Genomic DNA, 71,287 nt, shown 5'->3' with positions numbered 1-71,287 from the left:
ACTGTGCCTCATCCCATCACCATCAAACCTTTCGTCCTCCTCATCCTTCCCATTCTCCTAGCTCTTCTGAAATCTCTGACACTATCAACAGCACTCCCTACCTCCTCCTCCTCTCCCCCCCCCCCCCATCTTACCCTACCCCTCCCCTCTCCTGTATCCGATGCTCCCCCCTCTCTCTTCCTTAACAGTATGGACCTCAACCATCCGATGCCTTCGCTCACACCTGACTGATCTCTCCATACAGGTTGCTTCTGACAATCCAGACTTGATCTGCTTAACAGAAACTTTCCTCCTTCAAGATGACTGATTCCTTAATATCTCTCCCTGGTTACTCCCTCCTCCGGTATGACAGACCTGAACCTCGTCCTGTTGGTGGGGTTGCTTTCTTTATCAAAAACTCTTCCTACTCTCCTTGCACTGCCCTCTCTCCACCCCCACCCCCTCGGATTACCTCTGGCTATGGCTTCCTCTCCGCTCCCACCTTTTGTTCACACGTGTTCTGTACCGTCCACCAAACAGTGATGACTCCATTTACATCTCCCTGTCTGACAACATGGACCAACTTCTGTCCACTCATCCCAATTCTCTCTTCCTCATATGTGGCGACTTCAATTGTCATAATGCCAGCTGGCTGAGTGTGGGTACCTCTCGCACCAGCCATGGCACCTCAGCAAAGGACTTATGCCACTCATTGGGACTGATACAATCTGTCAATTTCCCAACCCGCATCTCAGTCAGTGGAGTATCTTCTCCTCCAGACTTGGTTATGACAAACTTCCATGATAATTTCTGCTGCTCTTCTTCTGCTCCATTCGGTTCTTCTGATCATGTGCTTGTTAAAGTGGACATCGCTCTGGCCATTCTCAGAGATCCTCCTCAGCGACGATGTGTCTGGCATTTCACTCAGGCCGACTGGCACGGTCTTCAAGCAGCCATCAAACATCTGGACTAGTCTCCCATGTCGACCGGCTCCGACATCAACTCATCCTGGGAATTCTTCCAAAGTAAATTGCTCTCTCATGCACAGACTCATCCCATCTCGTCTTCAGTTGTCATACCCTTCCTCCCGTCCATGGTACACGGAATTTTGTGGTGAGGGAGTTGCCCTGAAACAACTTGCCTTCACCTCCTGGAAGGCAAGTCAACTGAAGGTAATCTCGGTTCCTTTCACAAAGCTCGGAACAAGTGTGTGTCTACCCTGAGGAGAGCCAGGAAACAATATCTATCTACTCTCAAGTCTGAACTCTCAAACCTGTCTCCGTCCTCCAAATCCTCGTGGCGTCTGGTCAAATCTGTTTCTGTTGTTTGTTCCCCCTCCATCCCCTCCCTCACCTCAAACGGCTACACAGTTGACACCGCACGTGACAAAGCCGAATGCCTCAATTCTGTGTTTGCCTTAAAATCTTGTGTCCCAAACCCATCTCTCTGTCCCCACCGTACCCAGTCGAACCCAGCTACTCCTGGACTCTGTGTCCTTCTCTCCTGACAAGGTGGAGAGGTTTCTGTCAACCCTCAACTCTCATTCTGCAACTGGACCAGACGGCATCAGCCCACAGGTCCTAAAATCATGCTCTGCCGCTCGATCTCACCCTCTTTCTGTTCTCTTCACCCTCTCTTTTGCTCAAGGACATCTGACATCTGCTTGGAAATCAGCAAACATTACCGCTTCACACAAAAAATGTGCAAAAACAGATCCTAGCAACTACAGACCAATCAGCCTGCTCCCAATAATCAGCAAGGCCATAGAATCCATCATCGCTTCTGACATCAAATCCTTCCTCTTCTCCAATGGCTTGATCACGGATCATCAATTTGGATTCAGACCAGGTCATTCTACTCAACACATGCTGCTTCTGCTGTCTCAACAATCGATGGAGGTCCTCAATGCCAAACAGGAAATCAGAGCTGCCTCCCTTGACATATCTCGTGCCTTCGATACGGCTGGCAACCCACTCTGCTCACCAAACTCTCCTCCTATGATATGCATGGTAGCCTCCACGCATGGCTTGCGGACTTCCTCTCCAGTCGTAGTCACGTGTGGCCCTGAATGGATTTCTCTCACCTCCCCTTCCTGTTCTGGCTGGAGTTCCCCAAGGCAGTGTGCTGGGCCCTGTGCTATTTCTGGTCTTCATCAATGATCTCTCCCGGTGTGTACCCTGGATAAGAATAGGTACACCATATCCCTGCGTGTCGTAAAAGACGACTAAGAGGGTTGGCGTCAGGAAGGGCATCCGGCCATAAAAACATTGCCTCAAAAAGGGAACCATGACAATTACAACTACATATGGGCAGGGTACAGCCCGAAGTGGAGATCGGTTTCTGAGGTTTGGGACATGGAATGTAGGGACAATGACAGGGAGATCAGGAGAAGTGGTGGAAGTATTGGTCCGAAGAAGAGTAGACATATGTTGTGTGCAAGAGACGAGATGGAAGGGAAGTGGTGTGAGAATGGTGAAGGGTAGGCAGGGATGGAAATACAAGTTTGTGTGGCAAGGGTGCCTGGAGGGCGTGAATGGTGTTGGTGTCCTGTTTTCTGAGGAGTTTGTAGACAGTGTGGTGAGTGTGACTAGAGTGAGTGATAGGTTGATGATGGTGAAAATGATGATTGGAAAGCTCTTGGTGAACGTCATCTCGGGATATGCTCCGCAGGTTGGTCGAAGCGATGAAGAACAGGACAAGTTCTGGTGTGCGATAGAGAAGCTGATGGAAAACGTGAAAGATGAGGAAGTTGTTGTGGTAGGAGGAGACCTAAATGGACATGTGGGAAGGAGTATGGACGGTTTTGACGGAGTTCTTGGGGGTTACGGATATGGTGTGAGAAATGGAGAAGGTGAAAGGATTTTGGAGTTTGCTGATGGAGCTGATTTGTTGATTTGTAATACTCAGTTCCAGAAAGAGGATAATAAGCTTGTTACATACACGTCAGGTGGGTCGACGACAACCGTTGACTACCTGATGGTGCGTAGGCGAGATAGGACACATACCTCCGGGACACAAAGGTGATCCCGGGGGAGGAGGCTGTTTCACAGCACCACTTGGTTGTCTGCGACGTAAGGGTGAAAGGTGCGAGGAGAGCTCGGCGGGTGAAGTACCAACCGAGAATGAAGGTGTGGAGGTTGAAAGAGGTGACAGTAAGGGAGGCATTAAAAGAGAGGCTGAGTAGGGTCGAGGATGATGTGGTTGAGCTTGAAAGTGGTTGGATGTCAATGAAAGCTAGTCTGTTGGGAGCCGTTGGTGAGGTATGTGGATGGACAAAAGGACCACCGAGGCACTCGGAAACATGATGGTGGGATGATGAAGTTGGAAAGAGGATTGACGTGAAGAGGAAGTTCAAGGAGTGGCAGAAGGCGAAGGGTACGGGAGCAGAAACAGCAGAGCATGAAAGTTACAAGGCAGCCAGGAAGGCTGCAAAGAAAGAGGTAGCAAAGGCGCAGGAGGCATGTAGGAAAATGTTCGGAGAACGCTTGGATTCGGAAGAGGGTCAGAGAGCGGTATTCAGGATTGCAAAGCAGATAGCGAAAGAGAGGTGTGATGTGATGGGGGTGAGTTGCTTGAAGGATGAAGTGGGACAAATCGTTGTCGACCCAGATGGAATTAAAGGAAGATGGAAAAGATATATGGAAATGCTGTTGAATACAGAGAATGAATGGGATGGCAACATAGAAAGTAACCCAGTTTTAGGACCGGCAGAGAAGATAACTGAGAAGGAAGTTGAGGAAGCGATAAAAGCAATGAAGGGTAGAAAAGCGGGAGGGCCAACGGGAGTTGTGGGAGATATGTTGAAGGCAGCAGGAAGTTGGGGTGTGAAGAGAATGACAGAGATCTGTAATCTGGTGGTGAAAGAAGGCCGCATTCCAGTGGATTGGGAACTGAGTACCCTCGTCCCTCTATACAAGGGGAAAGGTGACCCTCTGGAGTGTGGCTCGTACCGAGCGATAAGGTTATTGGAGCATGGAATGAAGGTCTTGGAAAGGGTGTTGGAGAGGAGGATAAGGAAGAAAGTGAAGATCGACGAAATGCAGTTTGGATTCATGCCAGGAAGAGGAACGACAGACGTGCTTTTCATTGTGAGGCAGTTGCAGGAGAAGTACATGGAGAAGAGGAAGAAGTTGTTTCTTGGGTTTGTTGATCTGGAGAAAGCATTCGATAGGGTACCACGCAAAGTATTGACATGGGCATTGAGGAAGTTAGGAGTGGAGGAATGGTTGATCAGAGTAGTGATGGCAATGTACAAAAGAGCACGCACAGCTGTAAGGACGAAGGACGGGAACAATGGTGAGTTTGAGGTGAAGGTGGGAGTGCATCAGGGGTCGGTACTAAGTCCACTACTATTTGTAGCTGTGATGGAGGTGCTGGCTCAGAACGTAAAGGAGGGTTTACCGTGGGAGTTGTTGTATGCAGATGATCTGGTGTTGATTGCGGAAAGTATGGATGGACTGAAGGAAAAGATGAACACGTGGAAGGAATGTATGGAGACAAAAGGTCTGAAGGTGAATATCGGAAAGACGAAGGTGATAGCAAATGGTAAAGCATGTGGTGAGGTGGAAAGAACTGGGAAGTGGCCCTGTGCTGTGTGTTGGAAGGGTGTCGGAGTAAACTCCATTCAATGTACAATGTGCACTGAGTGGGTTCATCAAAAATGAAGTGGCCTGAGAGGGTCATTAACCAGTGTGGCAGCTACATTCAAGTGTAAGGTGTGCACAGAGGGAGCTGCAGATGGAGGAGATGTTGAATTGGATCTTGGAGACGGCGTGAAGCTGGAAGGTGTGAAAACATTTTGCTACCTCGGAGACATGCTGAATGGAGAAGGTGGATCAGACGGTGGATCAACGGTTGCTCGAGTGAGATATGCATGGAAGAAGTTTCGGGAACTGAGTGGCGTGCTGATGATGAGGGGAGTGTCGTTGAAGCTGAAGGGAAAGGTGTATGCTGCATGTGTGAGAAGTGTTATGATTTATGGGAGCGAGACATGGGTAATGAACGTAGAGCAGCAACAAAGGTTGGAAAGGGTGGAAATGCGAATGGTTCGACGGATGTGTGGAGTATCGTTGAGAGAGAGGAAGACAAATGATGAATTGCGAAAGATGATGGGAATAGAGCCTGTGATTGATGCTGTGAAGAGGAACAGGTTGAGATGGTTTGGTCATGTGTTGAGGAAGGATGAAAGTGACTGGTTGAGAAGAGTGATGGAAATGAATGTAGAAGGAAGCAGAGGACGGGGAAGACCGAGAAAGACTTGGCTAAAGATGGTGGAAGAAGAAATGCGGGCAAGGGGGTTAACAAGGAGAGATGCAGAAAATAGGGCAAAATGGAGGAGATTGTCATGGGGACCGCAAGGCTAACCCCCGCTCTAGCAGGGAAAATGGCCTTTAAAATGCATGTTGTGTTGTTTGTGTATCAATGATCTCTCCGACTCTGGAAAATCCTCTCTATCTCTTTGCTGATGACTCCACTCTCTGCCGCTCCATTCCTCATCCCTCAGATCGGCAGGCAGGAGCTTCTTCACTCTCTGCAGACCTGGACAAAATCACAAATGGTCAAACAAGTGGAACATGTCCTTCAATCCTGACAAATCTCACACTCTTACTATGTCTCTCCGAAAAGACCGACTGGACAACCCTCCCATCGACTTTCTCAACAATCCTCTCCAAGAAGTTCTGTCACTCATGCTTTTGGGTCTCACTATGTGCCATGATCTTTCCTGGGAAAATCACATTTCCAAGCTGGTCTCCAAAGCTAGTCGCCGACTGGGCATCCTCCGTTGTGTGAAGTCCTTCCTTGGCACACCTGAGCTGCTCACCACATACAAGGCTTTCATCCGCAGCTTGATGGAATAATGCTCTCCGCTTTGGGCTGGTGCTCCTGCCTCACACCGAGCTCGGCTTCACGATGTGGAAACCAAAGCTTTCAGAATCATTGGAATCTCCCGCGATGAAGCTAACTCCGAGGGCCTTTCTCTCTCTCACCACAGGCAGGTTGGTGGTCTTTCTGTTTTCAACCAACTCAACTCGGCCTAGCTCCGCCTGCTCTGTCTGTGCTCTGTCCCCCAAATATTCCTGCAGGTCGCACAAGATCTGCCAGCAACCCTCTTATGGTTTTAATTCCGCTTTTCTCCCACCTCTGGAACAAACTCCCTCACTCTCTTCAATCCCACTCCTCCCTCCAGGTCTTTAAAACAGCTGTTCACCACCATTTCTTATCTTCCCCCATCCAAAACCTTGATCTTTTCTACCCCTGTTAAAACACCCCAAATCTGCCTCTTTCAATCTCCAACTTCTTTCCTGAAATTCCTAGTAGTGCCCATTTGCTTTATACCATGTACCCCTTCTTCCTCCCCCTTCCATAGATCTACCAGCATCCCTGTTCTCTACTGTTGTTGTGCTTGTAAGCTTCCCTCTCTCCTCCTCTTGTCTCCCGCTCCCTTCATTGTATGTTTTATGTGTCTGTGCATGTTTTCAGGTTCAATGTGTTAGCTCTTACACGAGCCTCGATTCTGTATACAAAAAAATTTAAAAGCTCAGACATTTATATATACAGTGACGTGAAAAAGTAAGTACACCCCATGTAAAGTTTTGACTTTTTCAACATATTTCAACATACAGCTATTTGATCTTCATTTCAACAATATTGATAGATAAAGGTGATAAAATATAACAAATATCATGAAACATTTACATTGTGTAGTCCATTGTATAATTTAAATAAACATAAATGCAAATTTCGCATGTGGAAAAAGTAAGTACACCCCTACATTTATCACTACTTCAAATACCTAAAATTAGAATCAGGTGCACCAGCTCAGGTGCAAATGATTAGAACATCGTTAGAGAGGATCTTGGAGGAACCCGTCTTATTTAAGCCTCATTTAGTTTGGTTTGCTCTTTGTTGTTGAAGTGTGCGGCGTCACCATGCCGAGATCAAAAGAGCTCTCTGAGGCCTTCAGAAAGAAGGTTATAGAAGCCTACGAGTCTGGGAAGGGATTTAAAAAGATCTCCAAACAATTTGAAATCAATCATTCGACTGTCCGGAAGATCATCTACAAGTGGAGAAGATTCCAAACAACTGCCAACTTGTTCAGGCCAGGCCGCCCCAGCAAGTTCAGCCCGAGAGCAGACCGCAAGATGCTGAAAGAAGTCTCTAAGAACCCCAGAATGTCATCACGGGACCTACAGGTAGCTCTTGCCACTGTTGATGTCAAAGTGCACGAGTCTACCATTAGAAAGAGGCTGCACAAATTTGATCTACATGGGAGCTGTGCCAGGAGGAAATCTTTGCTGTCCAGAAAGAACATCAGGGCAAGACTAAAGTTTGCCAATGAACACCAAGGCAAAGACCAGCACATCTGGAACAATGTGCTCTGGACAGATGAGTCAAAGGTAGAGCTATTTGGCCACAGTACCAGAAGACATGTTTGGCGAAAACCAAAGACAGCATTTCACCACAAGAACCTGATACCAACTGTAAAGCATGGCAGTGGAAATATTATGGTTTGGGGCAGCTATGCTGCATCAGGGCCTGGGCAGCTCACCATCATAGAATCCACTATGAATTCTTCATTGCACCAGAGGGTGCTTGAGGATAATGTGAGGCCATCTGTCGGAAAAGTTGAAGCTCAACCGAAGGTGAACCTTGCAACATGACAATGGCCCTAAACATACCAGTAAATCCACCAAGGAATGGCTGAAAAGAAAGAAATGGAGGGTTCTGGAATGGCCAAGTCAAAGCCCGGATCTAAATCCCATCGATATGTTGTGGGGGGATTTGAAACGAGCTGTGCATGCAAGAAACCCCTCAAACATCGCACAGCTGAAATAATTCTGCATGGAGGAGAGGGCAAAAATTTCTCCCAGTCGATGTCAGAGACCGTTAGACAGTCATAAGAAACGCCTACTTGAGGTTGTTTCTGCCAAAGGGGGCAATACCACCTATTAGAGCCAAGGGTGTCCTTACTTTTTCCACATGCGAAATTTGCATTTATGTTTATTTAAATTATACAATGGACTACACAATGTAAATGTTTCATGATATTTGTTATATTATATCACCTTTATCTCTCAATATTGTTGAAATGAAGATCAAATCGTTGTATGTTGAAATGAAATATGTTGAAAAAGTCAAAACTTTACATGGGGTGTACTTACTTTTTCACGTGACTGTATATATGCAGGACACACACTCACCTCGAAGTGAAGGGTTTGAATCCCGATCCAACTATAAACTTCCATCCTGGTGTTTTACGATGGTTGCGCGATTCATCAATGTGCTGTCCCTCGGATGGACATTAGGCATCCGACATTAGTTGGTGGACGTTTAAGATCCTACGGTGTCCTTCACGAAGAGTAGGTGAGCTATCACCGGCACCATGAACAAATTACAAATACCTGCCCTAACTACTGCCGGGAAAGCAATGGCAAACCACCCGGTATATGCCATGTCAAGAAACTGCTTTGGCAGCACCGACACTCTCTGTAAAAGTGTGTGGTCAATTAGAATGAGCATACAATCACCTCTCAGTGACTGCACACACCCCTCACACACCTGCTTGGCCAATTTTACAGCCTGACCACAGTGCCATCCATCTCACAGAACCACATGCCTTTAAACCACTTCAGGTGTTTGGACTTCACCAAGTGCAGGTGAGGTGGTGACATCACTCCCAGCCAGATATTCCCCTTTGTTAAAAAACTCTGGAGTGTGGAAACATCATTGGCTTTGCTCTGGGAATTCATCTCTGAATGGTCATTGGTAACGCAGACCGTCAGACAGCCCGTCATAGGGGCAGCACACCGGGAGAAGGCTGTTGTTGCACTAAGCACAATGGACGTCCAGCTGGAACTACCGGATCATCAGATATAATTACCGGTGCGCAAGATAGCTCTTGGGATGCCGATTCTAAATCCGTTTTTGGTTTCCCCCTAGCACGTAGACGTCTTCGTGAAATTTGAAAGGTTATTGCCTTATGAGGAAATAACCTCCCAGATTGGTCTCACAACAAAACAAGACGTGCTGGATTTGGAAAACCAAAAACACATTTGGAATCGGCAAGAAAAACAGGCCCACAAATGTGTTTGGAATCCTTGACGAGGAAAAAAAAGTTCGGTTTTGTCGACCAGTGTAATTAAACATTCGACTTTCACCTGTAACTCCTCCATGAGCCAATTAGAGGATATAAATAAATAAATAAATAAATAAATACATTTGGGGCAACCGGCAGTCACCTGACTTTTAACACATGAAGTCCTTGCTGGACACGTTTGGGGTCAAACTGGACAACATGGCGTAAGATGACCCAAGGATCACACTCGAGCAACCTCTTCAAAAGGACAACACATGGTAAGGGGTACCGACCCCGACTTCCATTTGCCTTTCCAGAAGACTTGACTTCACGAGAGAAGGGATTCAGGTCGAGGCTGCGACTCCCCATAGGTGGGATTCAGGTCAGTCTGCGACTCCCCATAGGTGGGATTCAGGTCGAGGCTGCGACTCCCCATAGGTGGGATTCAGGTCGAGGCTGCGACTCCCCCATAGGTGGGATTTAGGTCGAGGCTGCGACTCCCCCATAGGTGGGATTCAGGTCGAGCTGCGACTCCCCATAGGTGGGATTCAGGTCGAGGCTGCGACTCCCCATAGGTGGGATTCAGGTCGAGGCTGCGACTCCCCATAGGTGGGATTCAGGTCGAGGCTGTGACTCCCCATAGGTGGGATTCAGGTCGATGCCCGGTCCCACCCATCACCCTGCCATCACCCTCCCCAATCACCCTCTGCCATCACCCACTCCCACCACCCTCTCGTTGGAGGTATATTCAGGAGGGTGATAGGTGGGATTCAGGTCGAGGCTGTGACTCCCCATAGATGGGATTCAGGTCGAGGCTGCGACTCCCCATAGGTGGGATTCAGGTCAAGGCTGCGACTCCCCATAGGTGGGATTCAGGTCGAGGCTGCGACTCCCCATAGATGGGATTCAGGTCGAGGCTGCGACTCCCCATAGGTGGGATTCAGGTCGAGGCTGCGACTCCCCAAAGGTGGGATTCAGGTCGAGGCTGCGACTCCCCAAAGGTGGGATTCAGGTCAGTCTGCGACTCCCCATCGGTGGGATTCAGGTCGAAGCTGCGACTCCCCATAGGTGGGATTCAGGTCAAGGCTGCGACTCCCCATAGGTGGGATTCAGGTCAAGGCTGCGACTCCCCATAGATGGGATTCAGGTCAGTCTGCGACTCCCCATAGGTGGGATTCAGGTCGAGGCTGCGACTCCCCATAGGTGGGATTCAGGTCAAGGCTGCGACTCCCCATAGGTGGGATTCAGGTCGAGGCTGCGACTCCCCATAGATGGGATTCAGGTCGAGGCTGCGACTCCCCATATGTGGGATTCAGGTCGAGGCTGCGACTCCCCATAGGTGGGATTCAGGTCGAAGCTGCCACTCCCCATAGGTGGGATTCAGGTCGAGGCTGCGACTCCCCATAGGTGGGATTCAGGTCGAGGCTGCGACTCCCCAAAGGTGGGATTCAGGTCAGTCTGCGACTCCCCATCGGTGGGATTCAGGTCGAGGCTGCGACTCCCCATAGGTCCGTGTCTGGATTCTCCTCCATGTTCCGCATGGTTCTCCTCCATGTTCCGCATGGTTCTCCTCCATGTTCCGCATGGTTCTCCTCCATGTTCCGCATGGTTCTCCTCCATGTTCCGCATGGTTCTCCTCCATGTTCCGCATGGTTCTCCTCCATGTTCCGCATGGTTCTCCTCCATGTTCCGCATGGTTCTCCTCCATGTTCCGCATGGTTCTCCTCCATGTTCCGCATGGTTCTCCTCCATGTTCCGCATGGTTCTCCTCCATGTTCCGCATGGTTCTCCTCCATGTTCCGCATGGTTCTCCTCCATGTTCTGCATGGTTCTCCTCCATGTTCCGCATGGTTCTCCTCCCTTGTCGAAGGCCATACTTTCAAAGCAAGAATGCAGGAATCAGACATTTGCCATTTAGCTCATCGATGGGATATCAGAGGTGATGGTCCCTCGAACAGGAGAGGCACATCCATTACCTTACTTACTCACCTCTTTCCTCCTCCATCTCACCAATCCTCTCTACTCCTCACACTCACGTTTTCCCATTTCTGCTGGAAAATTCTGGAACCAAGGGGCTTGACTCGTGACGTCACCAGTAAACTGCCGATTAGTTCCCATCCCGTGCATTTAGTTTATGCTTCAGGAATACTATTTAACGGCCTGGTTTACATTTTATAATCTGATGTGGAGAACAGGAATACACTACAGATCTGTATTCCATCTATAAATTACATTTGCACAAATTACACTCTCCATTTTATTAAAACAGATTTTTAATCCATGGTAAATAAACACAAAGCCTCCAAAATTAGTGTTTTTTTTTTGGTTTTCAGCACCCTCACAAGCAACTAACCAATCAAGAGCATTCAGTTTTTCAAGGCAGAGCAATTATAAAGAAATAATAAACATTACAAGCCAGGCATATAATTTCTGCAACAATTAGTGGACATTTTATTGTAATGTGTCATTTTAAAGATTGCTTCACTTTTCTACTCCCACTTAAACCGTTGCCAACCCCCACCTAAATAAACCATCCCCTAACTCTTCCCCAGTCAGACCCCCCTGCCCCCACCTTTTACTTGAACTGTCCCATACTCTTCTCTCCCCCAGTTAAACCATCCCGTAAACTACACAAATAGTCATCTACACCCCCCCTCTCCCACTTAAACCGTTACCTAGCCCCACCCACCACCCCCCACTTCAACCGTTACCGAGCCCCCCCCACCACCCCACTTAAACCGTTACCGAGCCCCCCACCACCCTCACTTAAACAGTTACTTAGCCCCCCCTCCTCCACCACCCCCACTTAAACTGTCACCTAGCCCCCCGTCTCCCACTTAAACTGTCACCTAGCCCCCCACCACCCCCACTTAAACTGTCACCTAGTCCCCCCGTCTCCCACTTAAACCGTTACCTAGCCCCCCTGACCACCCCCACTTAAACCGTCACCTAGCCCCCCCACTGCCCCTACTTAAACTGTCACCTAGCCCCCCCATGTCTCCCACGTAAACAGTTACCTAGCCCCCCCCCCCCCCACCACTCCCACTTAAACCGTTACCTAGCCCTCCCTCCACCACCCCCACTTAAACTGTCACCGAGCCCCCCCCCCCCGTCTCCCACTTAAACTGTCACCTAGCCCCCCGTCTCCCACTTAAACTGTCACCTAGCCCCCCCCCCCCCGTCTCCCACTTAAACCGTTACCTAGCCGCCCCCCCCTCCTCCACCACCCCCACTTGAACTGTCACCTCGCCCCCCGTCTCCCACTTAAACTGTCACCTCGCCCCCCGTCTCCCACTTAAACTGTCACCTCGCCCCCCGGCTCCCACTTAAACTGTCACCTCGCCCCCCGTCTCCCACTTAAACTGTCACCTAGCCCCCCGTCTCCCACTTAAACTGTCACCTCGCCCCCCGTCTCCCACTTAAACTGTCACCTAGCCCCCCGTCTCCCACTTAAACTGTCACCTAGCCCCCCGTCTCCCACTTAAACTGTCACCTCGCCCCCCGTCTCCCACTTAAACTGTCACCTAGCCCCCCGTCTCCCACTTAAACTGTCACCTCGCCCCCCGTCTCCCACTTAAACTGTCACCTAGCCCCCCGTCTCCCACTTAAACTGTCACCTAGCCCCCCGTCTCCCACTTAAACTGTCACCTAGCCCCCCGTCTCCCACTTAAACTGTCACCTAGCCCCCCGTCTCCCACTTAAACTGTCACCTAGCCCGTACCCCAAACCTTTAAGTTTAACACACAATCAGTGGAATGTAGTGATTTCCATGTAAGAACACCCCTCTTAGATTCCCAAATGATTTCACATGTGGAGAGACACCACAAAGTGGTGGGAAAAGCTTGAATCGGAACAATTACGGGATCGGGCAGTTCAGGTTGCACGTGCCGTGCAAGGTGAACATGCATTTGGTAGTGTTGGTAAAGTGTCACGTGGAATGTAGTTATACTAACTAACCTAATTCACCGTACTAGTAATAAAATCATCGCGAGGCAGCGTTGTGGCGGATTACCTTGTTCAACAAAGGTGTGCAATCTAGCGCCGTGATAACTGCGCTCACGGAGACAACCTGTGCCCGTTATGATGTTCCGAATATTGTCGTCATGTCAACAGGTTCCGCAAATAAAACATGAATTTTTCAAATAAATCGCACTACAGGTGCTGCAGGTACGCTTCCAATTGGCGTGAATGAGTAACCGATTTCACCTTGTACTACAATAATTCATTGATGAACCTTTTTGTGCACAATGTGATTGGGCATTGCCAAGGTTACCGGTTCACTTTGTTAACGTTAACTGCACTGTAGTCGTCAATTACAATAAAGTGGTTTTACCAAAACAAGCCAGGTAACACACCACGTGGTCCTCCAGGGAAAAGGGTCACTGCTGGAGCTCAACGTAGTTGGCAGGGAAGAGACCGTACCGGCTGTTGCATTCTCCCCTCCACCAGCCTTCGTCCACCATGTCAATTTTTGTGATGACATCGCCGGGGTCAAAGGAAATCTCATCCTCAACACCTGGAGGAGTTCAAGGATGGGGCAGAAAAATGAGGTTGTGCTTTAAAAGGGGGAAGAAAAAGGAAATCAGCTCACCGATATGAAGGGGGTTGGGGGTCGTGGTGGAGAGGGGACGGGGGTCGTGGTGGAGAGGGGGACGGGGGTCGTGGTGGAGAGGGGGACGGGGGTCGTGGTTGAGAGGGGGTTGGGGGTCATGGTGGAGAGGGGGACGGGGGTCGTGGTGGGGATGGGGGTCGTGGGGAGAGGGGGACGGGGGTCGTGGTAGAGAGGGGGTTGGGGGTCGTGGTGGAGAGGGGGTTGGGGGTCGTGGTAGAGAGGGGGTTGGGGGTCGTGGGGAGAGGGGGTCGTGGTAGAGAGGGGTTTGGGGGTCGTGGTGGAGAGGGAGTTGGGGGTCATGGTGGAGAGGGGATGGGGGTCGGGGTGGAGAGGGGATGGGGGTCGTGGTGGAGAAGGGGATGGGGTCGTGGGAGAGAAGGGGATGGGGGCCGTCGTGGAGAGGGGGATGGGGGTCGTGCTGGAGAGGAGCCGGGGGTCGTGTTGGAGAGGGGATGGGGGTCGTGGTGGAGAAGGGGATGGGGTCGTGGGAGAGAAGGGGATGGGGGCCGTGGTGGAGAGGGGGATGGGGGTCGTGCTGGAGAGGAGCCGGGGGTCGTGTTGGAGAGGGGATGGGGGTCGTGGTGGAGAGGGGACAGGGGTCATGGTGGAGAGGGGACGGGGGTCGTGGTGGAGAGGGGATGGGGGTCGTGGTGGAGAGGGGACGGGGGTCGGGGTGGAGAGGGGGATAGGGGGTCGTGGTGGAGAGTGGGACGGCGGTCGTGGTGGAGAGGGGGACGGGGGTCGTGGTGGGGACGGGGGTCGTGGGGAGAGGGGGACGGGGGTCGTGGTGGAGAGGGGGACGGGGGACGTGGTGGGGATGGGGGTCGTGGGGAGAGGGGGATGGGGGTCATGGTGGAGAGGGGGTTGGGGGTCGTGGTGGAGAGGGGGTTGGGGGTCGTGGTGGAGAGGGGGACGGGGGTCGTGGTGGAGAGGGGGACGGGGGTCGTGGGGAGAGGGGGACGGGGGTCGTGGGGAGAGGGGGAGGGCGGTCGTGGGGAGAGGGGGACGGGGGTCGTGGGGAGAGGGGGACGGGGGTCGTGGTGGAGAGGGGTTTGGGGGTCGTGGTGGAGAGGGGGTTGGGGGTCATGGTGGAGAGGGGATGGGGGTCGGGGTGGAGAGGGGATGGGGGTCGTGGTGGAGAAGGGGATGGGGGCCATGGTAAAGAAGGGGATGGGGGTCGGGGTGGAGAGGGGATGGGGGTCGTGGTGGAGAAGGGGATGGGGGCCGTGGTGGAGAGGGGATGGGGGTCGGGGTGGAGAGGGGATTGGGGCCGTGGTGGAGAGGGGATGGGGGTCGTGGTGGAGAAGGGGATGGGGGCCATGGTAGAGAAGGGGATGGGGGTCGGGGTGGAGAGGGGATGGGGGTCGTGGTGGAGAGGGGACGGGGGTCGGGGTGGAGAGGGGACGGGACCCACCAATTTGGAGGAGGTGCAGTGGTTTGTAAAGCTCATGAGGTGTGAAACATGCTCACCAGCTTGGTAATCATAAACAGCCACGGCTGTTAACCCAAGACCATGTGTTTCTGCACCTGCTGCAAAGACATGAACAGAACGCTGATTGGATGGTTTAGGTTTAGAAAGGGTAACCAACAATCATCAATACAGCTCTGTTCAGCAACATATTGGGAGTAGCTGGAAGTGAAAGAACAAAATGAATGGTGAATGAGGTGACTGAAGTGGGCAATGAAGGTGAGTAACAGCGACAGGAAAGGAATAACCACCTGAAAGCACCTGTAAATAGAGTCCAATACCGTATTCGACACCAACGTGATACGAGTGACTGCTGCACTTTTTGCTCAACCGAGACGTGGCGCTTGATGCCGACACCCCGGATGCTGCTACTCAACCAGATGGTTTCTCAGTGTATCGGAGGGGCAGATCGAAGGAGGTTACGGATAAGGTAAAGGGAGGTGGGGTATGTTTTTTATAAACACCTCCTGGTGTACAAATGTTGAGATTATCTCTCAGTTATGTTCACCTGACCCTGGAGTACTTGGTAATTAAGTGCCGTCCCCACTACCTGCCTCGTGAATTCCCATCGGTTATCCTCCACATACAACCACGTGCCAATGCGACAACAGCACTTCCTGAACTTTTGGACATTATTTCCCGTTACGATTTACTCTGATGCCGTTCCCGTCGTTGCTGGAGATTTCACCCATTGCAACCTCAAGAACGTGCTTACCAAGTATTTCCAACAGGAGTGTTCGTGACAAACTACGGGCGAGGGCCGGATGACAAGTACAGACACAAGATGGATGATCAATTCAAGGTGAAGGATTCATCCCGGCTGTGGCAGGGGCTCCAGGTGGCCACATTAGACAAGGGGAAATCCAAGGAGGTCGACAGCTCTGATGCCAAGTTGACAGGCACTCGAAACGACTTCTTCGCTCGTTTCAACAAGGCCAATATTGAACCTCGTCGAACCCGCCAAATCGATTCTGAGGCTGCCGCTCTGCACGTCTCCCAGTCCGACGAGAGTAACACGTTTTCTCGGGTGCAGGCCCGTAAAGCCGCTGGAAGTGATGGAATTCCATCTGGTGCCCTTAGATACTGTGCAGATCAGTTATCTGCAGTTTCCACTGACATTGTTAATATGTCACTAAAACGGTGCATCATTCCACGATTCCACAAAATCTGTCATCATACCAATACCGAAAAGGTCTCCGGCTTCGTGCCGAAACGATTACCTGCCAGTAGCACCAACATCGGCCATAATGAAATGTTTCAACGTTTGGTAAAGTCTCACATCAAGTCTGTCATTCCTGTAACTCTTGACCCGTTTCAGTTTACCTATTGGTCAAACCGTTCTAGTTGATGACGCTGTCTCACTCGCCCTTCACACCGTTTTACGACACCTGGATAAGCGTAATACCTATGTTATGATGCTTTTTGTCGACTGCAGGTCTGTTTTTAATACTGTTGCGGTTTTGAGAATAAACGCAAACCCCCCTCTTAGTTAGTTGCACCACAACATGTAGCCTCGCTTAGTTCAGTTATTTCTTATTGAATGTTAAGTATAGTCTCCTTTCCTGTGTTAGTATACGTTGATGTAGGCAAGTAAGTGTAGGCCTCATTGGGCTGGAATGCCATGTGCTAGGGCCTGGAACAAGTCGAGGAGGCCCGAGGGAGGAGCTAAAGGGGAGTGGCCGGTAAGCAGCAAGCAGCCAATGGGAGCTAAAGGGGAGTGGCCAGTGACGGCGGGCAGGGGAGGGGCTTGAAACGTTCTGGTGGGACTCTGGGGGGGGGGGGCTATAAAACCCTGCCCTGGATCCCCAAACTCTCTCTCTACCCCAGGACTCCGAAGCACGAACTCTCTCTCCGGGGCCAAGCTCCCAGCTCTCTCTGCGCTCTGTGGTCAAAAGCACGAACTCTCTCTGTTGTCTGCGTTCTGCCCCTGCCCTGTTCTCTGCCGCCTGTTATAAGCGCTTTCGCAGGACGATCTCTCCCGGGGCCCAAGACTCCAACGATCTCCCTGCACGTGCGCGTTGGCTTCGCTGACATCGGGACACGCTGGGCGGATTCCCGTGCGTGCACGACCGAGACCGACGTCCGTGCCGTGAACATCCTCAAGGGAACGCCCAACGAGCTGCCCGGGGCGAACTGCACCAACGACCGCTCTTGAGCGCGTTCTCTTCTCTTCCTTCCTTTCCCTGCGTGAGTGAGAGGGCCCTTGTCTGGGTATATTAAGTTAAGGACGTTAAGTTTCTACCCTGTGTCTCTTTGCCCTGATCACTGTACAAATTATAAACAAGCGTTACGCCTAGGTCCCCCGTCGGTGAAGTGATGTGAGTTGACAAAGTGGAAGACACAGAAAACATGCTATGACATGATATTTCGCTCACAAGGTTCAGACATACATGGAGGCGGCCATCTTGGATTTTGACGTGGCGACCCAATTTTCAATAGCGTTCTTCCTTATGCCTAGATACACCCACACACCAGATTAGAAGTTGGTACTTCGCTTATTTTTCAAGATATTCCGCTCACAAGGTTCAGACATACATGGCGGTGGCCATCTTGGATTTTGACGTGGCGACCCAATTTTCAATAGCGTTCTTCCTTGTGCCGAGATACACCCAAACACCAGATTAGAAGTTGGTACTTTGCTTATTTTTCAAGATATTACGCTCACAAGTTTCAGACATATATATGGTGGCGGCCATCTTGGATTTTGACGTGGCGACCCAATTTACAATAGCGTTCTTCCTTATGCCGAGATACACCCACACACCAAATTAGAAGTTGGTATTTCGCTTATTTTTCAAGATATTCATCTCACAAGGTTCAGACATACATGACGGCGGCCATCTTGGATTTTGATGTGGCGACCCAATTTTAAACAGCGTTCTTGCTTGTGCCTAGATACACCCACACACCAGATTAGAAGTTGGTACTTCGCTTATTTTTCAAGATATTTCGCTCACAAGGTTCAGACATATATATATATATGGTGGCGGCCATCTTGGATTTTGACGTGGCAACCCAATTTTCAATAGCGTTCTTCCTTATACCGAGATACACCCACACACCACATTAGAAGTTGGTACTTCGCTTATTTTTCAAGATATTCATCTCACAAGGTTATGACATACATGGCATCAGACATACATGGTGGCGGCCATCTTGGATTTTGACGTGGGTTGCACCCACACACCAAATTCGAATGCGGTCCTTCGCTTACGCACGCACGCACGCCCGCAAACACGCACGGACACACGGACGGAGGGGAAAGCCATAGTCCCCCTTTCGCTACGCTGTGCGACGGGGGACAATAAACCTGTGTTCTTTGCTTCCATTTGGCCATTCACGTCTTTTCCCAATTGGCCTCGCGTTGTACGAGATAAAACCGCTCAATCGGGTTCATAATAATTAACGGCACGAGTCATGTGACACGCAAACCGCTCGGGCGTATCAGACGAGCGTGACTCGTGCGAGGTTCAGCCCCTGTCTTTGTGGCGGTGTGTGTCCAGAAGGTACTTGGGTATTTGACCAGAGACCCTTCCACACGCTCGCTACGGGGGTGGCGGTTGGAATTGCTCCGCAATCCGCCCCAGGAGTGTAAAGTGGGTAGCGGCCTCGTGGACTCGAAGGCCCGAAGGGGAAAAGGGTTTAACCCCCCTTTGTACGTCGACGGGCTCGAGATCAGCAACAATACCATTATTCCCTCTAAATTATTTGTGAAACTTGGAGATATTGGACTGTCGTCTTATTTCCAAATGGATTTTAGACTTCTTAAGTGACAGGCCACAGGTGATGAAGATTGGCAGCCGTACGTCCTAATCGCTTGTTTTGAACATGGGAGCTCCTCAAGGCTGTGCTTTAAGACCTCTATTGTATTCACTTTTTACTTATGATTGTGATGCTCGACTTGCTCGTCAATAAAACAACTTCCTGGTGAAATTTGCGGATGACACGACCTTAATTGGCCTGATCATGAAAGACGATGAAACAGTGTACAGAGATGAGGTTCAGGACCTGACAGAGGTGTTCAGCCAACAATCTCAAACCGAATGTTAGTAAAACTAAGGAAGTCATCATGGATTTTAGGAAATATTGTGTTACACATGCTCCTATCAGCATTACTCGATGTGAGTAAAACTAATGAGGTTATTGTGGATTTTAGGAAGTCTTGTGTTACACATGCTCCTATCAGCATTACTGAATGTTAGTAAAACTAAGGAAGTCATCATGGATTTTAGGAAATATTGTGTTACACATGCTCCTATCAGCATTACTCGATGTGAGTAAAACTAAGGAGGTTATCGTGGATTTTAGGAAGTCTTGTGTTACACATGCCCCTATCAGCATTACTGAATGTTAGTAAAACCAAGGAAGTTATCGTGGATTTTAGGAAGTCTTGTGTTACACATGCCCCTATCAGCATTACTGAATGTTAGTAAAACTAAGGAAGTTATCGTGGATTTTAAGAAGTCTTGTGTTACACGTGCCCCGATCAGCATTACTGAATGTTAGTAAAACTAAGGAAGTCATCGTGGATTTTATGAAGTCTTGCGCTACACGTGCCCCGATCAGCATTACTGAATGTTAGTAAAACTAAGGAAGTCATCGTGGATTTTATGAAGTCTTGTGTTACACATGCTCCTATCAGCATTACTGAATGTTAGTAAAACTAAGGAAGTCATCATGGATTTTAAGAAGTCTTGTGTTACACATGCCCCTATCAGCATTACTGAATGTGAGTAAAACCAAGGAAGTTATCGTGGATTTTAAGAAGTCTTGCGCTACACGTGCCCCGATCAGCATTACTGAATGTTAGTAAAACTAAGGAAGTCATCGTGGATTTTATGAAGTCTTGTGTTACACATGCTCCTATCAGCATTACTGAATGTTAGTAAAACTAAGGAAGTTATCATGGATTTTATGAAGTCTTGTGCTACACAGTCTTGCTAGTCTTGTTAGTGTTAGTTATTAGTTAGTTAGTGTTAGTTAGTGTGAAGTCTTGTTGGTCTTGTACAGGCGGGTGAAGTACCAACCGAGAATGAAGGTGTGGAGGTTGAAAGAGGTGACAGTAAGGGAGGCATTAAAAGAGAGGCTGAGTAGTAAGGTAGAGGATGATGTGGTTGAGCTTGGAAGTGGTTGGATGTCAATGAAAGATAGTCTGTTGGGAGCCGTTGGTGAGGTATGTGGATGGACAAAAGGACCACCGAGGCACTCGGAAACATGGTGGTGGGATGATGAAGTTGGAAAGAGGATTGACCAGAAGAGGAAGAAGTTCAAGGAGTGGCAGAAGGCGAAGGGTACGGAGCAGAAAAAGCAGAGCATGAAAGTTATAAGGCAGCCAGGAAGGCTGCAAAGAAAGAGGTAGCAAAGGCGCAGGAGGCATGCAGGAAAATGTTCGGAGAATGCTTGGATTTGGAAGAGGGTCAGAGAGCGGTATTCAGGATTGCAAAGCAGATAGCGAAAGAGAGGTGTGATGTGATGGGGGTGAGTTGCTTGAAGGATGAAGTGGGACAAATCGTTGTGGACCCAGATGGAATTAAAGGAAGATGGAAAAGATATATGGAAAGGCTGTTGAATACAGAGAATGAAATGGGATGGCAACAGGAGAGTAACCCAGTTTTAGGACCGGCAGAGAAGATAACTGAGAAGGAAGTTGAGGAAGCGATAAAAGCAATGAAGAGTAGAAAAGCGGGAGGGCCGACGGGAGTTGTGGGAGATATGTTGAAGGCAGCAGGAAGTTGGGGTGTGAAGAGAATGACAGAGATCTGTAATCTGGTGGTGAAAGAAGGCCGCATTCCAGTGCATTGGGAACTGAGTACCCTCGTCCCTCCATACAAGGGGAAAGGTGACCCTCTGGAGTGTGGCTCGTACCGAGCGATAAAGTTATTGGAGCATGGAATGAAGGTATTGGAAAGGGTGTTGGAGAGGAGGATAAGAAAGAAGGTGAAGATCGACGAAATGCAGTTTGGATTTATGCCAGGAATAGGAACGACAAACGCGCTCTTTATTGTGAGGCAGTTGCAGGAGAAGTACATGGAGAAGAGGAAGAAGTTGTTTCTTGGGTTTGTTGATCTGGAGAAAGCATTCGATAGGGTTCCACGCAAAGTATTGACATGGGCAATGAGGAAGTTAGGAGTGGAGGAATGGTTGATCAGAGTAGTGATGGCAATGTACAAAAGAGCGCGCACAGCTGTAAGGACGAAGGACGGGAACAATGGTGAGTTTGAGGTGAAGGTGGGAGTGCATCAGGGGTCGGTACTAAGTCCACCACTATTTGTAGCCGTGATGGAGGTGCTGGCTCAGAACGTAAAGGAGGGTTTACCATGGGAGTTGTTGTATGCAGATGATCTGGAGTTGATTGCGGAAAGTATGGATGGACTGAAGGAGAAGATGAACAAGTGGAATGAATGTATGGAGGGAGACAAAAGGTCTGAAGGTGAATATCGGAAAAACGAAGGTGATGGCAAGTGGTAAAGCATGTGGTGAGGTGGAAAGAACTGGGAAGTGGCCATGTGCTGTGTGCAGGAAGGGTGTCGGAGTGAACTCCATTCAATGTACAATGTGCGCTGAGTGGGGTCATCAAAAATGCAGTGGTCTGAGAGGGTCATTAACCAGTGTGGCAGCTACATTCATATGTAAGGCGTGCACAGAGGGAGCTGCAGATGGAGGAAATGTTGAGTTGGATCTTGGAGACGGCGTGAAGTTGGAAGGTGTGAAAACATTTTGCTACCTCGGAGACATGCTGAATGGCGAAGGTGGATCAGACTTGGCAACGGTTGCTAGAGTGAGATGTGCATGGAAGAAGTTTCGGGAACTGAGTGGCGTGCTGATGATGAGGGGAGTGTCGTTGAAGCTGAAGGGAAAGGTGTATGCTGCATGTGTGAGAAGTGTTATGATTTATGGGAGCGAGACATGGGTAATGAACGTAGAGCAGAAACGAAGGCTGGAAAGGGTGGAAATGCGAATGGTTCGGTGGATGTGCGGAGTATCGTTGAGAGAGAGGAAGACAAATGATGAATTGCGAAAGATGATGGGAATAGAGCCTGTGATTGATGCTGTGAAGAGGAACAGGTTGAGATCGTTTGGTCACGTGTTGAGGAAGGATGAAAGACTGAAAGTGACTGGTTGAGAAGAGTGATGGAAATGAATGTAGAAGGAAGTAGAGGACGGGGAAGACCGAGAAAGACTTGGCTAAAGATGGTCGAAGAAGAAATGCGGGCAAGGGGGTTGTTAACAAGGGGAGATGCAGAAAATAGGGCAAAATGGAGAAGATTGTCATGGGGACCGCAAGGCTAACCCCCGCTCTTGCAGGGAAAATGGCCTTAAAATGCATGTTGTTGTTGTTGTGCTGCACATGCCCCTATCAGCATTACTGAATGTTAGTAAAACTAAGGAAGTTATGGTGGATTTTAGGAAGTCTTGTGCTGCACATGCCCCTATCAGCATTACTGAATGTTAGTAAAACTAAGGAAGTTATCGTGGATTTTAGGAAGTCTTGTGCTGCACATGCCCCTATCAGCATTACTGAATGTTAGTAAAACTAAGGAAGTTATCGTGGATTTTAGGAAGTCTTGTGCTGCACATGCCCATATCAGCATTACTGAATGTTAGTAAAACTAAGGAAGTTATGGTGGATTTTAGGAAGTCTTGTGCTGCACATGCCCCTATCAGCATTACTGAATGTTAGTAAAACTAAGGAAGTTATGGTGGATTTTAGGAAGTCTTGTGCTGCACATGCCCCTATCAGCATTACTGAATGTTAGTAATACTAAGGAAGTTATCGTGGATTTTAAGAAGTCTTGTGTTACACGTGCCCCTATCAGCATTACTGAATGTTAGTAAAACTAAGGAAGTTATCGTGGATTTTAAGAAGTCTTGTGCTACACATGCTCCTATCAGCATTAGTGAATGTTAGTAAAACAAAGGAAGTTATCGTGGATTTTAAGAATTATTGTGCAACACGTGCTCCTATCAGCATTACTGAATGTTAGTAAAACTAAGGAAGTTATCGTGGATTTTAGGAAGTCTTGAGTTACACATGCTCCTATCAGCATTGCTGAATGTTAGTAAAACTAAGGAAGTTATCGTGGATTTTAGGAAGTCTTGAGTTACACATGCTCCTATCAGCATTGCTGAATGTTAGTAAAACTAAGGAAGTTTTCGTGGATTTTAGGAAGTCTTGAGTTGCACATGCTCCTATCAGCATTGCTGAATGTTAGTAAAACTAAGGAAGTTTTCGTGGATTTTAGGAAGTCTTGAGTTGCACATGCTCCTATCAGCATTGCTGAATGTTAGTAAAACTAAGGAAGTTATCGTGGATTTTAGGAAGTCTTGAGTTACACATGCTCCTATCAGCATTGCTGAATGTTAGTAAAACTAAGGAAGTTATCGTGGATTTTAGGAAGTCTTGAGTTACACATGCTCCTATCAGCATTACTGAATGTTAGTAAAACTAAGGAAGTTATCGTGGAGTTTAGGAAGTCTTGAGTTACACATGCACCTTTCAGCATAACTGAATGTTAGTAAAACTAAGGAAGTTATCGTGGATTTTAAGAAGTCTTGTGCTGCACATGCTCCTGTCAGCATTACTGAATGTTAATAAAACTAAGGAAGTTATCGTGGATTTTAAGAAGTCTTGTGCGACACGTGCTCCTATCAGCATGACTGAATGTTTGTAAAACTAAGGAAGTTATCGTGGATTTTAAGAAGTCTTGTGCTACACGTGCTCCTATCAGCATGACTGAATGTGTGTAAAACTAAGGAAGTTATCGTGGATTCTAAGAATTATCGTGCTACACGTGCCCCTGTCAGCATTAGTGAATGTTAGTAAAACAAAGGAAGTTATCGTGGATTTTAAGAATTATTGTGCTACACGTGCTCCTATCAGCATTACTGAATGTTAGTAAAACTAAGGAAGTTATCGTGGATTTTAAGAAGTCTTGTGCTACACGTGCTCCTATCAGCATTAGTGAATGTTAGTAAAACTAAGGAAGTTATCGTGGATTTTAGGAAGTCTTGAGTTACACATGCTCCTATCAGCATTACTGAATGTTAGTAAAACTAAGGAAGTTATCATGGATTTTAGGAAGTCTTGTGTTCCATGTGCTCCTATCAGCATTACTGAATGTTAGTAAAACTAAGGAGGTTATCGTGGATTTTAGGAAGTGTTGTGCTACACATGCCCCTATCAGCATTGACGGTCAAGATGTTGAGACCGAGTTCCTTCAAATTCCTGGGCATACACATTCCAACTGATATGTCTGGGACTGAATACTGGAAGTATCGCTAAAAAGGCCCAGCAGCGCCTGTACTTCCTGAGACGGCTGAAATAATTTGGTGTGCATCGCGATGTTTTGGTGAACTTTTACCAGAGTGTTATTGAAAGTGTTTTAACGGGATAAATTAGTTTGGTTCGGCAACATCACTGCACACGACCTCAAGTTGTTGGAAAGAGTTGTTCGTGCTGCGCAGAGGATCATTGGTGGGCACTCAAAGTTATCTACACGTCCAGATGTTTTGCAAAAGCCTCAAATATTGTTAGAGATTCTAGTTATTCTGTGTTTAACATGTTCGAACCACTGGTCCACTACATTCTTGCCGTCAGCACCGCAGTATTAAAACATCCACCAACCATTTCAGGAATATCTTTTATACTCGTGTGATCTGACTTTTAAACCATTAATCTTGAGTTTTATATGTCTGCTTTTATTTTTTTGTGAAATTATACTTTTATTTGAGAGCACTCGTATTCAAAGAATTCCAATGTCATTCTGTGATCTTCATGGATGCTACATATGGCAATAAAACTATCTGTATCTGTATTGAACCTCACTTCTTTCAAAGGGTAGAGGAGGAGAAGAAGAAGAAGAAGATTGGAGCCCATCTATTTATTACACAAGTATGGGTTGGGGGGTTTAAAGTGAAAGAACAGAGGAATGGAAGATGATAGGAGAGAGAAAGGAGGTGAAGGGGGGTACTGGGGGAGAAAGGAAAGATCACTACATGGAAAAAGGAATTTTCTCAACGCGTCGAACCTCTCACGATATATCGATTACGTACCGTGATGCTGGCCAACGTGCTCATCAGCTGCTTTCTTCTCGACCTGGTCATTGGTTACACGATTATTGTAGTCCGTTGCTGGAGCTTCCTCTTCGGTTTCACTGGAATCCGGCTCGACAGCCGACTTTGGTTCCATGGACGGCTCTTCGAATCCGGATCCTGGAACGTGCTGCGGCTCCTCATGAGTTGCAGCCTTTGGGTAGGGGGTGAAAAACGATCGACTAATCCTGTGGGGCTCTCGTTAGACACCCTTAATGCGGAACTCTGGTTGTTACTACAATCTGCATGCCACTACCAGCGGAGTCGTGGATTACATCACATGTACATTTCTTCATTCTTGGGATGGAACAAACTTTAAGGAAACAAGTTAAACTGCAATGCAGAGCACGGCCCGAATGGGAATGCCAAGCGATTTCCACCAACCGAGCCCCCAATATTCGATTACTTGTTTACTCCATCCAGTTCACTGTTGCTGTGGGAGTAGAGCCCTCAATGGTAACAATCTAAGCTCTAAGGTGAGGGTAAAGAAGCCACACAGGACAATTACCTGCTGTGGCTTCTGCTCAGGCTCAGGCTCTTTAGGCCAATCAATCTGCTTTTCAGCTCTTTCCTGGACAGAAATTGGTTTGTTGAGGTTGCAATTAGTAAATTAGGAGTCAAACCGTTTCATTACTGTCAATTTAAATGCAAAATTATCATAACAAAACAAACCAGCAAAACATCGGTCAGTCAAAATATATTCAACAAATCCCGCAAGAGCAATGTCAAATGAACTCGACATTCGGGATCATCACGAGAGCGGACAGCGAAGGTTACACGCCAATCGAAACTAACCCTCTCGTGCTTCTCTTGCTGAACTCTTCGTGCCTTCTCTTCATCGGCTCTTCGCCGACGCTCCTGCTCCTCAGACTGAGCCAAGCCCTCAAACCGTGCACACAGGTTGGCTGCTCCACTGCCCACTAGAACAAGGATCAATAGGAGAGCAGGTTTCCAAATTGTGGAAATAACACAAAACGAGTAACTGAAACATAACGTTAGAATTGAAGATACAGGTGTTTGGAGGCAAGCGTTACCGGCTTCTACTGGCAATGTTCGCTGGTACGTGGAGCTTGGTCCCTTCATTTCCTCAAACGATGCTGCCGACTGGTACACGCACGCACGCACACACACACACATTGGAGCCTCTGAGTGATGAGAACACGCACTCGGTTGATGGAGCATATATTTTTGTTGCATTATAAAACTGAACTCTTATACATACAATTCCCAGTTTATAAACTCCGAATGAGTGGATTTTCCATTCCAGGCATGTTTAAACTAGAATGACTGCACTGTGGTCACAACAAAATCCAGGAATGGGCCGATTGGAAAGTGCGCATTTAAAGCACTCTTAAAATATGAACAGCGCGATTGGGAAATGAATGTGCTATTAAAATTAACGTGACACCTCACCGTGCATTCGGACGTACCGTACGTTCTGTCATACTGAGAGTTCTGATGAGCTTGATTAAACCTGACTAGTATTCGACATATCACGAGATTTTTAGGTTTCCTGTCGCAGCATCATTTTGCCTTTCATATTAAAATATGTAAATATGCTTGAGCTCAGGTTTGTCGATGGTTTTCCGGAACCGGGTGCAACCTGAATTGAGACGAGCGGGTTTGGTTGGTCGCTGTTGGAATAAAGGATTGACGAGGATTCCGAACGCCTCCGACGTCTTTTCCTTCCACGCTAAAATCCCTCATCGTCAATAACACTCAAACCAAACAAAGCCAATGGAAATCTGACGCAACAAAACTCTATACAGTGAATAATCAGCAGAGGCCTATATGCCCGAGTTTGGCCGACCAAGAAACAAGATGGCGGCCATATAATTTTGGCTTGGTACTACCGTGGGTGGAGTCAAACGACAGATGTGGGTGTGGTCCGGCAGTTGTCCAACCAATGGGTGCACATTTAAAAAATCGATCAACAGCAACAAAAACAATAACAACAGCAGCAACATGAAGCCATTGTCGATCTGCGACATGTCGCAGGTAAAAATGAGGAAGTAGGCACTGGGGTTAAAAAATTGACAAAATCGAAAGTTCAATGTGAATAACATTTGAGGAAGAAAGGCATGCTGTCAGAATGAATCCAAGATACGGTGAATGCTTTGAATGGGAATTTCCTTCCCACACAGGAGGATGGAAATCGAGCCGAAGGGAAAATAGGGGCGAGAAATGATCCCAAGAGCGAGTTTTTGGCAGACAAGTCATGTGATCAAAACGTCGCCAAGACCAAAGAAATCGTTTTGATGACCGAAGGTTCATGAGCCGCAGCATTTCACACATCACCATTGGAAACATCCCAATGAAACGCTTGGGAATGAAAAAAAGAGTGTCTGCACAGCATGGCGACAAAGGAACGGAAGGGCAATAACAGCCAATCCTTGAACGGATATCGAGGAGAGAAATGCACATTCCAAGTCAGAGCCTTCGGTTCAAAGGTTAAGCTTTTTACATTTTGAAATTCCACCAGGATAAGAAGGAACTATAAGATAGACTAGTTACAAGACTGGGCCACAGTCTCAAGTGTTAAAGAGAATGAGGAACAATTGAAGCCGAGTCGAAAAACATATTTTGAAGTAATTACCCCGTGTGCGTACCACGAAGCGTGGTTAAGCAATTGGTTCACTTTTGTCTGTCTGTCAGATGTTGGTCTATTATCGAGGAACTACTTAAACTCAATTTAATTTTTATATTTTGAACAGTGTACAACACAAATTGGAACACAAGTCTGCTGTTTGGCAGTACTTTGGCTCTGAATTTGGCAAATTGGACGGAATCTCATCCCACGCACACGTGCCCACAGAGGAGCAAGGTCATTTTTATGGCGTAGCACGTAGAGCAATGCCATCTGGAACAGCGTTTTTCTGTCCGTCTGGTGTATCTATGTATATGTACCTCACAAACGTCCACCAATCAGAGTCGAGGATCTGGTCACATGACAGGGAGACAGCATTTAGTAACCATTCCAGTTGCATATTTTTCCAAAAGGAAATATAATAAGCTTCTGTGGAATGGTTTGGGGTCCCAGCAGGTGTCATAGGGTAGGTAGGAGGTTTCAGAAATCCCTCAATACAATTATGATTTTGAAATGAGATCGACACGGACCTTGCTCCCGAATCTGGAAGTGAACAGATGCTGATGATTTGCTGATTTGATAATATCTCAATACAATCGTGATTTAACATTATATTTTGATATATTAATATTATAGTATTAATTTGTGATTGGAATGATGATGAATGATGATGCTGTTTGGAATGAAAATGTAGAGATATTGAGTTTAAAGCAGAATGAGGAAATGACCGAAGTGTTTCCGTCCGTGACATTCGCGGATTCCCCATTTGCAGTTTCGCCATTGACTGGACATAGCAACAATCAGACCGGGTACGTTTTTTTGTCCAAGTCCTTCACGAACCTGGGTGTCCATGCCTGACATTTGACTGAAGGTGGCACAAGAATGTGGAATTTATTGAAAATAATTTAATACCTTACATTATTTGCTAACTGCTACCTGGTATCCCCACCCATGTCATACTATCCTCCTCAACTAAAGTATCAATCAAGCTCGACTCCACCGTTGTTAGACGATTGGTCAACGGTGCCCAGCGATGAAACGACAGAGCTAACTTCGTCCAAAAGATCTGTTTGTTTAACACATCCTTTTATCCAAGATCGTTCCAAAATAGTCAGTTTCTCTGAGAAGAGTTGGCAGGAGGTTCAGCAATGGAGTGTTCCGTTTGACGCATCAGCTTCATGGAGTTATCATCGTGATTCACCATTGGGAGATAGGGATAAGTGATTTGACAAGTGATTGTTCACCATTGGGAGATAGGGCCAAAAACGATACAAAGCGGGGTATATCAAAAAGTTATGGATGGATTTGGACGAAACTTGATGGACAGGTTGTGTGTGTGACAAGGAAGAATCAATTCAATTTTGGTGAAGATCCGGATCCGGGTCCAGCTAGTATGATTTTTTAAAAGTGATTCTTCACCATTGAGTGATATGGCCAACCAGGTGGAGGTATGCTCTCTACTGAGCGCCATTCTAGTTTTCACTGTGTCCAACTTAGACAGGTCTACCGACTGCACGGTGATGTCCAATCGGACCCATATTTGCCACAAAATAAACTTGTAACATGCAGAGGTTAATGTGTACGATACTTGTACGTACCTTATCCACTCTGTCGGTCTGAACTCCAAACTTTCCTCCAAAACCTTTTCTGTAATCTGTAGAAGGAAGGAACACGTGTGAGAGAACGGGGCAGGAGTACAGCAAAGCGGGTGAGGATGCGCGTACGGATCTAGTGAGACAACTCACCAATTTGGGACTCGTGAGGAGATGGTTTTTCTTTGTGCTCCCAACTGAGAGCACACTTGTCCTGCCGATCCTGCTGCACCCCAAACTTCCCTCCAAATCCTCGCTTGTAATCTGCGAATGATCACCGACCGTGTGGCTCAATGACCCCTGAAAGATTCCCCGATTATAACCGATTTCATCAATTTGTACAACAAATGTCTCACAATAGCAGAACCTAAAGAGAGGAGGGGTGTCAGCGGTCGGGTGCTGTACCGGTCTGCGATTCATGTGGAGAGGTCTTGTCCTTGTGTTCCCAGCCCAAGGCGACCTTGTCTTGGCGATCTTGCTGGACTCCATATTTCCCTCCGAAGCCCTTCGAGTGGTCTGCACACAGACAGCAAATTGCCAACACACTTCCATCCAATGGTAGGAAAAGATGACTCCGTCATGAAAGAGCAAACCGACAACTCGCACCAGGACTACCTTTCTGAGAAGAGTGCTTTTCTCGGTCGCTTTTGTACTCGTACCCCACAGCAGACTGCAACACAAGCACCAGGTACGGCACATGCTTTGGATATTAAAACATGGTACATGGGATCAGATAGAGTACGTTAATACAACCTGCATGTTTATTTTTGTTTATGAAACAAATAATTTCAAACTGTTACCCGGCCCAACGGACCTCGTCCATACGGTCTCCCTGCAGACCAAACTTCCCTCCGTAACCAGCGGCCGCCATGGGCCCAGATTCCATCTCCTTCTGCCTATTCATGGAGTGCTCCACATTGACCTTTGCACGCAGCTCTTTGACGCTGGGGTCGGGTTTACGGATTCGTGGGATTGCATCACAAATGATTGCCGGCTGACATTTGAGAAAAATAAAAATTGATCACAAGTGGAAATAAAAATTACCTAAAGTGCTCCATCCTTCCAGAGCCCTCCACAGTCTTTGCCCCCCACCTCTGCTCATTTTCCGACACATCATTCTGGCAAAGGAAACAAGACTCGGTAAGTAAAAAGGGGATACATGAGGCAACACCCTGATCTGGTGAACATGTGTGGAATTGCTGGCATTTACCGTGGAAGGTCGTATCACAAGATCTATTGCTCACCTCAAAGTCAGGATCCGTATCCCAGTCGTCATCATCTTTCACTTCCACAGACAACTTGTGCCCAGCTGACGCCTTCCACATCTTCCCTAAAGTGCTCCACACAGAACACACGGCGGAACGTCAACATGGCTCGAGGTCACCGTTACCTGATCCAGAGCATTCTTGGAGAATTATTGTTAACTAGCCGAAACCCGTGGAACATCCACGGAAGGGAGGATGTGGTGTATGGATAGAGTGCACCATTATGGATGGCATAGGGGAGCGCTCATGGGATCTTCTTCTTCCGTTAAGCTCCAATTTTTTCTCTTTAAGTTAAGTCCAATCAGTCCTCTCTGCTCGAAGTGCTCAGGCCATGCCTTCCCGCTCTCATACTTTTATTTCCGTTCGGTGTAGAAAGAGATTGACATATCGTTCGTCTGTTTTCAGCTCGTTATCTTTAAGCTTCCTTACGTCTCGCCACCTGCTACACCTCTCTGAGTTACGAGGATTTATGCAACGCACCCCGAGTATCGCAACGTCACTCCATTTAACTTTATTAAAATTACGATAAAGACGTTTCCTTATATATCCTCATTTAAAATGTTCAAGGGAATAAAAAGACCATTTGGTTCACACCACCCATGTTGACACCAATACGATGGCGTCGTAAGATGGCGTCGTATCGGCCGTTAATCGGATGCTTGTGGGCCCCAAAGTCGACTAATTCAGATTTTTCGAGTCTGGCTGTACGTGATAAACAAAGAGCGCGGTTCGTAGATGGTAAATCCATTAGTGCCGTGGGCATCGGGTCACTGTGTGCAGCGTAAAAGGGATAACAAAGTCGAGTCCTTACGATATTATTATATAGATGTACATTCACGTTCAACTGATGCTCAAAACATGTACATCAGAAACTCCCCCCTACTCCCACACACACTAACCCTAACCCTAACCCTCACAGATCACCCATCACCACCCCCACTGATGTCCCCGCCACCCCCCCTCCACCCGCGTCGCAACCACGACTATCATCCCCAATGACCTCCCCCCCGCAACCATCACCCCTACTGATTATCGACTGCTCCCCCTCACTGATGCTTGTACCCCCAACCATCACCCCCACTGATTATCTACTACTCCTCCAACCAAAACCCTCACTGGTGTTCGTACCCCCAACCATCACCCGCACTAACCCCCCCCCCCCCCTCCACCCGCGCCGCAACCACGACTATCATCCCCAATGACCTCCCACCCGCAACCATCACCCCTACTGATAATCTACTCCTCCCCCTCACTGATGTTCGTACCCCCAACCATCACCCGCACTAACCTCCCCCCCCACCACCCACACTAACCTCCCCCCCCACCACCCCAACCATCACCCCCACTAACCCCCCCCCCCCAACCATCACCCTCACTAACCTCCCCCCCCACCAACCCAACTATCACCCCCACTAACGTCCCCCCACCACCCCAACCATTACCCCCACTAACCTCCCCCCCACCACCCCAACCATCACCCCCACTAACCACCCCTCCCCCCAACCATCACCCTCACTAACCTCCCCCCCCCCACCACCCCAACCATCACCCACACTAACCTCCCCCCCCCCCACCACCCCAACCATCACCCCCACTAACCACCCCCCCACCCCAACCATCACCCTCACTAACCTCCCCCCCCACCAACCCAACTATCACCCCCACTAACGTCCCCCCCCCCCCCACCACCCCAACCATTACCCCCACTAACCTCCCCCCCCCACCACCTCAACCATCACCCCCACTAACCCCACCCCCACGCAACCATATCACCCCCACTGATTATCTACTCCTCCTCCACCCAAAACCCTCACTGATGTTCGTGCCCCCAACTCCCACAATATGCCACACAGCACATAACTCTACCCCAAAAATTAGACTGCTCATCCCTCCCCAGGGGCGGATCAAGGAATTTCAAGACGGGGGGGGGGGGGGTGCATGAAACTATAGCGCTAGGGGGGGGGGGGTCTGGGATTTTTTTTTTCATGATCGTCAGAAACGACATTTCGTGCGTTCTTGGAAGATTCTGCAGTTCCTTGTGTTCTTTCCTGGTCCAACAGTTCAGCAGATTCGCACCGCCTGCACCCTCATCCTGGATCGAAGGGGGGGGGGAGGGTGCGCACCCCCTGCACCCCCCTCGCCCCTGGATCCGCCCCTGCTCCCTAATTTATTTCTTCTCCCTCCCCAAGTTCACCTCTTTATCTTCATCCATATCTATTTACGAGTTTACACTGTTAACGAATATATAAATAATTGTTAATGTACATTCACGTTTCTGTGGTAAAACAAAAAGTTCATCAAAATGACCGAGCCTATCTCTTGTCGAACATGATGGATTACATCAAAATAATTTTACCGGGGAATGATATGTAGTTGTAGAGAGGACCCGAGCTCAACTTCCGCCCGAATCACCGCACCTTCCGCCCGAATCACCGCACCTTCCGCCCGAAACACCGCACCTTCCCCTTCTCTGGAATCCCTCACCCTCACCCGCATTCCAAATTCCAATGTTTTCATCGTTTTCCTCACAAACCAAGTACAAAACGTTTTAATAAAACCTTCACACACCTTACACTTCGTACGATCTCATTTCAGTATTAAAACTATTTTCTTTCTCCAAGAATAATTTGTTGAGTTTACAATCTTCGCCCCTCGATTTACCACCTGCCGCCACGTGGTGTTTCCTCATTTCCTTCTATTCGTTTCCTCCAAATAATGAGTATTTTCACATTTTATTTCATAAGAAACCTTTTATTTCACCTTCTTGCCCCAGTTGAACGTGTAGTCAGGTTCACTATGTTTTTCCGTTCAAATTTTTGGAGATTAGCAAAACTATACATTTTTGGAATATTCAGAGCATGAGGAATCCAACAATTAATGTTGGCATTTGCGTAGACACCTTTGCGAAAATGACCCTCAGGACAGTGATGAAGATGAAGATGTGTAAAAGCATATTCCTGAACGGTATAGACCTCGTAGATCCTGTGTATAGGACTTATAGTTCAATCTGATACTCACAAGGCTGCTTTCTTGCTTTATAAACCCATACCTATAACTCCAAAGGACTTGCAATATCATGTATTATGTAATACAGTTATAGCACAAATATAAAGACAATGGTTTTAAATTACCTTTGTTTGTTGCTTTTCTATAATCCTTAGCACTATTTTGAGGCCTTTATTGGATTCCTTGACCCAGAAAACATAGGATTAGTGAAGGAACTGCGCTCCAACGCGAGTCGAAAGAATTGACGCGACCAAAGACGGAATTCGTCCGAGTTGCTTTATTGAAACAAAACAGCTCAGGTATTCTGACAAGCCCGTTTATCGGGCAGCAATATATATACACATTTATGTCGGGAAGTTTGCCCGGTAAAAGCTATACCGGGCATGCCCGGGTGTCAAGGGCGAGCCTTGGAAAGGCGAGTCTGGACCTGCCCGGGCGTGTTTGGCTGCGGCCTGGCAAGTCGAGGCTGGGCGTGCCCGGGCGCTCTGGGCGAGCACTGGAAAGGCGATAGCGGGCATGCCCGGATGCTCTGGGCGTGCCCTGGAAAGGCGATAGCGGGCATGCCCGGACGCTCTGGGCGAGCCCTGGAAAGGCGAGAGCGGGCATGCCCGGGAAAGACGAGACTGGGCGTGCCCAGGAGGTTCGGGCGTGCCCGGGAACAGTGAGTCCGGGCATGCCCGGGAGAGGCGCGTCTGGCCGTGTTCTGGCCGGTGCAAGGCGATTATGTACATCCAGCGGTAACCGCTACACACGCCCCTCCAGAATCGACCTGCACCGGCAGGGTCAATTTAAGGGGGGTCCGGATGACCCGGCCGAAGCGACCCCTGGAGGGTCATGGGGAGGGGTCTGACGTGGTGGTGGGTGGTCGAGCGGGGGGAACTGTGGACGGGGGGCGGCCTCGCCGTGGAGGAAGGGCCAACCGTGGTGGTCGGTCGACGTCCATGTGCGCCGGTTTGAGGCGGTCCACAGAAATCCGGTCCGGCCGGCCGCCGAAGTCGACGATGAAAGACTTGTCGCCCCGTCGCAGGACACGGAAGGGCCCGTCGTACGGCGGCCGGAGTGGCCCCCGGTGCGCGTCATGACGCACAAAGACGTACTCCGCTGTGCGAAGCGCCGGGGGGACGTAGGACTGGGGGCCACCGTGGCGGGACGTCGGCACGGGGGCAAATCGTCGGGCGGCCTCCTGGAGGTCCGAGCGCTGGCGAGCGGCGGACCAGGGACTGGTAGCGTCAGGCACGAATTCGCCCGGGACGCGGAGTGGCTGGCCGTAGACGAGCTCGGCGGCGGACGCCTGGAGGTCTTCCTTGGGGGCCGTGCGAAGGCCCAAAAGGACCCACGGCAGCCGGTCGGCCCAACCGTCGTCCTGAAGGCCGGCCATGAGTGCGGCCTTCATGGAGCGGTGAAACCGCTCGCACAACCCATTGGCTTGGGGGTGGTAGGCCGTGGTGCGGTGCAGCGTGACCCCCAACGAACGGGCGACCGCGCCCCAAAGCTCAGACGTGAACTGTGGGCCGCGGTCGGATGAGATGTCCGCTGGTGCGCCGAAGCGCGCGACCCAGGTGGCGATGAACGCCTGCGCCACGTCGGCGGTGGTGGTGGAGGTGAGGGGCACGGCTTCCGGCCACCTGGTGGTCCTGTCCACCATGGTGAGCAGGTGGGTGAACCCCCGCGAGGGGGGCAGGGGACCCACCAGGTCCACGTGGACGTGGTCGAAACGCCGTTCAGGCACGGCGAAAGGTGCCAGCGGGGCCTGGGTGTGGCGGTGGACCTTGGCTCGCTGGCAGGCCGTGCAGGCGTTGGCCCAGTCGCGGATGTTTCGTCGAAGGCCGTGCCAGACGAAACGCGCCGACACCAGCTTCTGAGAAGCTTTCCGGCCCGGGTGAGAAAGGCCGTGGATGGAGGCGAAGATGCGGCGCTGCCAGGAAACGGGCACGATGGGGCGAGGCTGGCCCTGGGAGACGTCGCAGAGCAGGACGGTGCCCGCGAAGGGGATGTCGGCCAGGCGGAGGCCCGTGTCCGCCACGCGGAGTGCCTGCACCGAGGCGTCGGTGGTCTGGTCGGCCGCCATGAGCGTGAAGTCCACGCCGAGGTGGACCGCGTTCGCGCTGGCCCGCGAAAGGCAGTCGGCCACGGCGTTGTCTTTGCCGGCGACGTGCTGGATGTCCGTGGTGAACTCCGACACGGCAGAGAGGTGGCGCTGCTGGCGGGCCGACCACGGCTCCGTGACCTTAGCCATTGCGTAGACCAACGGCTTGTGGTCGACAAAAGCCGTGAACGGGCGGCCCTCCAGGAGGTGTCGGAAATGGCGAACGGCCAGGAATAGCCCGAGCAGCTCGCGGTCGAACGTGCTGTAGTTTAACTCGTTCGGCCGGAGTTGCCGGCTGAAAAAAGCGAGTGGCTGCCAAACCCCGTCCACCCATTGCTCATGGACGGCGCCCACCGCGTAGTTGGAGGCGTCCGTAGTGAGGGCGATGGGCGCGTTGAGCACCGGGTGAGCCAGCAGCGTTGCGTCGGCGAGGGCCCGTTTGGCACTGGCGAAGGCCGCGTCCATGGCCACGGACCAAACAATGTCATGCTTGGCCGGCTTGCCCCGGAGGGCCTCGTAAAGGGGCCGCATGAACTGAGCAGCGCGGGGCACGAATCGGTGATAAAAATTCACCATGCCGAGGAACTCTTGGAGGGCCTTGATGGAACGGGGACGCGGGAACGTGGTGATGGCCTCGACCTTGGTCAGCAGCGGCACGGCCCCGGTCTTGGTGATGCGGTGGCCCAAAAAGTCAACGGTCGTCGCGCCGAAGTGGCATTTGACCGGGTTGACAATTACGCCGTGCTCGCTGAGGCGACCGAACAGTGTTCGGAGGTGGAGGAGGTGCTCGGCGCGGGACGTGCTGGCGACGAGGATGTCGTCCAGATAGACGAAAAGAAACGGCAGGTCGCGCAGCACGCCGTCCATCAAGCGCTGGAACGCCTGGGCCGCGTTCTTGAGGCCAAACGGCATCCGCAAAAATTCGAACAGGCCGAACGGCGTGATGACGGCCGTCTTCGGGACGTCGGCCGCCCAGACAGGTACCTGGTGGTAGCCCCGTATCAGGTCAATTTTCGAAAAGATGACCCGTCCCGCCAAACGGGCGGAAAAGTCCTGAATATGCGGGATCGGGTACCTGTCGGGGGTGGTAGCGTCATTGAGACGGCGGTAGTCGCCACACGGGCGCCATCCACCCCCCGGCTTTGGCACGATGTGCAGTGGCGAGGCCCACGCGCTATCGGAGCGCCGCACGATGCCGAGGTGCTCCAACGTGTCGAATTCGGCCTTTGCCACGGCGAGCTTGGCTGGGTCGAGGCGGCGGGCCCTGGCGTAGACCGGCGGGCCCGTAGTGGGTATGTGGTGCTCGATCCCGTGCCGCACCGCGACGGCCGAAAACGTCGGCCGCGTGAGGGCCGGGAATTCCACGAGCAGGCGAGCGAACTCGTTCGTTGCCGGGAGGGCGCACGCCAGTTCGGTCGGCGCGGAGCTGCTCATTGTGCACGCCAGGGAGCTGAAGGTCTCGGCGTGGACAAGGCGACGTCGTTTGACGTCGACCAGCAGCCCGTGCGCGCAGAGGAAGTCGGCGCCCAGCAAAGCCACGGGGACGCTGGCGGTAACAAAAGTCCATTGAAAGCGCTGGCTGCCGAAGCAGAGGGTGACGACGCGTGGGCCGAAAGTGCGTATGGCCGAGCCATTAGCAGCGACCAAAGAGGGGCCGCAAACTGCGTCCAGCCTGTCCTGCTCGGAGGCAGGTATGACGCTCAGTTGGGCGCCGGTGTCGCACAGGAAACGCCGTCCAGACGCTTTGTCCCGAATAAACAGCAAGTTGCCCGAGTGGCCGGCGCTCATGGCTGGGAATGAACGCCGGCCCGGCCGTTTCCCGACCTGCCGAAAGTGCACGGGGGCCGGCACGTCCGAGCCTTGTGTCCGAACCTGGCGTGGTAATAACACCACGCCCGGTCAGGTGGAGGCCCCGGCCGTCGTGTCGGAAGCGGGCGGTGCGGCGTGGCGGCCGCCAGTTGCACCGGCAGTTCGGCCTCCAACCGCGCAGGGCGCTCGGGCGTCGTGGGCGTCGCCCCGGACGGCGGCGGGCTCCAGGTAACCGCGCCGATGTGCTGGCCCGCCGAGGAGATCTTATCGGCTTCCCTGGCGAGGGCGCGGGAATCCGTGATCAACGTGCCAGCCAGGGCGAGGCGTACCGGGTTAGGCAGCTGACGGAGGAACAGCTCCCGGAACAGGAATGCCGGAGAGTGCTCGCCGAGCAACGAGAGCATATAGTCCATGCGCTCGGACGGGCGCGTGTCGCCGAGCTCGGGCAGGTCAAGCAGGCGCCGTGCGCGTGCTGCCGGTGAGAGGGCGAAAGCGCCGAGGAGGAGGGTCTTCAGCGCGTCGTATTTGTCAGCAGCCGGCGGGTGCTGGAGGAGGCTCGAGGCGCGGGCCGCGGTGGTGGAACCGAGCGCCGCCACAACATGGTGGAAGCGGGTGTCGTCCGCGGTGATGCCTCGCAGGGCGAACTGGGAGTCCGCCTGGGCGAACCAAACAGCCGCGTGAGTCTCCCAGAAGGTAGGCAGTTTAAGCATCACTGCCGTATCCATGTCGGTAGGTCACCAATGAAGGAACTGCGCTCCAACGCGAGTCGAAAGAATTGACGCGACCAAAGACGGAATTCGTCCGAGTTGCTTTATTGAAACAAAACAGCTCAGGTATTCTGACCAGCCCGTTTTTCGGGCAACAATATATATACACATTTATGTCGGGAAGTTTGCCCGGCAAAAACTATACCGGGCATGCCCGGGTATCAAGGGCGAGCCTTGGAAAGGCGAGTCTGGACCTGCCCGGGCGTGTTTGGCTGCGGCCTGGCAAGTCGAGGCTGGGCGTGCCCGGGCGCTCTGGGCGAGCACTGGAAAGGCGATAGCGGGCATGCCCGGACGCTCTGGGCGAGCCCTGGAAAGGCGATAGCGGGCATGCCCGGACGCTCTGGGCGTGCCCTGGAAAGGCGATAGCGGGCATGCCCGGACGCTCTGGGCGAGCCCTGGAAAGGCGATAGCGGGCATGCCCGGATGCTCTGGGCGTGCCCTGGAAAGGCAATAGCGGGCATGCCCGGACGCTCTGGGCGAGCCCTGGAAAGGCGATAGCGGGCATGCCCGGACGCTCTGGGCGAGCCCTGGAAAGGCGAGAGCGGGCATGCCCGGGAAAGACGAGACCGGGCGTGCCCAGGAGGTTCGGGCGTGCCCGGGAACAGTGAGTCCGGGCATGCCCGGGAGAGGCGCGTCTGGCCGTGTTCTGGCCGGTGCAAGGCGATTATGTACATCCAGCGGTAACCGCTACACACGCCCCTCCAGAATCGACCTGCACCGGCAGGGTCAATTTAAGGGGGGTCCGGATGACCCGGCCGAAGCGACCCCTGGAGGGTCATGGGGAGGGGTCTGACGTGGTGGTGGGTGGTCGAGCGGGGGGAACTGTGGACGGGGGGTGGCCTCGCCGTGGAGGAAGGGCCAACCGTGGTGGTCGGTCGACGTCCATGTGCGCCGGTTTGAGGCGGTCCACAGAAATCCGGTCCGGCCGGCCGCCGAAGTCGACGATGAAAGACTTGTCGCCCCGTCGCAGGACACGGAAGGGCCCGTCGTACGGCGGCCGGAGTGGCCCCCGGTGCGCGTCATGACGCACAAAGACGTACTCCGCTGTGCGAAGCGCCGGGGGGACGTAGGACTGGGGGCCACCGTGGCGGGACGTCGGCACGGGGGCAAATCGTCGGGCGGCCTCCTGGAGGTCCGAGCGCTGGCGAGCGGCGGACCAGGGACTGGTAGCGTCAGGCACGAATTCGCCCGGGACGCGGAGTGGCTGGCCGTAGACGAGCTCGGCGGCGGACGCCTGGAGGTCTTCCTTGGGGGCCGTGCGAAGGCCCAAAAGGACCCACGGCAGCCGGTCGGCCCAACCGTCGTCCTGAAGGCCGGCCATGAGTGCGGCCTTCATGGAGCGGTGAAACCGCTCGCACAACCCATTGGCTTGGGGGTGGTAGGCCGTGGTGCGGTGCAGCGTGACCCCCAACGAACGGGCGACCGCGCCCCAAAGCTCAGACGTGAACTGTGGGCCGCGGTCGGATGAGATGTCCGCTGGTGCGCCGAAGCGCGCGACCCAGGTGGCGATGAACGCCTGCGCCACGTCGGCGGTGGTGGTGGAGGTGAGGGGCACGGCTTCCGGCCACCTGGTGGTCCTGTCCACCATGGTGAGCAGGTGGGTGAACCCCCGCGAGGGGGGCAGGGGACCCACCAGGTCCACGTGGACGTGGTCGAAACACCGTTCAGGCACGGCGAAAGGTGCCAGCGGGGCCTGGGTGTGGCGGTGGACCTTGGCTCGCTGGCAGGCCGTGCAGGCGTTGGCCCAGTCGCGGATGTTTCGTCGAAGGCCGTGCCAGACGAAACGCGCCGACACCAGCTTCTGAGAAGCTTTCCGGCCCGGGTGAGAAAGGCCGTGGATGGAGGCGAAGATGCGGCGCTGCCAGGAAACGGGCACGATGGGGCGAGGCTGGCCCTGGGAGACGTCGCAGAGCAGGACGGTGCCCGCGAAGGGGATGTCGGCCAGGCGGAGGCCCGTGTCCGCCACGCGGAGTGCCTGCACCGAGGCGTCGGTGGTCTGGTCGGCCGCCATGAGCGTGAAGTCCACGCCGAGGTGGACCGCGTTCGCGCTGGCCCGCGAAAGGCAGTCGGCCACGGCGTTGTCTTTGCCGGCGACGTGCTGGATGTCCGTGGTGAACTCCGACACGGCAGAGAGGTGGCGCTGCTGGCGGGCCGACCACGGCTCCGTGACCTTAGCCATTGCGTAGACCAACGGCTTGTGGTCGACAAAAGCCGTGAACGGGCGGCCCTCCAGGAGGTGTCGGAAATGGCGAACGGCCAGGAATAGCCCGAGCAGCTCGCGGTCGAACGTGCTGTAGTTTAACTCGTTCGGCCGGAGTTGCCGGCTGAAAAAAGCGAGTGGCTGCCAAACCCCGTCCACCCATTGCTCATGGACGGCGCCCACCGCGTAGTTGGAGGCGTCCGTAGTGAGGGCGATGGGCGCGTTGAGCACCGGGTGAGCCAGCAGCGTTGCGTCGGCGAGGGCCCGTTTGGCACTGGCGAAGGCCGCGTCCATGGCCACGGACCAAACAATGTCATGCTTGGCCGGCTTGCCCCGGAGGGCCTCGTAAAGGGGCCGCATGAACTGAGCAGCGCGGGGCACGAATCGGTGATAAAAATTCACCATGCCGAGGAACTCTTGGAGGGCCTTGATGGAACGGGGACGCGGGAACGTGGTGATGGCCTCGACCTTGGTCAGCAGCGGCACGGCCCCGGTCTTGGTGATGCGGTGGCCCAAAAAGTCAACGGTCGTCGCGCCGAAGTGGCATTTGACCGGGTTGACAATTACGCCGTGCTCGCTGAGGCGACCGAACAGTGTTCGGAGGTGGAGGAGGTGCTCGGCGCGGGACGTGCTGGCGACGAGGATGTCGTCCAGATAGACGAAAAGAAACGGCAGGTCGCGCAGCACGCCGTCCATCAAGCGCTGGAACGCCTGGGCCGCGTTCTTGAGGCCAAACGGCATCCGCAAAAATTCGAACAGGCCGAACGGCGTGATGACGGCCGTCTTCGGGACGTCGGCCGCCCAGACAGGTACCTGGTGGTAGCCCCGTATCAGGTCAATTTTCGAAAAGATGACCCGTCCCGCCAAACGGGCGGAAAAGTCCTGAATATGCGGGATCGGGTACCTGTCGGGGGTGGTAGCGTCATTGAGACGGCGGTAGTCGCCACACGGGCGCCATCCACCCCCCGGCTTTGGCACGATGTGCAGTGGCGAGGCCCACGCGCTATCGGAGCGCCGCACGATGCCGAGGTGCTCCAACGTGTCGAATTCGGCCTTTGCCACGGCGAGCTTGGCTGGGTCGAGGCGGCGGGCCCTGGCGTAGACCGGCGGGCCCGTAGTGGGTATGTGGTGCTCGATCCCGTGCCGCACCGCGACGGCCGAAAACGTCGGCCGCGTGAGGGCCGGGAATTCCACGAGCAGGCGAGCGAACTCGTTCGTTGCCGGGAGGGCGCACGCCAGTTCGGTCGGCGCGGAGCTGCTCATTGTGCACGCCAGGGAGCTGAAGGTCTCGGCGTGGACAAGGCGACGTCGTTTGACGTCGACCAGCAGCCCGTGCGCGCAGAGGAAGTCGGCGCCCAGCAAAGCCACGGGGACGCTGGCGGTAACAAAAGTCCATTGAAAGCGCTGGCTGCCGAAGCAGAGGGTGACGACGCGTGGGCCGAAAGTGCGTATGGCCGAGCCATTAGCAGCGACCAAAGAGGGGCCGCAAACTGCGTCCAGCCTGTCCTGCTCGGAGGCAGGTATGACGCTCAGTTGGGCGCCGGTGTCGCACAGGAAACGCCGTCCAGACGCTTTGTCCCGAATAAACAGCAAGTTGCCCGAGTGGCCGGCGCTCATGGCTGGGAATGAACGCCGGCCCGGCCGTTTCCCGACCTGCCGAAAGTGCACGGGGGCCGGCACGTCCGAGCCTTGTGTCCGAACCTGGCGTGGTAATAACACCACGTCCGGTCAGGTGGAGGCCCCGGCCGTCGTGTCGGAAGCGGGCGGTGCGGCGTGGCGGCCGCCAGTTGCACCGGCAGTTCGGCCTCCAACCGCGCAGGGCGCTCGGGCGTCGTGGGCGTCGCCCCGGACGGCGGCGGGCTCCAGGTAACCGCGCCGATGTGCTGGCCCGCCGAGGAGATCTTATCGGCTTCCCTGGCGAGGGCGCGGGAATCCGTGATCAACGTGCCAGCCAGGGCGAGGCGTACCGGGTTAGGCAGCTGACGGAGGAACAGCTCCCGGAACAGGAATGCCGGAGAGTGCTCGCCGAGCAACGAGAGCATATAGTCCATGCGCTCGGACGGGCGCGTGTCGCCGAGCTCGGGCAGGTCAAGCAGGCGCCGTGCGCGTGCTGCCGGTGAGAGGGCGAAAGCGCCGAGGAGGAGGGTCTTCAGCGCGTCGTATTTGTCAGCAGCCGGCGGGTGCTGGAGGAGGCTCAAGGCGCGGGCCGCGGTGGTGGAACCGAGCGCCGCCACAACATGGTGGAAGCGGGTGTCGTCCGCGGTGATGCCTCGCAGGGCGAACTGGGAGTCCGCCTGGGCGAACCAAACAGCCGCGTGAGTCTCCCAGAAGGTAGGCAGTTTAAGCATCACTGCCGTATCCATGTCGGTAGGTCACCAATGAAGGAACTGCGCTCCAACGCGAGTCGAAAGAATTGACGCGACCAAAGACGGAATTCGTCCGAGTTGCTTTATTGAAACAAAACAGCTCAGGTATTCTGACCAGCCCGTTTTTCGGGCAACAATATATATACACATTTATGTCGGGAAGTTTGCCCGGCAAAAACTATACCGGGCATGCCCGGGTATCAAGGGCGAGCCTTGGAAAGGCGAGTCTGGACCTGCCCGGGCGTGTTTGGCTGCGGCCTGGCAAGTCGAGGCTGGGCGTGCCCGGGCGCTCTGGGCGAGCACTGGAAAGGCGATAGCGGGCATGCCCGGACGCTCTGGGCGAGCCCTGGAAAGGCGATAGCGGGCATGCCCGGACGCTCTGGGCGTGCCCTGGAAAGGCGATAGCGGGCATGCCCGGACGCTCTGGGCGAGCCCTGGAAAGGCGATAGCGGGCATGCCCGGATGCTCTGGGCGTGCCCTGGAAAGGCGATAGCGGGCATGCCCGGACGCTCTGGGCGAGCCCTGGAAAGGCGATAGCGGGCATGCCCGGACGCTCTGGGCGAGCCCTGGAAAGGCGAGAGCGGGCATGCCCGGGAAAGACGAGACCGGGCGTGCCCAGGAGGTTCGGGCGTGCCCGGGAACAGTGAGTCCGGGCATGCCCGGGAGAGGCGCGTCTGGCCGTGTTCTGGCCGGTGCAAGGCGATTATGTACATCCAGCGGTAACCGCTACACACGCCCCTCCAGAATCGACCTGCACCGGCAGGGTCAATTTAAGGGGGGTCCGGATGACCCGGCCGAAGCGACCCCTGGAGGGTCATGGGGAGGGGTCTGACGTGGTGGTGGGTGGTCGAGCGGGGGGAACTGTGGACGGGGGGTGGCCTCGCCGTGGAGGAAGGGCCAACCGTGGTGGTCGGTCGACGTCCATGTGCGCCGGTTTGAGGCGGTCCACAGAAATCCGGTCCGGCCGGTCGCCGAAGTCGACGATGAAAGACTTGTCGCCCCGTCGCAGGACACGGAAGGGCCCGTCGTACGGCGGCCGGAGTGGCCCCCGGTGCGCGTCATGACGCACAAAGACGTACTCCGCTGTGCGAAGCGCCGGGGGGACGTAGGACTGGGGGCCACCGTGGCGGGACGTCGGCACGGGGGCAAATCGTCGGGCGGCCTCCTGGAGGTCCGAGCGCTGGCGAGCGGCGGACCAGGGACTGGTAGCGTCAGGCACGAATTCGCCCGGGACGCGGAGTGGCTGGCCGTAGACGAGCTCGGCGGCGGACGCCTGGAGGTCTTCCTTGGGGGCCGTGCGAAGGCCCAAAAGGACCCACGGCAGCCGGTCGGCCCAACCGTCGTCCTGAAGGCCGGCCATGAGTGCGGCCTTCATGGAGCGGTGAAACCGCTCGCACAACCCATTGGCTTGGGGGTGGTAGGCCGTGGTGCGGTGCAGCGTGACCCCCAACGAACGGGCGACCGCGCCCCAAAGCTCAGACGTGAACTGTGGGCCGCGGTCGGATGAGATGTCCGCTGGTGCGCCGAAGCGCGCGACCCAGGTGGCGATGAACGCCTGCGCCACGTCGGCGGTGGTGGTGGAGGTGAGGGGCACGGCTTCCGGCCACCTGGTGGTCCTGTCCACCATGGTGAGCAGGTGGGTGAACCCCCGCGAGGGGGGCAGGGGACCCACCAGGTCCACGTGGACGTGGTCGAAACGCCGTTCAGGCACGGCGAAAGGTGCCAGCGGGGCCTGGGTGTGGCGGTGGACCTTGGCTCGCTGGCAGGCCGTGCAGGCGTTGGCCCAGTCGCGGATGTTTCGTCGAAGGCCGTGCCAGACGAAACGCGCCGACACCAGCTTCTGAGAAGCTTTCCGGCCCGGGTGAGAAAGGCCGTGGATGGAGGCGAAGATGCGGCGCTGCCAGGAAACGGGCACGATGGGGCGAGGCTGGCCCTGGGAGACGTCGCAGAGCAGGACGGTGCCCGCGAAGGGGATGTCGGCCAGGCGGAGGCCCGTGTCCGCCACGCGGAGTGCCTGCACCGAGGCGTCGGTGGTCTGGTCGGCCGCCATGAGCGTGAAGTCCACGCCGAGGTGGACCGCGTTCGCGCTGGCCCGCGAAAGGCAGTCGGCCACGGCGTTGTCTTTGCCGGCGACGTGCTGGATGTCCGTGGTGAACTCCGACACGGCAGAGAGGTGGCGCTGCTGGCGGGCCGACCACGGCTCCGTGACCTTAGCCATTGCGTAGACCAACGGCTTGTGGTCGACAAAAGCCGTGAACGGGCGGCCCTCCAGGAGGTGTCGGAAATGGCGAACGGCCAGGAATAGCCCGAGCAGCTCGCGGTCGAACGTGCTGTAGTTTAACTCGTTCGGCCGGAGTTGCCGGCTGAAAAAAGCGAGTGGCTGCCAAACCCCGTCCACCCATTGCTCATGGACGGCGCCCACCGCGTAGTTGGAGGCGTCCGTAGTGAGGGCGATGGGCGCGTTGAGCACCGGGTGAGCCAGCAGCGTTGCGTCGGCGAGGGCCCGTTTGGCACTGGCGAAGGCCGCGTCCATGGCCACGGACCAAACAATGTCATGCTTGGCCGGCTTGCCCCGGAGGGCCTCGTAAAGGGGCCGCATGAACTGAGCAGCGCGGGGCACGAATCGGTGATAAAAATTCACCATGCCGAGGAACTCTTGGAGGGCCTTGATGGAACGGGGACGCGGGAACGTGGTGATGGCCTCGACCTTGGTCAGCAGCGGCACGGCCCCGGTCTTGGTGATGCGGTGGCCCAAAAAGTCAACGGTCGTCGCGCCGAAGTGGCATTTGACCGGGTTGACAATTACGCCGTGCTCGCTGAGGCGACCGAACAGTGTTCGGAGGTGGAGGAGGTGCTCGGCGCGGGACGTGCTGGCGACGAGGATGTCGTCCAGATAGACAAAAAGAAACGGCAGGTCGCGCAGCACGCCGTCCATCAAGCGCTGGAACGCCTGGGCCGCGTTCTTGAGGCCAAACGGCATCCGCAAAAATTCGAACAGGCCGAACGGCGTGATGACGGCCGTCTTCGGGACGTCGGCCGCCCAGACAGGTACCTGGTGGTAGCCCCGTATCAGGTCAATTTTCGAAAAGATGACCCGTCCCGCCAAACGGGCGGAAAAGTCCTGAATATGCGGGATCGGGTACCTGTCGGGGGTGGTAGCGTCATTGAGACGGCGGTAGTCGCCACACGGGCGCCATCCACCCCCCGGCTTTGGCACGATGTGCAGTGGCGAGGCCCACGCGCTATCGGAGCGCCGCACGATGCCGAGGTGCTCCAACGTGTCGAATTCGGCCTTTGCCACGGCGAGCTTGGCTGGGTCGAGGCGGCGGGCCCTGGCGTAGACCGACGGGCCCGTAGTGGGTATGTGGTGCTCGATCCCGTGCCGCACCGCGACGGCCGAAAACGTCGGCCGCGTGAGGGCCGGGAATTCCACGAGCAGGCGAGCGAACTCGTTCGTTGCCGGGAGGGCGCACGCCAGTTCGGTCGGCGCGGAGCTGCTCATTGTGCACGCCAGGGAGCTGAAGGTCTCGGCGTGGACAAGGCGACGTCGTTTGACGTCGACCAGCAGCCCGTGCGCGCAGAGGAAGTCGGCGCCCAGCAAAGCCACGGGGACGCTGGCGGTAACAAAAGTCCATTGAAAGCGCTGGCTGCCGAAGCAGAGGGTGACGACGCGTGGGCCGAAAGTGCGTATGGCCGAGCCATTAGCAGCGACCAAAGAGGGGCCGCAAACTGCGTCCAGCCTGTCCTGCTCGGAGGCAGGTATGACGCTCAGTTGGGCGCCGGTGTCGCACAGGAAACGCCGTCCAGACGCTTTGTCCCGAATAAACAGCAAGTTGCCCGAGTGGCCGGCGCTCATGGCTGGGAATGAACGCCGGCCCGGCCGTTTCCCGACCTGCCGAAAGTGCACGGGGGCCGGCACGTCCGAGCCTTGTGTCCGAACCTGGCGTGGTAATAACACCACGCCCGGTCAGGTGGAGGCCCCGGCCGTCGTGTCGGAAGCGGGCGGTGCGGCGTGGCGGCCGCCAGTTGCACCGGCAGTTCGGCCTCCAACCGCGCAGGGCGCTCGGGCGTCGTGGGCGTCGCCCCGGACGGCGGCGGGCTCCAGGTAACCGCGCCGATGTGCTGGCCCGCCGAGGAGATCTTATCGGCTTCCCTGGCGAGGGCGCGGGAATCCGTGATCAACGTGCCAGCCAGGGCGAGGCGTACCGGGTTAGGCAGCTGACGGAGGAACAGCTCCCGGAACAGGAATGCCGGAGAGTGCTCGCCGAGCAACGAGAGCATATAGTCCATGCGCTCGGACGGGCGCGTGTCGCCGAGCTCGGGCAGGTCAAGCAGGCGCCGTGCGCGTGCTGCCGGTGAGAGGGCGAAAGCGCCGAGGAGGAGGGTCTTCAGCGCGTCGTATTTGTCAGCAGCCGGCGGGTGCTGGAGGAGGCTCAAGGCGCGGGCCGCGGTGGTGGAACCGAGCGCCGCCACAACATGGTGGAAGCGGGTGTCGTCCGCGGTGATGCCTCGCAGGGCGAACTGGGAGTCCGCCTGGGCGAACCAAACAGCCGCGTGAGTCTCCCAGAAGGTAGGCAGTTTAAGCATCACTGCCGTATCCATGTCGGTAGGTCACCAATGAAGGAACTGCGCTCCAACGCGAGTCGAAAGAATTGACGCGACCAAAGACGGAATTCGTCCGAGTTGCTTTATTGAAACAAAACAGCTCAGGTATTCTGACCAGCCCGTTTTTCGGGCAACAATATATATACACATTTATGTCGGGAAGTTTGCCCGGCAAAAACTATACCGGGCATGCCCGGGTATCAAGGGCGAGCCTTGGAAAGGCGAGTCTGGACCTGCCCGGGCGTGTTTGGCTGCGGCCTGGCAAGTCGAGGCTGGGCGTGCCCGGGCGCTCTGGGCGAGCACTGGAAAGGCGATAGCGGGCATGCCCGGACGCTCTGGGCGAGCCCTGGAAAGGCGATAGCGGGCATGCCCGGACGCTCTGGGTGTGCCCTGGAAAGGCGATAGCGGGCATGCCCGGACGCTCTGGGCGAGCCCTGGAAAGGCGATAGCGGGCATGCCCGGACGCTCTGGGCGAGCCCTGGAAAGGCGAGAGCGGGCATGCCCGGGAAAGACGAGACCGGGCGTGCCCGGGAGGTTCGGGCGTGCCCGGGAACAGTGAGTCCGGGCATGCCCGGGAGAGGCGCGTCTGGCCGTGTTCTGGCCGCTGCAAGGCGATTATGTACATCCAGCGGTAACCGCTACATTAGCATATTTAATTAAGTTTCTAGGTTGACTAGAAGCCGAGATAGCGCAAAATATGTATTTTATGGCGGCCATTTTGAAAATCCAAAATGGCGGCCATGCAGGTGTCTGTGCAAATGGCAACATTGATTTTCGGATTCTCCATGCTCTGAAGATTCCAAAAATGTACAGGTTTGCTAATCTCCCAAAATTTTGAACGAAATTATAGCCGGCGAAGCTTAGTGTTGTGAATGAACGCGTATTTATGTTGAAAAGCCAGATTTTGCTGGATCCTTTGAGAATTTCGAAGCTCTGACGCACCAAATCGCTCAATGGAGGCCGTCATATTGTGGATGCGGAAGTACGCGTAACAAATTGAAAAAAGTTCCACATGAGTTTGTTTCACCTGTCTTTTTTTGATTCACAATCTTATGCACCTCTAATTTGTAATTAAAATACTTTAAGACCAACCTCAGCCCGCACAGGCCTGGTTATCTTCAACGAAAATCGTCACCAAACACCGGAACCAATGAGATTCGAGCATTTGAAAAAATATTTCAAAACCCAAATCGCTCCATGGAGGCCGCCATCTAGTAAGGGAAACATATGAAAATCTGTTAACTAAATTGTTACCAAAAAATTTCTTCACCAATATGTTTGTAAAGGTGTGTAATAACATGTGTTAAAATGTTGAAGGTCAACTCCCGTGGGAAACCCAGAAAAAAAGCTGTTGAATTCGGGTACCGAAAAATTATTTTCGAGAATTTTTATTTTTTTTAATCGGCCCTTAAGTAACTTGTGAGGGGTCAAATAAGGGTTTTTCATGATTCTGAGTTGATTGTTAACATTTATATTTCACCACAGACACTCCTTTGTGGAAAAATCATTTCTAAATATATCTCATTTTCTACTTTGCAGGACATGGAGTCTAGCAATATGGATGAAGACGTTACTCCACCTGTGCTCAATTGCTTCATCTGTGCACGCTCGGATACACCAGCTGAAAGGCTCATACAGGCAACTCCAAAGGGATACTCAACTTTATTGAAACAAGCAGAAACTGTCGAAAATGTTACTGTTGTGGAACGTATGAAGGAGGCTCAAAAGGAAGGAAAACTGAGGTACCACCAGAAGTGTAAAAATGATCTGTACAACAACTTTGTTGCAACCACCAAGAAGTCAGCTCAAGCATCAAAGGCAGAGAAAGAGTCATCAAAGTTGAAGAGAAGACGCACTACTTGTGAGTTCAGTTCATCAACTGGCTGCAGTTCTAGAAGATCACAGTCAGTTGACCTCCTGTATAAGGATGTATGCATTCTTTGCAACCAACCAGCCCAGCTCTACAAAAATAATCCAGCACAAGCTAGAAAGAAATACAGAGTGCCAGATAATTTGACTGCAGATACACTGAAGGCAAGCTTGCTGAAGACAGCACGGAGTCGCGGGGATGACTGGGGCACTGAAGTCACTGGACGCCTGGAAGGGATCAACGACTTGGTAGCAGAAGAAACACTGTACCATTTGCGATGCAAACTTATGTTTGCGAGAGGTGACAGTTTGTCCAAGACTGATGAGGAAGGAAAAAGGAAGAGAGGACAGAGGAGTATTGATGAGGAGCGAGAGGCAGTTTTTATTGAATTCTGCGAATGGTTAGACTCAGAATTAGAGCATGGGGGTAATGAACATGGACCAAGTCCATGAAAAGCTGCAGGAGTTTGATCAGTCACCAGAGAAGAGCCTTTCTTATTCAAAGCATTGGCTAAAGATAAAACTTCTAGAGAAATACGAAGACACCTTGTATTTCACAACACAGGAAAGAAGGGCAGATGTACTCTGTCTCAAGGATGGCACCGACAATATTCTGCGAGTGCATCATGCTAATCTTGACCATGGAGATGAGAAGACTCAGATCATAAAGACGGCACTCAAGTTCATATCCAATGATATTGCCTTGATTGATTTAGGTCCAAAGTCATACCCCACCACACACAGTATGACTGACATCGATAGTCAGCTGACACTTGTTCCTGCAAGCCTTCAGATGTTCTTGAGACCGATTGTCAAGACAGACGAAAGAGTTGCCGTTTGGGGGCAGAATTTTATTAAGGCCTGTCGACCTCGGTCTGGAGTATTGCCACACCAAATGGGGCTTGCCATACAACTTGATCATAGATTTGGGTCAAAATGGATGTTCAACAAGTTCCACCGGCTGGGATACACTGAGTCTTACACGGAGACACAAAACTACAAATACTGCTTCCTTAATAGTAGGAGTGGAGATGATGTTCCAGATACTTCTGGCACTCTTGACACCATTGTGGAGGAAACCGATGAACAGATCAATGATGAGGTTGCGGTTGATGCTGCGCTTGAGGATCAATCAGTGATGACAGCCAAAGTGCCAGCCAGTGAAAGTGAATTGTCAAGTAATGATCAGGTGGTCTTTATGGAGGTTGGGGAAACAAACAATGCAGTCACTGAGTTTGTTGGAGACAATATAGATTTAAACATTGTCTCTATTCACGGAAACACTCCCTTTCACTCAATGGGTTGGATCGAAGTCACCTCTCCGGCACCACCTTTGCCAGATCCACAGACAACAGCAGCTTTCCCCCGGGTGAAGTTGAAGGCACTCGACAAAGCTAAGATCCTGAGAGGAACTGAAGTAAAGATTATTCCATTTACGAACAGGAAACAGATAGGAACGAACGCGATCATGTTTCTCCCCCTCGCTGAGCTTTCCTCCTCCCTGGCTCATGATCAGCCACTCCTCACTCCAGGTGACACACTCTGGGCAGCGGGGTGGGTGATCAAAGCCAACGATCCTGAGTTCCCACACTCCAACTGGAATGGCTGGATGAAGAGAATCCATGCTAATGATGCAAAGCAGAGCACACAGATCGAGTTCCTCCCAGGAGAAGGAGATTGAACGAATTGAAGAAGGGTGAAATTCGGTACAACATGTTCTCAAGGAAGGCAGCGGCAGGAGTGATCAAACCAGAGACTCTACCTCCAACAGAGGGTGCAGCTGCACAACATTCACTCCGTGCCTACCTGCAGACCCGGGACTGGATCCTTCTACAGAGCATGTCTCTGAACCCCAGTGACTATGGATGGACAATAGGTGTGCATGGGTATGAGCCAGTTCCAACACTGGACCCCACGGCTCCTGAGGAGCTATTGCAGTTCATGAGCTGTAATTGTCATGGAGATTGCAGCAACCGGCGATGCAGCTGCAAGAAGAATGGGGTCACGTGCATCTCGGCCTGTGGAGTCTGTAATGGCATTACATGCAGAAACTGCAGTCATGATGTTGTTGAGTCTGAAGAAGACATAGACAATGACTGTTGAAACTTCTGACATTGTGAATGAGAAATAACTCTTGAGTATTATATATGTATGTGAAATAAAAGCTACTTTGTGTGTAAATGTAAAAGTGAAAATATAAATGTTAACAATCAACTCAGAATCATGAAAAACCCTTATTTGACCCCTCATAAGTTACTTAAGGGCCGATTTAAAAAAATAAAAATTCTCGAAAATAATTTTTCGGTACCCGAATTCAACAGCTTTTTTTCTGGGTTTCCCACGGGAGTTGAACTTCAACATTTTAACACATGTTATTACACACCTTTACAAACATATTGGTGAAGAAATTTTTTGGTAACAATTTAGTTAACATTTGTGAAATATCTCATAAAATGCCCTTACTAATCTTCCGGATGCGGAAGTATGCATAAAAAAATTGCAAAAAAGTTCAATAGGAGTTTGTTTCACCCGTCTTTGTTTGATTCACAATCTTATGCACCTCTAATTTGTAATTAAAATACTTTAAGACCAACCTCGTTCCCTGGGCCCCCACGGGCCCTGGTTATCTTCAACGAAAATCGTCACCAATCACCGGAACCAATGAGATTCGAGCATTTGAAAAAATATTTCAAAAAAGCTTTTTACCACATTTGGGACGCTGAAAACGTTGTATAATATTCTAAAATTGACAAAGAATTATTTTTTAGAAATCTCGCGGCCATAGGGGATAGTTTTTCATGGCCAGAAATATCCGAAGTTGAGACGGAATTCACCGAATTAATCAAGAAGGAAATTTTATAAATTTTAATCTCATCCAGAATGCAAATGGTGTCATTTTGAACTCGGTACGGCACCTACTACGCCTACCTACTACCAACTACCTAACCTACTGATGCCATGGTGATGGGTAAAATAGTGGCAAGATGCTTTGGCTTCGCCGGCTCATTGCGGCTTTGCAGTCGGGTACTAGTAGCCGGCAAAGCCGGTGTTGTGAATGAACGCGTATTTATGTTTAAAAGCCAGATTTTGCTGGATCCTTTGAGAATTTCGAAGCTTTGACGCACCAAATCGCTCCATGGAGGCCGTCATATTGCGGATGCGGAAGTATGCATAACAAATTGAAAAAAGTTCAATAGGACTTTGTTTCACCAGTCTTTTTTTGATTCACAATCTTATGCACCTCTAATTTGTAAATAAAATACTTTAAGACCAACCTCGGCCCGCACGGGCCTGGTTATCTTCAACGAAAATCGTCACCAGACACCGGAACCAATGAGATTCGAGCATTTGAAAAAATATTTCAAAAATAAAATCGCTCCATGGAGGCCGCCATCTTGCGGATGCGGACGTATGCATAAAAAAATTGTGAAAACGTTCAATAGGAGTTTGTTTCACCCGTCTTTGTTTGATTCACAATCTTATGCACCTCTAATTTGTAATTAAAATACTTTAAGACCAACCTCGTTCCCTGGGCCCCCACGGGCCCTGGTTATCTTCAACGAAAATCGTCACCAATCACCGGAACCAATGAGATTCGAGCATTTGAAAAAATATTTCAAAAAAGCTTTTTACCACATTTCGGAGGCTGAAAACGGCGTCAAATATTCTAAAATTGACGAAGAATTATTTTGTAGAAATCTCGCGGCCGTAGGGGATAGTTTATCACGGCCGGAAATATCCGAAGTTGAGACGGAATTCACCGAATTAATCAAGAAGGAAATTTTATAAATTTTAATCTCATCCAGAATGCAAATGATGTCATTTTGAACTAGGTACAGTACCTACTACACCTACCTACTACCAACTCCCTAACCCACTGATGCCATCGTGATGGGTAAAATAGTGGCAAGAGGCTTTGGCTTCGGCGGCTCATTGCGGCTTTGCAGTCGGGTACTAGTATTAGCCGGCGAAGCCGGTGTTGTGAATGAACGCGTACGTATTATGTTGAAAAGCCAGATTTTGCTGGATCCTTTGAGAATTTCGATGCTTTGACGCACCAAATCGCTCAATGGAGGCCGCCATCTTGCGGATGCGGAAGTATGCATAACAAATTGGGAAAAAGTTCAATAGGAGTTTGTTTCACCCGTCTTTGTTTGATTCACAATCTAATGCACCTCTAATTTGTAATTAAAATACTTTAAGACCAACCTCGTTCCCCGGGCCCGCACGGGCCCTGGTTGCTGGTTATCTTCAACGAAAATCGTCACCAAACACCGGAACCAATGAGATTCGAGCATTTGAAAAAATATTTCAAAAAAGCTTATAACCGGTACCGCGTTTTGGACGCTGAAAACGGCGTCAAATATTCTAAAATTGACGAAGAATTATTTTTTAGAAATCTCACGGCCATAGGGGATAGTTTTTCACGGCCGGAAATATCCGAAATTGAGACGGAATTCACCGAATTAATCAAGAAGGACATTTTATAAATTTAATCTCATCCAGAATGCAAATGGTGTCATTTTGAACGAGGTACGGTACCTACTACACCTACCTACTACCAACTACCTAACCTACTGATGCCATAGTGATGGGTAAAATAGTGGCAAGAGGCTTAGGCTTCGCGGGCTCATTGCGGCTTTGCAGTAGGGTACTAGTATTTGTTAACATAGTGAACCTGACTAGTGTCTTCGACCTGTGCTTCCTCAGTACCACAGGTATGGGCGGTGAGTAAACGGTGTGCGCTGTTTTCATTCCTCATTTAAGCAAAGCAAATACCTGTCCTTACCGACAGGTGGCGCTATACGGTAATATTGTCACGTTTATGGAGGTGGGGTAGAGATTACCTAGAGGGGAGAACAGACGTACTCTAACACGCTGCGGATGAAGACTTTGTACTTTTTTTTGTATACAAGATCGAGGCTCGTGAAAGAGCTAACATTAATCACACAAAAAGACAAACCGACACACAAAACACAAAAAACAAGGGGAGCGGCAGACAAGATGGGGAGAGAGGGGGAAGGACACAAAAGAGAGGGGGAAGAGGGGGAAGGACACAAACACAACATTTGAGAGCAGGGACATCGGGAGGACTTGGGGGGAGGTGGGAGAGGAATAAAACATATGAACACAGCAAGGACTCTGGGGTGAATTACCGGGGGTAGAAAAGATCAAGGTTTTCGATGGAGGAAGATAAGAGATGGTGGTGAACAGCTGTTTTAAAGACCTGGAGGGAGGAGTGGGATTGAAGGGAGTGGGGGAGTTTGTTCCAGAGGCGGGAGAAAAGGGGAATGAAAGAGTGAAGGTGAGCAGAGAGCCTAGACTTTGGCAGTTTAACCATAAGAGGGTTGCAGGCAGATCTTGTGCGACCTGAAGGAATATTGGGGGGACAGAGCACAGAGAGAGCTGGGGGAGCAAGGCCGGAGAGGAGTCGGTAGAAGACAGAAAGACCACCAACCTGCCTGCGGTGAGTGAGTGAAAGGCCCTCGGTGTTGACTACATCGCAGGAGATTCCAATGATTCTGAAAGCTTTGGCCTCAACAGCGTGAAGCCGAGCAAGGTGTGAGGCAGGAGCACCAGCCCAGAGGGGGGAACAGTGTTCCATTGAGCTGCGGATGAAAGCCTTGTATGTGGTGAGGAGCTCAGGTGTGCCAAGGAAGGACTTTGCACGACGGAGGATGCCCAGTCGGCGACTGGCTTTGGAGGCCAGCTTGGAAATGTGGTTTTCCCAAGAAAGATCATGGCAGATAGTGAGACCCAAAAGCTTGAGCGACAGAACTTCTTGGAGAGGATTGTTGAGAAAGTAGATGGGAGGGTTGTCCAGTCGGTCCTTTCGGAGAGACATTGTAAGAGTGTGAGATTTGTCAGGATTGAAAGACATGTTCCACTTGTTTGACCAGTCTGTGATTTTGTCCAGGTCTGCAGAGAGTGAGGAGGCTGCAGACTGCCGATCTGAGGGATGAGGAATGGAGCGACAGAGAGTAGAGTCGTCAGCAAAAGAGATAGAGAGGATTTTCAAGAGAGTCAGAGAGATCATTGATGAAGACTAGAAAAAGCACAGGGCCCAGAACACTACCTTGGGGAACTCCAGCCTGAACAGGAAGAGGAGATGAGAGAAACCCATTCAGGGCCACACGTTGACTACGACCAGAGAGGAAGTCCGCCAGCCATGCGTGGAGATTTCCATGGATACCAAAGGAGGAGAGTTTGGTGAGCAGAGCAGGGTGCCAGACCGTATCGAAGGCACGTGAAATGTCAAGGGAGACAGCTCTAATTTCCTGTTTGGCGTTGAGGACCTCCATCCATTGTTGAGAAAGCAGAAGCAGCATGTCCAGAGTAGAGTGACCAGGTCTGAAACCAAATTGATGATCAGAAATCAAGCCATTGGAGAAGAGGAAAGATTTAATATCTGAAGCAATGATGGATTCCATGACTTTGCTGATAATTGGGAGAAGGCTGATTGGTCTGTAGTTGCTGGGATCTGTTTTTGCACCTTTTTTGTGCAAACCGGTGATGTTGGCTGATTTCCAAGCAGATGGCAGATGACCTTGAGCAAAAGAGAGGGTGAAGAGAACAGAAAGAGGGAGTGAAAGAGCAGAAGAACATGATTTTAGGACCCGTGGGCTGATGCCGTCAGGACCAGTTGCAGAATCAGAGTCGAGGGTTGACAGAAACTTTTCCACCTTGTCAGGAGGAAAGAAGTAGATGTAGATGAGTAGGAGCTCAGGTGTGCCAAAGAAGAACTTTGTATGACGGAGGACGCCCAGTCGACGACTACCTTTGGACACCAACCTTCAAATGTGGTTTTCCAAGGAAGATCATGGCTGATAGTGATAGTGATACTGATACTGATAGTGATACTGATACTGATAGTGATACTGATACTGATAGTGATAGTGATACTGATACTGATAGTGATACTGATTGTGATACTGATAGTGATAGTGATAGTGATACTGATAGTGATACTGATACTGATAGTGATACTGATACTGATACTGACAGTGATACTGATACTGATAGTGATACTGATAGTGATACTGATACTGATAGTGATACTGATACTGATACTGACAGTGATACTGATACTGATAGTGATAGTGACAGTGATACTGATACTGATGGTGATACTGATACTGATAGTGATACTGATAGTAGTAATGATAATGATAATGATAGTGATACTGATACTGATAATGATCGTGATAATGATACTGATAATGATTGTGATCATGATACTGATAATGAGAGTGATAGTGATACTGATAGTGATACTGATAATGATACTGATCATGATTGTGATAATGATACTGATAATGAGAGTGATAGTGATACTGATAATGATACTGATCGTGATAATGATACTGATAATGATTGTGATAATGATACTGATAATGAGAGTGATAGTAATACTGATACTGATACTGATACTGATACTGATAGTGATACTGATAGTAGTAATGATAGTGATACTGATACTGATACTGATAATGATACTGATAATGATAGTGATACTGATAATGATTGTGATAATGATACTGATAATGAGAGTGATAGTGATACTGATCCTGATACTGATAATGATAGTGATAATGATACTGATACTGATAATGACAATGATAATGATAATGATGGTGATAGTGATAATGATAATGATACTGATAGTGATAGTGATACTGATAATGATAATGATAGTGATACTGATAGTGATATTGATACTGATAATGATACTGATAAAATGATAGTGATAGTGAGACCCACGAGTTTGAACGACTGAACTTCCAGAGGATTGTAAGTAAAGTAGATGGGAGGGTTACCTGACGGTCCTTTGGGAGAGAGAGAAAGCGAGAGTGTGACATTTGTCAGGATTGAAAGATTGTTCCGAGTGTTTGACCATCTTGTGATTTTATCAAGGGCAGAAGAGAGGAAGAGGCCGCAACAATCGCAGCATGTCTGAAGGATGGTGATGTCAGGGAGGGAGGATTAGGGAAGTCAGTGTTATCCGCCATTCATTTTCACCCCATCGCGGCTCCTCCAGCACCTAAACTGGATTTTCAGATTACAGGTGCCCTGATTACAGGTTTTTAGAGTGAGTCACAGTTTTGTGGCAGCTTGCCATCTCAAGCGTTGCAATGTTGTTGCAGTTGGTTAGTTGAAGAACATACATTTAGAGAAAGATCTCATCAGGCTTATACAGACTTGGCATTTAATATGGAATTTTTTTTTTCTTGACTTGGGTTTACTTTCTGAACTCAGTATATCAATCTGGTGAGTTTCTTTTACGCTTCGGTGATTTATTTGTTAAAAGAACCATGTCACTGATTGTCTGTCGCAGCAAGAAGTCAATAACAGGATTATATCACATGTGGTGTGACAAAATGTACGGACAGGTACATTTGACGATTGGCTTCACAATCGGGTATATAAGGGTTGTTGCGTTCTGTTTTAGTGGAAAACAACTGCTGCACGTCTACAAAAGTTATTGCCGCTTCCTCTGGAGATGGTCCGTCAACTCGACAATGCTGTTTGTCATGGAGTGGTGGCTTTACGAAATTTCGGCATGAAACAGCTTGCTATTGTTCGGCAGTATGGCATTACTCAAGGTCAGGTGTCAAAGATCCTGAAACGAAATGCTCAGAGGGGTGTCCCTACTCCAATACCGAGGCCAGGACGTCCCTGCAGAACCACAAGGAGGGACGATCGCCAGCTGCACCGGTTAGTCCGCAATGGCCGTATCAAGTCAGCTAATCGGCTTAGGGCTGAGTGGCAGCAACTGACAAATGTGCCTGTATCCAGAAGGCTAGTCAACCAACGACTGGTTCAAGCAGGCTATCGTGCCAAGCGTCCCCTGAGAAAGCCATGCCTGACCAGACAACACTGCCAGCGCCGATTGCAGTGGGCCAGAGAGCACCGTCAATGGCAGCCAGGACACTGGAATCACGTAATCTTCAGTGACGAGTCTATATTTCTGGTCTATCGTCAAGATGGCCGTGTCCGAGTGTGCAGACAAGTGCATGAAGCCTACAATGAAGATTGTATAGTGCCAAGAGTCCAAGCTGGAGGTGGTGGGGTGACCGTTTGGGCTGCTTTTCATGCAGGGGGCAAAACTGACCTGGTTGTTCTGAATGGAATCCTGAACCAGTTCAAGTACAGGGACATTCTGGAAGAAACATTGCTTCCATTTGCTCGTGCAGCCTTTCGAGGAAACTTTGTCTTCCAAGATGACAATGCATGGCCTCATCATGCTCGCATGATCCAACGCTTTCTTGCTGACCATGGTGTAGAGCATATGGAGTGGCCTGCCATGTCCCCGGATATGAATCCGATAGAGAACTTGTGGGCAGAATTAACGCGTCAAATCGACAACTTGGACCAGCAGCCGACCTCTGTGCGTGAATTGCAGCAGACTATTGTCACTGCATGGCAAGCGATTCCTGTCCAAACCTTGGCAAATCTCATGAACAGCATGCGCCAACGTGTACGTGCTCTCCTGAATGCTCGTGGGGGTTACACGAAGTACTGAACTGTAATTTTACTGTCCGTAATCCCAGTCGTAATTTAACTTTTGTTTTTGTTAAAAAAAAATTTGGCTAATGTGCAAAATAAAGAGATACTTCTGGGAAACGTACAGAAGTTTAACACAGTACTGTCCATGAATTGAGTTCGATATCAGTTTACATCACTTTCAAGGATCAATTTATTTGCTTCGAAATGTCAAATGTGGTTTTTGTTTCTTTTGAAGGTCACATTAACAAAATCTAGAATAATTTCAACATAATTCCAATGAACTTTTGGTTCTAAGACATCTTGAAAAGTAAGTTCACCCCCACAAAAAAAATATTCCATATTAAATGCCAAGTCTGTAGGTGAGAATGGAGGGAATAAATGGTTCGCAGCTCAATGATGCGGACGCAGTGTGTGCTGTGCGGCCGCCATTGGGCACACAGAGGCCGTGCAGCACATGCTGAAGAATTGGGGCAACAACATCTTCAACTGGGCAATGTACTGGGCTGCCGGTGGTGGCCATAAAGGGATTGTGACACTGCTGAAGAAATGGAGCGCCAGCGATTTTGACTGGGCAATGATAGGGGTACCTGGCGGTGGTGGCCACAAAGAGGCTGTGCACCAGCTGATGAAGTAGCGTGGCCGCGCGTCTGTTCCTGCAACATTGTTACAGTTGGTTAATTGAAATGTAGACATGTAATTGTTTACATTGAAATGTAAACACATTTAATGTAGCCTGAAGCAAGGTATTCTGACGTGAAATGCCTCGTCATGCGCTGTGGCAGGCGGCATCAAAATGTTTCAGTGTTGATGGAAAACGGTTATTTTATCAGCTGTCGGTTTAACACGTGACTATTTTTTTGGGCGTGTACATTTAGCCTTGAATGTTATTTGGGTAAATCACGAGGTTTGTAATGTGTGAAAATACCTTTCTTAGCGGATGCGTTGCGGCCACGTCTTGCATCGTCGTTGAGAGCCTGAGCTCGTGTGATGAAGCAGACGGTGGCATTGTCGGTGGTGTAATACATTTGTAGTACTGAAAATAGATTGAGTTTAATATTTCATATATTTAGATATTTTCAAGTAAACCATCTCTGTACATTAAACAATTAACCTCCTTTCGAGGTATTTACACAACTGGTAGTTACATTACAATCGTTTCCGGTGCGACTGGCCTTTCCTTTCCTTCACTGCCAACATGGTGAGTTGTTTGCTCGGTTTGTCTTGATCGAATCCCTTGCCATCCTGCACTTCACTGTCTATTTGGCTTCTTATGCATAGATGGCAGGGAGACGGGATGTGTTTTTTACATTCCTCTGAAAGTTTGTATTAAGTATTTTTTACCGATAGTCAATGAGATTTGTTTCGGTAAAATATACGCTGGACTAGTGATTAGGCCTCACTGAGTCTCGTCACTTCGAGCAGGTCGTTTCCTTCCACCAGGTAATGTTTATTAGGGTGTTGTACCATGCTGAATGGCCTGAGATTCCCATCTTATGAAAGAAACTGGCGCCAGTCGTGAAGCCACTGAGGCCGTTATGGACCAAGTGAAGCCAAAGTGATCACGTTGCTCGGCTCGATCCATAGTTGTAGGATTTTGGTGTGAACGTCGATCTATCCCTCACCCACCAGTCTGAGGACGAGTGTTGTGAAGTGAAAAATCCACATTGTAAATGTTACAGCTGGTCGAACGTCGTATCTCGGATGGTGTGGGGTGTATCCACGACTACAGGCACCACACCAGAAGGGGTTACTTTTGATCCAAGTATGGATGTAATAAAAAGAACAGTTAATATTAAAATGTCTTCACACGAAGGTGTGCGCTTTGAACCCTAAAAACAATAAACCAGGTCATGCTTTTATAGTGTTAAACACACATAAGTTCTACACACGTGCCTACACATACGCACACACGTCCTACACATGCGCACACCTACACATATGCACACACCTACACATGCGCACACACAACTCTTACACACACACACAACTCTTACACACACACACAACTCTTACACACACACACACAACTCTTACACACACACACAACTCTTACACACACACACAACTCTTACACACACACACACAACTCTTACACACACACACAACTCTTACACACACACACAACTCTTACACACGCATGCACAACTATGCGCGCACGCGCACACTCACACTCACATACACACACAACCAAATCCACGTTTTGATATATATATATATATATATATATATATATATATATATATATACACACACACACACACACACTACTGTTTCACTTGAATGGTAACTAATTGCTAAGTGTTTCTCACTGTTGTGTTAGTGTCCACCATCTATCTATAATTCCACTAATCTCTGTGTGTATGTTTGTTTGTATGTTTGTATGTTTGTCTGTGACCGCTGTTTCTCGACAACTACCGGTCCGATATACTTGAAACTTGCCAGGTATATTGCTGGGGACCCGAGGATGTGCCTTTTCAAGGTTTTAAATTAATCGCAGAAGTAGTTACCGAGCTATGTCCAAAAAACGATTCAACCAATCAGAGAGCAGCGAGCTATCACGTGTGCCGAACGTGGCGAACAGACTCTGCCTCGGATGGCACATTTGAGAGCGTATTCATTTATTTCCCGTCGGCAAACTATGTTGCCGTTAAACTATGTTTTAAAACTAATTAAAACTAATTTGCGATCGCAGAAGTAGTTACCGAGCTATGTCCAAAAAACGATTCAACCAATCAGAGAGCAGCGAGCTATCACGTGTGCCGAACGTGGCGAACAGACTCTGCCTCGGATGGCACATTTGAGAGCGTATTCATTTATTTCCCGTCGGCAAACTATGTTGGCGTTAAACGATGTTTTAAAACTAATTAAAACTAATTTGCGATTCTTTCGCTTTCCTGCGATATGCGACCTTCCGGAGCTCCTGTGAGAGCGTGCGCCATTACGGATAGTACGGGTACGGGCATGCCATATGTTGGCGTTAAACTATGTTTTAAAACTAATTAAAACCATTTCATGTAAATAGAGGGGGGGGGGGGGGATTGTCACTGTACTCGCAAGCCGTTCGCCGTTCGCTTTGGCGTTGCGAATGGACCAAACCATTTCATGTAAAGCGTTCGCCGTTCGCTTTGGCGTTGCGAATGGACCAAAACATTTCATGGACCAAACCATTTCATGTAAATAGAGGGGGGGGATATAATTTTAGATATATATATAGTACGTGCATGCCCTAGTGTTCATAACCAGAGTAAATGTTTTTTTTTCAGTATAGTAGAGTGACAAGACCAGGGTCCCCATTATTCATTACAGTTAATATGCAATTCTGTTGCGTGAGTAGTGGATAATTTGTAATGTCCATCTCCCTCTCCTTTGTCTCCACTCACCCCCCCCCCCACCCCCACCCCTCATTCATTCCTCTTCTCTCCCCCCCCCTCCCTCTCCTTCCTCCCCCCCCCCCCCATCTTCTCCACTTCTCCACCATCTCCTTTGTCTTCCCCCCCATCTCCTTAATCTTCTCCCCATCTCCTTAATCTTCTCCCCCATCTCCTTAATCTTCTCCCCCATCTCCTTAATCTTCTCCCCCATCTCCTTAGTCTTCTCCCCCATCTCCTTCGTCTTCTCCCCCATCTCCTTCGTCTTCTCCTCCATCTCCTTCGTCTTCTCCCCCATCTCCTTCGTCTTCTCCCCCATCTCCTTCGTCTTCTCCCCCATCTCCTTCGTCTTCTCCCCCATCTCCTTCGTCTTCTCCCCCATCTCCTTCGTCTTCTCCCCCATCTCCTTCCTCTTCTCCCCCATCTCCTTCCTCTTCTCCCCCATCTCCTTCCTCTTCTCCCCCATCTCCTTCCTCTTCTCCCTCAACTCCTTCCTCTTTTCTTCCTTTGTAGAAAAATAATATATTTGTGCAGTTTGAATATTTTGATGTTTTGTAAATTGCATTGCTCTTGTCCTCTCAGGTGAAGAAACTGAAGAAAACAAGGAAACTCCGAGGCCACGTCAGCCACGGCCACGGGCGTGTTGGTGTGTGTGGGCTTGTGATGCGGGGACAGTTCTGTTGGCTTTAAACTGTGTTTGATGAATACTTAAAGTTATTATTTATTTTAAACAGGTTCATGTATATGTTGGGATTGGACCTTCTCCTTTGGAGGTTTTGAATGGCGGCCGTGAAAGGTGAGGTTGGGTCATTGGCCATAAAGAGGACCAGGTGTGGTGAGCAACGGAGTTGCGAAGCTGGTCCCTCTCCCATTGTTCTTGCCATTACAGTATAATCCAGGTTGTTTAATGAGCAGTCTCCTATGAATGAGAAATCAAAAATTCTCAACTGGAGTTCGTTAAAAGTGGATTTTTTAAGATTGGTCTTTTGCTGGTCTCCTAGCCCCGATTGTTGTGGTCTGTGGTGTGCAGGAAAGGCCAGGAAGCATCCTGGAGGTCGTGGTAATGCCGGAGGCTTGCACCACCACCGTATCAACTTTGATAAATAGTACGTATTGTGGACTCGCCTCATGCCGCATGTATCGGACCTCAGGTCATTTATTCACAAATGATCTTGCTGCACGAATCCTGTTATCCTTTATCAATGACACTCCTGAAGTGGTGCAAACTAAAGGCCACATAACACACCATGGCAGGTTTGCTATTGAAGATAACTTTTTTAATCCGTTCTCACTTTGAGCTGTAGTAGGCACAGGGACTATGTGTGTGGAATAACTTGCATCGGGCTGTCAGGATGGCCTTAGAGGTACGCACAGTCACCTTGAAATAGTCTAGCCTGGGTTTGAAACCCAGCCCGCGTACAGGGCCTTCAGAAAGTTTTTTCACATTTTGTTGCGTTGCAGCCTGAATTTAAAATGGATAAAATTGAGATCCTTTCGTCGATGCCAAAGTGGAATTTTATTTTTCTCGAAATTTTTACAAAATAAATAAAGATGAAATACAGAAATGTCTAATTTACATAAATATTCAACCCCCTGAGTGAATACTTCGTACAAGCGCCTTTGGCAGCGATTACAACTTTGAGTCTATTTTTCTTTTTATTTATGTTGAAGGCCACAGTCACGGACTATATAGTCGTCATCGAGTCCAGACCTTAAATAAAATAATTGCATTGATAAATGTGAGGAAAGGCAAATAAAAGAGAGAGAATGTAAAGGTGAGGAGTGAAAATGAGTAAGAAAAGTTTATGAGTGTATGGTGTTTGATGTTTGCTGATTGTTTGAAAAGTTTGTGATGTTTGTTTGTGAGAAAGAGAGGTTGAAGCTAGCTAGCCCTATACCTGTAGTTTGCGTGAGACAAAGTAAGACCATCAATCCTGAGACAGAGAGTGTAAGATGGCTCCGGGCACCACTTTGACGCTCCTAAGTCCGAATGGTAGTACTACCCTGGGCGGTTGCTGTCTACAACCTACTCCCTAAAAAAACTGGTCAAACCAGATGAGTGTTTTTTAGGAGACACCATCTCCTTACTGGATGGCCGTTGGCTCCCGAAAGGTGCTCATATGCGCTTTAACAGTTTTTGTTTTTAGTCCTGCAGGGTGTCACAGTCACCCTCCCCACTGGCAAGCCAGCGAGGGTCGTTGGTTTAGTCACCGACTACCCGACCATGCGGCAGGTAGCACTGGGCTACATGTTATCATTGGCAGTCAAGAAAGAGACTGACCTGACTAAAAAACTTCTTGTGTATGTCTGTATCAGCTTTGGCCATCTGGATTTGGGGAATTTCTCCCATTCTTCCTTGCGGATTTGCTCAAGCTCTGTCAAGTTGGATGGGGAGCGTCAGTGAACAGCAATCTTCAAGCCTTTCCACAGATTCTCAATGGGATTGAAGTCTGGGCTTTGGCTGGGCCTCTCAAGGACTTTTGCATTCTTGTTCTGAAGCCATTCCATTGTTGCTTTGGCTGTATGCTTGGGGTCATTGTCTTGTTGTAACGTACATCTTCGCCACAGTCTAAGGACTTTTGAACTCTGAAGCAGATTCTCCTCAAGGATTTGCCTGTATTTGGCTCCATTCATTTTTTCCTCTATTCTTTCAAGTCTCCCAGTCCCTGCCACTGAAAAGCATCCCCATAGCATGATGCTGCCACCACCGTGCCTGATGGTAGGGATGGTGTTAGATTGGTGATTAGCTGTGATCGGTTTCCACCAGATGTAGCACTTTGCATTGAGGCCGAAGATTTCAATTTTCATCTCATCAGACCACAGAATATTTTGCCTCATGCTCTGGGCCTTTCACGTATCTTTTTGCAAACCCCAGGTGTGCTGTCATGTGCCTTTTTCTCATGAGTGGCTTCCGTTTGGCCACTCTCCTATAAAGCCGATATTTGTGAAGTGCTGCAGAGACTGTTGTCCTTCCGGCAGTTTCTCCCATCTCAGCCAAGGAACTCTGTCGTTCTTTCAGTGGTCATTGGGTTCTTGATCACCTCCCTGACCAAGGTTGTTCTGGCCCGGTTGCTCAGTTTAGTCAGATGGGCAGCTCTAGCAAAAGTCTGAGTAGTTCATATTCTTTCCATTTCCTATTTATTGATCTCACTGTGCTCTTGGGACTTTAAACACTCCAGAAATTGTTTTATACGCTTCAGATCTATCCCTCCTCACAATTCTTTCTCGGATTTCTCCGGACAGTTCCTTGGACATCCTGGTGGAGTTTCTGCTCTGACATGCATTGTCACCTATGGGACCTTGTATAGAAAGGTGCGTTTCTTTCTAAATTATGTCCAATCAATTGAATTGTCTACAGGTGGACTCCAATCAAGTTGTAGAGACATCTCGAGGATGATCAAAGGAAATTGTATGCACCTGAGCTCAATTTGGAGTGTCATCATAAAGGGGGTGAATACCTATTGACTCAAGACATTTCAGATTTTCGTTTTTAATTATTTTGTAAAAATCTGTAAACAAAAAAATATATTTATATATATATTTATGCACTTTGACATTATGGGGTATTATTTGTAGATCAGTTTTAAAAAATTTCAATTGAATTCATTTTAGTTCAGGCTGCAACACAACAAACTGAAAAAAGTCAAGGGTGTGAATACTTTCGGAAGGTACTGTATAAACGGTCATTCTGGTGTTTCACAGGCTCTGTGATTCATCAATGGGTGTGCCGTCCCTCACGTTATTTCCGCTGCCATGGTGTCCTTCGTGAAGAGTCGGCGAGCTATCTCCAGCCGCATGAACAAATTAAAAATTCCTGCCCTGACTTGCTGTGTCGGAGTGGCGACCCTTTCAGGATTTTAGCCCAAGTCCAGGAACTGCTTCGGCAGAACCGACATCCTGTCTTGAGCACGGTTCATGATCTGATCTGATAGTTACATCATTGGCGATTCTCTGATATTAAAAAGAGAAACGAAGGTTTGTTTTGAGCTGAAAACTATTTTGATTTTCAGAAGGTTGTATAAGTTGTCGTTGTCGCCGTGCTGTCCCCTTTACAGTGCATCAGTGCTGATGAAGCGGTTTCTTGGCAAGAATTACGTTTGGTTACTTTGGGTGGTTTGGTGCTGCATTCCCAGCAGTCAGAACAGGAATTTGTGATTTATTAATTGTCAGGAATAACTCGCCTAATCAAATAAAAGGTCACTGTGGGATTCTTAATGTCCACCGACAACCAGTGCCGGCAGATGGGTCCATCCAATGGACGGCGCACGCATTGTTGCGTGCCCCTGCATGTGGAACACCAGTTTATATCAGGGTTGGGATTCGGACCCAGGCCAGAAAGCTTGCGTGAGAGTATGCAACTCTGTGCTGAGATGATTGATGAAGTTTTATAATCCTGATTTTGTAGAATATTACCAACCACCTGTGTTCCCTCTTCCTCTTCCACCCTGTTATTTTTATTTTCATATTTTGTTGGACTCCATTCCCTGCCCACTTATTTTTAAAGCCATCCTGGGTACTTTGGAAAGGTTGGCATGCGGCGGTACCACTTGAAGCGCAACCAAAAGTTCTGCCCAGTGCTGAATCTGGACCGTCTGTGGACGTTAGTCAGCGAGGATACGCGGAAGGAACTGGAGAAGAAGAAGAAGGATGGCACCGCAGCTGTTATCGACGTGGTGAAATCGGTGAGGTTCACATTGGCCCTTGTGGTCCCTTTAGCCTCGATTGCATTACCGGTGGAGTGTTAGTTTTACAAAGTACCAAACATGTCACGTGTCCGTCCGTGCGCGTGACCCTTTCCCTTGACCTCGTGATGTTCCGTGCTCGTTGCGGCTGTGAGACAGATGCGGAGTTCCGATCGCCCCTCTCTCCCTTGCTGACCCCAGGGTTATTACAAAGTCTTGGGTAAGGGGAAGCTTCCCCGCCAGCCCCTGATCGTGAAGGCCAAGTTTTTCAGTCGCCGTGCGGAACAGAAGATCAAAGCCGTGGGGGGTGCTTGTGTACTAATGGCGTGATCTTGTCCTGTGGAATCTGCAGAGAATAAACCTTTTGTCGAATGATTTTTATTCTAGTTTCTGCTTTTGGTTAATTGACTCCAAACGTTCCAGCCATGTAACCCAGTAGCCTTTTCTGCCTTTTTGGGGGTTGGGGGGCACGGGGGAGTCTCTTTTTATTCTCTGGAGTTAACAAGTTCTGATCGATCATTACTCTGGAATTTTGTACAAATTTCCTGAATGTTCCAAGATTGGTTTTATTTCATATTGATGACATCATAATCCCAGGCTCTGTCACCTCATCAGCCTCTGCTCCGTTTTCAATTGGAATAGGCTGGCCCGTTCAAACCAGTATAGTTTTCATGCAACAAAGGGGGAGGGGCGGGGGGGGGGCACACCAGTGAGAAATTCATATTTTATAGCACTGCCAATTCCCATTGTAAACTGAACACCATTTTAATCAAGTACTGTTCTCATACGTATAAGTTAAGGCCTAGCCATTACTAGACTCCTGCTTTTACCCTTACCCGCTTGTAATTGAAGGGATAAAAGGTCAGTTAAAAAAAAAAAGGGGGGGGTAAATGCCAAGGGATGGGTTGAAGATAAACTTTCCACTTGCTGTACAAAATGGCATGGTGATGTAATAATGTGTTGCAGCTTGTGGTTTTATTATTTCGGAGCATTTTTCTCCGTATAGAATGTTGTCTACGTCATCAATCTTGTCCGACTATATTAGAAAAGGTTTGGGTTGGTACCACGCTTTATGTAAATATCGGGGCAATACCCCTGGCTACAACAACAACAACAACAACTAATAAACAGTATACAGTACTGCACTGACTAAAGGTAATTTAAACCAATTTGAATGGTTGCTAGAAGACAAGGCAGCATATAGAATCACACTAAAATAATCATAAAACTTTAAACAAACAAACAAAAATACCTATTTTGGAGGACAAACCCTCCTCCCCCTCTGCCTCCCCCCCCCCCCCCCAAAAGACAACCCCCCCAAAACAAACTTTAATCACAACACTACAAATACCATTTCTGCCAAGTTTGGTCACAATCCATTCAGCGGTTTTGGGGAAGAAGTTGCAAGTGTTTACGGACGAAGCACCATCGCATAAGCTTCCCTGAACTTCGTTCCAGGTGAGGGAAAAATCATTTTCTCTGCAGGTTTATTAATTTTTTTGGTATACAAGATCGAGGCTCGTGTAAGAGCTAACATCAATCACAAAAAAAAAACCGACACAAAACGTATAAAAAAGGGAGCGGGAGACAAGATGGGGAGAGAGAGAAGCACACAAGTACAACAGCACAGAACAGGGACAACGGAAGATCTGTAAGAGGGAGAGGGCTTGGGGGTTGCTTCCTGCATTTGGAGTGAATTAACGGGGGTAGAAGAGATCAAGGTTTTGAATGGGGGAAGATAAGATATGGTGGTGAACAGCTGTTTTAAAGACCTGGAGGGAGGAGTGGGATTGAAGAGAGTGAGGGAGTTTGTTCCAGAGGCGGGAGTATAGAGGAGTGAAGGCTGGCGGCATCTTGGAAGCAGGTGTGGGAAACGGCCAGGCCCACCCGCATCCACCGCTACACCTGGGACCCAGGAGGTGGCGTCGTAGGAGAAGATCTACCACGCCTGCAATGGACCTTGCTCAACCGTCTACGTACGGGGGTCGGCCGCTTCAAATCATCGCTGAAGATGTGGGGCCTGGCAGACAGCGCCACGTGCGAGTGCGACGAGCCTGAGCAGACTGCCGAACACATAATTACCACCTGCCCCCTATACAGACCACCTTCAGAAGCCGGCCTCTTCGACGTAGGACCAGAGACGAGGTCATGGCTGCACGACACTGAGCTGGCCATCTGATGATACACGAAAGAAGAAGACGAGTGAAGGTGAATAGAGAGTCTTGATTTTGGCAGTTTAACCAGAAGAGGGTTGCTGGCAGATCTTGTGCGACCTGTAGGAATATTTGGGGGACAGCACAGAGAGAGCTGGGGGAGCAAGGCCGGATAGGAGTCGGTAGAAGATAGAAAGACCACCAACCTGCCTGCGGTGAGTGAGTGAGAGGCCCTCGGAGTTGGAGTGAGGAGGCTGCAGACTGCCGATCTGAGGGATGAGGAATGGAGCGGCAGAGAGTGGAATCCTCAGCAAAGAGATAGGATTTTCCAGGGAGTCGGAGAGATCATTGATGAAGACCAGAAAAAGCAGAGGACCCAGAACACTGCTTTTGGGATCTCCAGCCAGAACAGGAAGAGGAGATTAGAGAAATCCATTCAGGGCCACACGTTGACGATGACTGGAGAAGAAGTCCGCCAGCCATGCGTGGAGATTTCCAAAGGAGGACAGTTTGGTGAGCAGAGCGGGGTGCCAGACCGTATCGAAGGCACATGATATGTCAAGGGAGACGGCTCTAATTTCCTGTTTGGCATTGAGGACCTCCATCCATTGTTGAGACAGCAGAAGCAGCATGTCCTATTGTCCAGAGTAGAGTGACCTGATCTGAAACCAAATTGATGATCAGAGATCAAGCCATTGGAGAAGAGGAAAGATTTGATATCTGAAGCAATGATGGATTCCATAACTTTGCTGATAATTGGGAGAAGGCTGATTGGTCTGTAGTTGCAAGGATCTGTTTGGCACATTTTTTGTATAAAGCAGTAATGTTTGCTGATTTCCAAGCGATGGCAGATGTCCTTGAGCAAAAGAGAGGGTGAAGAGAACAGAGAGAGGGTGAGATAGAGCGGAAGAGCAGGATTTTAGGACCCGTGGGCTGATGCCGTCTGGTCCAGTTGCAGAATCAGTCGAGGATTGACAGAAACTTCACCTTGTCAGGAGAGGACACAGAGTCCAGGAGCAGCTGGGTACAATGGGTACAGAGAGTTGGACCGATTGACAGAAATTTTTCCCAATATGAGCGCCTTCCCCTGTAGAATCTTTTAATGGTAATTATGACATCATAGGTCACGTGGTATGGGCGCCATGTCAGAAAACCCCCAAAAACCTTTGCACCTCGATATCTACAAAATCCTTGCATATAAATAATTGATACATGGCTCATTGTAAAGAGATCTTCATGGAGAATAACATGTGAATGATGACGTCATAATTCGACAAGTACAAAACTTCATCCGATCAGCATGAAATTTATTGAGCATCAGCGAGGGATAAATTGTAGAGAAAAAATAATGACGTAATGGGTCACGTGGTCCGGCCGCCATATTTATTAAAGAGAAAAGCCTTAAAACCTATTTTCTCCGAAACGGCTGAACAGGTCGAGGCCAAACTTTACATGCATGACCACGTACCCATGACGAACATGACGTCGTCAGTCACATGGTTTCGCAGGTATAATTTTTTGACGGATAAACCTTCAAAACCTATCTCCTTCATTTTTGATCCTATCGAGTGAAAACATCAGAAATATGTTCCCCATGTCTGATTGCTAAAATGACCTTTTGGAATTTGCGATAGGTCACATGGTTTGGCGGCGATAAATAATTCAAGGTATATTTTAAAATCCTTCTATCTGTTGAACCACTCCATTGATCGACGTGAAACTTTAAAGTAATTCAGAAGGGTCAAGTGAAATAAGTATAAAATGTCAACATGATTGGTTGTTGGGTTTGACAGCCATCAATAAATTGAATGGAGATATAAAAAAAATTTTTTTTATCTTGAACCGCTTGATTGATCAACATGAAACTTTAAACTAATGCAGATGTCGTCAAGTGGAATAATTGTTTAAAATTTCAACATGATTGGTTGTACGGTCTGGAAGGTAGCAATTGTTATTTTGTGAAGAAGAAGAAAACCTACATTTTATCTTCTCCAGCCACGTGACTTTTCGGTGTAGCTTTAATTGTGATGAAAGTGGGGTTGTATGAAAGCAATGTTGTATCAAAGCGTGTCCGATGAGAGTGGGGTTGTAACAAAGCGGGGGTCTAACAAAGCGCGGTTGTATCAAAGTGGGGTGGTGGAGGAAACTGGTCATCACTGCCAGCAGTTATGAAGTGGCAGTTCTAGTTAGCTCACCTG

At 50.4% G+C, this 71,287-nt stretch overlaps 2 protein-coding genes across 6 annotated transcripts; one reads left to right on the top strand and one right to left on the bottom strand.

Annotated features, from left to right (window-relative positions):
* Positions 1–12,547: 12,547 nt before the first annotated feature.
* LOC137427964 (src substrate cortactin) lies at positions 12,548–59,873 on the bottom strand. Of its 5 annotated transcripts, none has more exons than XM_078777563.1 (15): positions 59,812–59,873; positions 59,474–59,539; positions 30,651–30,736; positions 30,451–30,524; positions 30,221–30,350; positions 30,022–30,076; positions 29,812–29,922; positions 29,560–29,670; positions 29,413–29,468; positions 26,262–26,331; positions 26,023–26,147; positions 25,736–25,798; positions 25,189–25,381; positions 15,138–15,194; positions 12,616–13,571 (listed from the first exon to the last, which is right to left on the bottom strand). In XM_078777563.1, the coding sequence occupies exons 3-15, from the start codon at positions 30,729–30,731 to the stop codon at positions 13,435–13,437; spliced, it is 1,263 nt and encodes a 420-aa protein (XP_078633689.1). In that variant the 5' UTR covers positions 30,732–30,736; positions 59,474–59,539; positions 59,812–59,873; the 3' UTR covers positions 12,616–13,434. The 5 variants fall into 5 exon arrangements, with proteins under 5 accessions (XP_078633690.1, XP_078633689.1, XP_078633691.1 ...); XM_068117835.2 differs by having other exon boundaries at positions 12,689–13,571; positions 15,138–15,197; XM_078777564.1 differs by lacking the exons at positions 59,474–59,539; positions 59,812–59,873 and adding an exon at positions 33,028–33,160 and having other exon boundaries at positions 12,548–13,571; positions 15,138–15,197.
* A 104-nt stretch (positions 59,874–59,977) lies between these two features.
* RPL27A (ribosomal protein L27a) lies at positions 59,978–67,317 on the top strand. The gene is made up of 5 exons (XM_068100223.2): positions 59,978–60,084; positions 62,837–62,900; positions 63,285–63,360; positions 66,759–66,936; positions 67,138–67,317. Exons 1-5 carry the CDS (start codon positions 60,082–60,084, stop codon positions 67,264–67,266), a joined length of 450 nt encoding a protein of 149 aa, XP_067956324.1. The 5' UTR covers positions 59,978–60,081; the 3' UTR covers positions 67,267–67,317.
* Positions 67,318–71,287: the final 3,970 nt, after the last annotated feature.

Source organism: Myxine glutinosa, chromosome 5 (assembly GCF_964187855.1).
Source record: "Myxine glutinosa chromosome 5, kmMyxGlut1.1, whole genome shotgun sequence".
NCBI classification, from domain to species: domain Eukaryota; kingdom Metazoa; phylum Chordata; class Myxini; order Myxiniformes; family Myxinidae; genus Myxine; species Myxine glutinosa.
This window is presented reverse-complemented; position numbering and strand designations above follow the sequence as displayed.

Bases quoted from the DNA above. Each gene is read 5' to 3' on its own strand.
- LOC137427964 (XM_068117835.2), bottom strand. From the start codon at position 30,731: ATGTGGAAGGCGTCAGCTGGGCACAAGTTGTCTGTGGAAGTGAAAGAT. The intron at 30,077-30,220 runs GTCCGTTGGGCC...CTTGTGTTGCAG, and splicing joins AGGGAGACCGTATGGACGAG to TCTGCTGTGGGGTACGAGTA. The intron at 29,469-29,559 runs GTGAGTTGTCTC...TTCCTTCTACAG, and splicing joins TCCTCACGAGTCCCAAATTG to ATTACAGAAAAGGTTTTGGA.
- RPL27A (XM_068100223.2), top strand. The intron at 62,901-63,284 runs GTGTGTGTGGGC...TGTGGTGTGCAG, and splicing joins CCACGGCCACGGGCGTGTTG to GAAAGGCCAGGAAGCATCCT. The intron at 63,361-66,758 runs GTACGTATTGTG...TTATTTTTAAAG, and splicing joins CGTATCAACTTTGATAAATA to CCATCCTGGGTACTTTGGAA.